This window comes from Thalassophryne amazonica, chromosome 4 (assembly GCF_902500255.1).
Source record: "Thalassophryne amazonica chromosome 4, fThaAma1.1, whole genome shotgun sequence".
NCBI lineage: Eukaryota > Metazoa > Chordata > Actinopteri > Batrachoidiformes > Batrachoididae > Thalassophryne > Thalassophryne amazonica.
This window is the reverse complement of record NC_047106.1, coordinates 8,232,904-8,304,992: the sequence shown is the minus strand read 5'-3', so window position 1 is coordinate 8,304,992 and position 72,089 is coordinate 8,232,904.

Below are 72,089 nucleotides of genomic sequence, written 5' to 3'. Positions count from 1 at the left end.
CAAATCCATATGGTTTTTGAAAAAAATAAAAAGATCTGATACTTTTTGGACAGACCTCATATTTCTTGTCTTTCTGATGCCTGGTTCTGTTTTCCTCTCTGTTTAAGGTGCAGCTCCATCCAGAGATAGGAGTTGTATTTGTGCTGGAAACCCCCCTGTCCTGTGCACTAACCGCATTTCCTGTATATTTGTTTTGTGAATTGTTTCTGTGAATTGTTCTGTAATTTATGTCTGTGGCATGGCCCAAGTAGAGGGTCACCCCTTTGAGTCTGGTCTGCTTGAGGTTTCTTCCTGAGAGGGAGTTTTTCCTTACCACTGTTGCGCTGGGGGTTGGTAAGGTTAGACCTTACTTGTGTGAAGCGCCTTGAGGCAACTCTGTTGTGATTTGGCGCTATATAAATTAAAATAAATTGAAATTGAAATTGAATTGAAATTGATTCAAAGTAAATAACTCATCTGTCTTTTGGTCAATAAACCTTTGTTATGTCATTTAGACACCCGAAGGGCATAAAGAGTTTGGTGTTTGGTGAGTTTTTGTGACATTCACAAATGTTTAATTAAAAAAAAAATTCTGCCAATCTGAAAAGAGATTTGGCTCTTTGTTTCTTCACATCTGTGTTATTTATAGACTCAGACGTCTGTACTTTCTGAAAGAACAGCACATGCTTGTGTTGTATGCTGCCTCTGGTAATTTACACAATGAAATCAGGGACTGATTCATGCACACGTGCACATATGCACCTGTTGCTGTCTTCTGGCGAAAATGATGTGATAATGATGTGAGTTTTAGTTCACTTTCAGTCCGTCTGTTCATTGAGATTTCTGGCTCTCGGAGCTCTACATTTAATTTGTCATTAACACGTCGGAGCGCTGGGGAATGTGCGCAGCATCAACATTTTAGTCATTTGTCAGCCTGGGCAGGAACAACAGCCCAGAGCAGATGCAACCAGACTGACTGACTGCTGCTGCTCACCCTGGGCAGCAGTCAGGACACTGAGACCTGGCTGTGGCTGATAGGGGGTTATTTTAGAGATGTAGGAATGGACCAGTTGTCTGCCTGGGTGGCTGCCATCCAGGACCCAAGGTGGTTCCATGTTGTTGTGGATGTGGTAAAGTGCTGTGCCAGCCCATGTGCCCAGACTTGACTTGTTAGCAGGTGGAAAAAAAAAGTTGGGTTTTCTGTGGAGAACAAAAACAGATTTGTACTGATAGACACGAATTTCAAATTCAATTTATTTTCTCTACGTGTGGACACATCACAGAAACTGCAGACTGGTTTAAAATGAACTTGCACATCACCATTACACTATCAATTTAACCACTCTGCAGTTAGTACTACTATTTTTGGTGAAACAGCAGATATATATATATATATATACACACACACACATAGGTTACAGATGGGTGGACCAGGACAATTCCCTATCCTTGGCCAAGTCCTCTAAAGCTGGTCAGGCACTGTATGATATTTTCAATCGTTGTACTTGGCTCCAGCTCAAACTGTGCCACAAAACCACAGGGTGTAAAAGTTCAGAGGGCACGATTTATGTTCTCACAGTGTACGGCCTGATGCTCTGATGCGATCTGAATAGACACACATTGTACATGCAAAAACCACACATCGGACTCGTGTTTCCAGAAGCAAAACGTAAACAGAAACTTTTTTTGTTTTTGCTTTTTTTTTCAAATTGTATGTACATTACTTGTTTTTACAAAAACTCTCGATGGGAAACATCAACGTTAAAAAAAAAATACAAGACCTTAAATGAGTTGGAGAATAATAGGGAAAAAAGAAACAGTAGCTGCTCTCCCAAAGAGATGATCACTGTTTATGCTCTTTCCGGTGTTTGCGCTTGCACAGTGTGAGAGACGCTTCCAGCGCTGCTTCAACAGCGTGGAACCCTCATGACGGCCGACCAGAATATCAAACAGGTTTGATTTTCATCCGACCATATGATTGCTGGTCATGAGAGGTTAAACGCAGCTCGTTACTCCATATATACGACACGATGCAGGACACATGATTAAGATGAAACTTGGCGCGATCAAAAAAATTCTCGCACAAGTGAAAAATTGACTGAAAAAGGGCCAAAACTCACACAATGTAAGCCCATCATAACTCTTCCTGGGCAATCCTGAGGCGTCATCCTGGGTTTTTCCTGGGGCCTCCTCCCAGTTGGACGTTCCTGGAAAACCAAGTGAGACAACAAGGGTACATCCACAGCCGACAACTAAACCACCTCAGCTGGCTTTCTGTGTCATGAAGCAATGACTCTGTTCAAGTCTTTCCTGGATATTTGAGCCTCTCACCCTCTCCTTGAGTGTGAACCCAGATATATCTCAATTATTAAACTTAACAACCATGAAAGTCAATGTGCAGTTTGTGAGAGTACATTTTTAAAGTCTGTGCAACATAATAAATTCAGATACAAAATAAAATCATGAATTATATTTTATAAAATTGGTTTTTCGGATTTCCAAAAAATAAAGAGTGTGGTGTGTTGCCTTGGGTCCTGTCTGGTTTCTGTTTTCTCTCTCTCCCCAGCTGATTGGGGATTATCACACCTGCCACTCATTATGGTGCACAGTAACTCTGCGTTCTTACGGAGTTTTTTCTGCCTTCAGGCTTGGTGTCTTTAAAGGAACCCCGACTATAACATCAAATTTGTCAAAGAATTGAAACACTGACGTCTGCTATTATAATATCAATCAATTTCAATCAATCAATTTTATTTATATAGCGCCAAATCACAACAAACAGTTGCCCCAAGGCGCTTTATATTGTAAGGCAAGGCCATACAATAATTACGTAAAAACCCCAGCGATCAAAGCGACCCCCTGTGAGCAAGCACTTGGCGACAGTGGGAAGGAAAAACTCCCTTTTAACAGGAAGAAACCTCCAGCAGAACCAGGCTCAGGGAGGGGCAGTCTTCTGCTGGGACTGGTTGGGGCTGAGGGAGAGAACCAGGAAAAAGACATGCTGTGTCTAATAAACAAGTTTTGAATGATATAAAATAACGTTTATTTATCACATATTTAAATACAACGCGGTCACCATGTTTTTGCCTGCGCAATGCATTCTGGGGGTGATGACGTGGAAAGGTTTCTGAAATCTTTCATGCAAGCGAAAACAGTGTTAAAGCTAGTTCTTCTACCGAGATAAAATGCCACATTGCATGGCCTTTGGATGCAATTTTCAGTTTAAGGGCGACAAAGAAAGCGAGGTAAGCCTTCATTGCTTTCCAAAAGAAAGAAAGTTAAGGAAAAAGTGGGAGGATGCTTGTGGAAGAGTGCAGTTGCCGAAAGACCTGCGGCTGTGCTCACGTCACTTCAACGCGGATGCATTTGAGGCTTTTCATCGACCTCAGCTAATGAGGGAGCTTGTTGGTGTTTCTGGATACAAACGACGTCTTAAACCAGATGCAGTGCCGTCATATTTCCCCACAAGAAGAAAAATCGTCCACGAGTAGCTAGTGAAAATAGGACTAAAACACGCGAAAGAACAGCAGACGCTCTCTTTCTCTGTCGGCATCGGCAAGCAGCCCCCACACAGACACCACCTACAATGGCCAACTCTTGCTTGATCAGAGCGCTGACCTTCATTTCTGACAGTATTTTCAAAGTTCTCTTCCTCACACTGCAGATCACGCTCTGGTTCGAACTGAAAAGGGTGAACAGAGGAGCTCATTGTTGCTAATTGCCGCTAGTTGTAATGTAAACACGGGAAAGCTCTGCCCCCGTTTGACGTCACTACCCAGAATGCATTGCGTTACAAACAACAATGGCAACCTACGTAGAAATAAAGTTTCTTAAAATATCATAAAACTTGACATTATTTTTGCAAATTTTGTCCTATAGTTATGTTACTAATATCACAACACGTCATATAGAATAAACATGTATTTATAGTCGGGGTTCCTTTTTACGCTTCTGCTGATCTCAGTAGTTAATTGACAGTTGTGAGTGTTCTGTCACTTGCGTGCTCATTCACTTACCGGTCTGTTGTCTTCCTTCCAGCCTCTGTCAGCTCCGTAGAAGACCACCTGGCCCCGATCACAGAAACATCTGAACCTGGGCTGATGGATATGGCTCCCAATTTTCCACCGCTGTGTGGGCCACGTCTCCTCTCCTCAGGCCACCTTGCACCATCCAGATTTTGTTGCGGATTTTTTCATCAGTCTTGTAATAAACCTTGTTATTCATCCATTTTCTCTGTTCTCTGCATTTTGGGTCCAATTCAGTTGATTCAGTTGATACAGGATTAGGTTATGGTTAAGGTTAAGGTTAGGGTTGGGGTTAGGCGTAGGGTTCGTAATAGTAAGTTACAAAAAAACCCTGCCACGAAAATTTGACTCATTTCGTCACGGGAGCACGAAAAAAAAATGTGAGACTGGGCTGGACCTTCATACTCATGATTATTTTTAAGCATAAACTTATCAGAAATGTTATTTTGAATTAATTTTAAATTGTTAATTAATCAAACACATTGAGCCATCACCACCACAAAAACAGATCACCGTAGGATGTGTATAAGGTCTGAAGATCTTTTTTATTAATTTACTGGCACCAGCGAATCTCTGTGTCAATATCTATAGTGACAATCTAATTTCCATGAAAATAAGCTTACAGATCTATAATTTGCACTGCTCCTCATTTTTTAAAGCATAGTTAGAGGCCACACTGCTGCTGCTCTAATGGAAATGAGCTGAAGGCAAAGACAAACAAGCAATAGTGCCAACTTACTGTTTTGTTCATCTGTTTTGCTGATGAAGTTGGATATGTGCTGATTTATGCTCAGATGAGGATTTGGAGCATGTTCTTGTGCCCGGAGGACTCAGGGGAGGGGCTGTGTGATAAATCCAACGCACCAACGAGTCGTGAGCAGACAAAGTTATTGAGAAAGACAAAGCTGTCATCACAACTTTTACAAAACATGCTGCCTGTCACGGACTAAATTCAGTCATAACAAAGCCTTCCTGGGGGCTTATTTCAATGCAGTTTTTCACACATTAAATTTTAACTTGAGTCATTTCTGTAAGAATTTTACAATCTCCACCTTTACATGCTCTGCCATTCTCTTTTGGTGCACTTTAAAAGTTAATGTTTTTTTTTTTTTTTTTTGGGGGGGGGGGGGGGGGTAGACAAACCAGGTTTATATCTTTTGTTTGCAGTTTTACTGATCATCTTTTGTTCTCTAATTATTACTTATGTCTGATTAGACTATCTCTTTGAAAATGCTAAATTTCAAAGTGAGTTACTGAGTACTGTGAAATATTTTGGAGAGATGAAAAAAGTTCAGTGAGGTTTTTTTAATTCTTTGCATGTTGATGGCGTTTATGACAGGGTGCAAAAAGATTTGTAAAGGAAGTTGGGAAGGGCAGAGAAGTGTGTGAAGGTGGTGCAGGATATGTTACTTAGGTTTACAGGAGGAATGAAGGACTGGTTCAAGTTGGCATGGTAGAAGACTGTAGAATCTGCTGCGACTGTGCAATGGTGATGAAAAGTTGATGTATAACAGGAGTCTATGTGGACGATCATATTTGTGGATGACAGTGTCCTATGGTCAGAGTAATGAGAGGTGTAGGTACATTCTAAAAAAGGAACTCCTGTCTCAATAAGAAAAAAAAAAAGTAACAATTTGCATAGATTTTGTGTTATTTCAACTCAGTTATTTCAAATTTCAGCTGAGTTAAATAAATTCAGTTAAGCTGAAATAACTGAAAAACATCTATGCAAATTGTATCACTTTTTCTCATTGAGACAGCAGTTCATTTTTTAGAGTCTCCCGGCAGTCTCATACGGCAGTCAGATACTGTGGAGACTTTTAAATCACGTCTAAAGAATAATTTTTCCTTGTTTAATCAGTGTTATGATGTGTTTTTACTCTTGTATTCTTTCATGGTTGTCTTTTTATTGTGTTTTAAAATTTTTAATTCAGCTTTTTTCTGTTTTTATTATGTTGTGTGAAGCGCCTTGAGATTATATAAATATATATACACTCAACAAAAATATAAATGCAACACTTTTGGTTTTGCTCCCATTTTGTATGAGATGAACTCAAAGATCTAAAACTTTTTCCACATACACAATATCACCATTTCCCTCAAATATTGTTCACAAACCAGTCTAAATCTGTGATAGTGAGCACTTCTCCTTTGCTGAGATAATCCATCCCACCTCACAGGTGTGCTATACCAAGATGCTGATTAGACACCATGATTAGTGCACAGGTGTGCCTTAGACTGCCCACAATAAAAGGCCACTCTGAAAGGTGCAGTTTTATCACACAGCACAATGCCACAGATGTCGCAAGATTTGAGGGAGCCTGCAATTGGCATGCTGACAGCAGGAATGTCAACCAGAGCTGTTGCTCATGTATTGAATGTTCATTTCTCTACCATAAGCCGTCTCCAAAGGCGTTTCAGAGAATTTGGCAGTACATCCAACCAGCCTCACAACTGCAGACCACGTGTAACCACACCAGCTCAGGACCTCCACATCCAGCATGTTCACCTCCAAGATCGTCTGAGACCAGCCACTCGGACAGCTGCTGAAACAATCGGTTTGCATAACCAAAGAATTTCTGCACAAACTGTTAGAAACCGTCTCAGGGAAGCTCATCTGCATGCTCCTCATCCTCATCGGGGTCTCGACCTGACTCCAGTTCGTCGTCATATCCGACTTGAGTGGGCAAATGCTCACATTCGGTGGCATTTGGCACGTTGGAGAGGTGTTCTCTTCACGGATGAATCCCGGTTCACACTGTCCAGGGCAGATGGCAGACAGCGTGTGTGGCGTCGTGTGGGTGAGCGGTTTTCTGATGTCAGTGTTGTGGATCGAGTGGCCCATGGTGGCGGTGGGGTTATGGTATGGGCAGGCGTCTGTTATGGACAAAGAACACAGGTGCATTTTATTGATGGCATTTTGAATGCACAGAGATACCGTGACGAGATCCTGAGGCCCATTGTTGTGCCATACATCCAAGAACATCACCTCATGTTGCAGCAGGATAATGCACGGCCCCATGTTGCAAGGATCTGTACACAATTCTTGGAAGCTGAAAATGTCCCAGTTCTTGCATGGCTGGCATACTCACCGGACATGTCACCCATTGAGCATGTTTGGGATGTTCTGGACCGGCGTATACGACAGCGTGTACCAGTTCCTGTCAATATCCAGCAACTTCACACAGCCATTGAAGAGGAGTGGACCAACATTCCACAGGCCACAATTGACAACCTAATCAACTCTATGCGAAGGAGATGTGTTGCACTGCATGAGGCAAATGGTGGTCACACCAGATACTGACTGGTATCCCCCCCCAATAAAACAAAACTGCACCTTTCAGAGTGGCCTTTTATTGTGGGCAGTCTAAGGCACACTTGTGCATTAATCATGGTGTCTAATCAGCATCTTGATATGGCACACCTGTGAGGTGGGATGGATTATCTCAACAAAGGAGAAGTGTTCACTATCACAGATTTAGACTGGTTTGTGACCAATATTTGAGGGAAATGGTGATATTGTGTATGTGGAAAAAGTTTTAGATCTTTGAGTTCATCTCATACAAAATGGGAGCAAAACCAAAAGTGTTGCGTTTATATTTTTGTTGAGTGTGTATATATATATATATATATATATATATATAAATTATATAAACTATATAAATTAATAAATTTGATTTGAAATTTGATTTTAGAGTGTATGCTCTGGAGAGAAGGAGAATGAAAGTCAGTAAAGATCAAACAGAAAAAAATGTCCATGAACAAGAGGTAGCGTGGCACCATGGAATGGATTAGGTTAAAACCTTACCTCCACTTTCAAAGCAGCATCATCACTTCTAGGAAAGCATTATTTTTAAGATAGAATAGATAGGCCTTGGGTCTCACTACCAGTCAGGGTCGCAAAACATTTGATATGATATTCTCGTCACATATTTATTGAGACATGGAAAAAATACTGACTTTCATCCCAGGTTTATCAAAGAATCATACATTTTTCAAATCCCCACAGATAGGTGATTACAATGTCGACCTTTTGGGTGGGAGTGTCCAACCGATCTGGCCCCTGGACGAAGAGATCCAGATTTGGATGAGGCTGATCTTGGAGGCCTTGTGATACCCTGCCACATTTTAATTCGATCAGATCAATATGTTGAGTTATTCCAGGACACACAGACATGTGCAAAGCCAATCATTTACTTTTCACTTGGAGTTCAGCTAAAACAGTCAGGTGCATCATTAGTGCTGTGTTCAGCGACCATTGCAACAAATGCAAGAAATGGTCATTTGGTAGAAGCAGTAAAATAGTTCACATCGAAAGAAACTTTATCATTAGAAACACCTCAGCAGGGGATAATTCAGGACCACCTCGGTGGAGCTAAAAGCGCAGAAACCACAAAGTTGCAAGTACGTGACTTCAAAGAGATTCAAGTGAAAAGAAAATGTGTTCAAGGGAATCCCCCAAATAATGGCTTAAAATGTCGCACACATACTAAAATCAACTGCCACAGGAGACACAGGAGCAAAGTTTCAATTTAAGAGCTGATGTCGAGAATGTTCAAACACATTCACTCACTTTTTCTGTCTATGTGCTGAAAGGACAAAGTCTGTGAAACATGAGAGCGAGACTTCTGAGCCGGCTACGTCACCAAGTCTCAGAGCTGCTTCTAATGATGTGTTGGCTGTCACTGGTTGTGCAGTTACAGAAGAGGATTACAACTTTAAAAACTTTGTCAGAGCCTCAAATCACCAGGCTAAAAAGCAGGTTTGAAGTCAGAGGCACTGCAGCTCCATTTGGGCTGAATCTGTCCTGATAATCAACAGAACGCTCCACTCATAATGTTTCATAGTGTTTCACACACACACACACACACACACACACACACACACACACACACACACACACACACACACACACACACACACACACAAAACTGTGCTGTGATCTACAATGTGGACCTGTGATGCAAACAGAAAAATAGGAAAATGAAAACTGCCACCCTGAGAGTGACCGATATCTTGACAAAAGAAAATCAATAGAGACGACCATGAAGAGGAACTGACGGGCAAGGAAACTATATTCGTGCCAATTTTTTTTTTGGGGGGGGGGTATTTTAGTGGTTGACCTTGCTGTGACCTTGACCTTTGACCTTGAGCTCGGTCCTTTTGTGTGCTGAAAGGTATGTCAATAGGACTGCTATGTGTGAATTTACAAGAGTCTGCGATGATGATTTACATGCTTTGTCACAAAATTCATCAAAGTTTTACATGTGTTTTTCATGCTGACATCATTAAATGATGCCATAACTTAAAACCATTGCTATCTTCTGGATCCCCTTATCAATCCCTTTAATTTGATGTATTAAACAACATATTTTGCTGTAATCTGAAATTCGACCTAATTTATGTGATGTTTGACCACAAGCAAAACCCTGAAGGTCAAGGTCAATCACTTGTCCCAGTTATTGCCTTATGGACACGGCCTGTCACTATGTCCATGCCAAATTTGGAGGCAAAACTTCAAAAATCTCGACCAGAAAAGTTGTTTCATTGAATTTAGTGTTTGACCTTGCTGTGACCTTGACCTTTGACCTTCAGCTTGATCCTTTTCTGTGCTGAAAGGTACCCTCCTTGGACTGTTATATGTGAAGGTGCAGAAGTCTGTGATGTAAACTCTGTGCTGCACAGTGAGTTAACAAAACCCTTAAAAATCTAAATTTTGCATTTTTTTGAAAGATGATGTCACCAAATGATGTCATAAATGAAAACCTTCTGCTACACAGCAAGTTAAAGGTGAAAAAAAATTGTTTGTTTGTGATTACAAACAAACAAAAAACAAAAACAAACAAACATACATACTGTACATACATACATACATACTTCTTCTGTATCATCAGCTTTTAATTTAGGATTTTTGGACATTGTTGAAGTGCACTTTTTATTATTGACATTTATTCTTTTATTATTGTGTTTATTTTGTTTAGTGCTGTGATTCCTGGGAAAATCCTACATAAATATTTATAATTTAGAGCCCCTTCACACGTTAACACAATTGAAGCTGACTAGCGCACGAAGGAGGAATTGTACGATATACAATATATACAATGACTGAATCATGACATTCAGACATCAGACATGACATTGACATGGCGGTGATGGCAGCGCGTGTAGACGCAGCGGCCCGACGCTCTTCCTTTGACAGCAGCAATCCACAGAGAAATACTATTACTCAAACAAAAATTATTGAACTGGAACAATATTGGACCGGCTGGACGCCGGAAGGATTCAGTTTGTTCCCAGACGAAATACGTCGGCAAGGATGGATTGAGAAGACGGACCAAGAGCGGACCGTGCGGCAGGAGTGCACAAGCCGAAGGAAGCGGAAGACTCTACGGACAGAGCGGAGGCAGCGAAGACGGTGTGGAAGACGCCAGAATCGAGGCAAGCGTGCCGGCAACCGGGCTCGGCTAGCCGCCAACCCACACAAGCCGGCTGTTCCTAGCGTCTTTTTAGCAAACGTTCGCTCATTGGTTAATAAGATGAACAAGATTAAACTACGCGACACCAACAACGCGATGGATAGCTGCCTCTTGGTGATGACGGAGACGTGGCTCCATGGAAATATTCCCGACCAGGCGGACCGCACAACAAACTCCGGTAAGACCAGGGGAGGGGGCGTGTGTGTCTATGTTCATAACAAGTGGTGCGCGGACACTACGGTCATTGAGAAGCACTGCTGCCCTGACCTAGAGTTTTCATTATTAAAATGCAGACCCTATTACTTGCCGAGAGAAATCGACCAAGTGTTTGTAGCCGCTGTGTATGTACTCCCGCGTGCAAATGCTAAAATTGCGATGTCCAAGCAGTATGACAGCATAACCAGACAGCAGAACAAACACCCAGATAGCTTTTTTATTGTGGCTGGGGATTTTAACCACACAAATTTAAAGACTGTGCTCCCCAGGTTCTACAAAAATGTGGATATTAGGACGAGGAAAAGCAAAACATTAGACCAGGTTTACACTAGCTCTCCAGAGGCATACAAAGCCTGTCCCTCCCCCCCACCTGGGCCACTCTGATCACCTTTCTTTGATACTGACACCAGCCTACAAACCACTCATCTGTAGGTCTAAACTGCTGAATAAAACAATTCAGTGTTGTACTGAAGAGACCAAACTGTCTCTTCAAGACTGCTTTGAGGACACAGAGTGGGACATTTTTGAGCACACAGACATTGAGCATTTTACTGACTCAGTCCTGTCATACATTTCTTTTTCTATGGACAATGCAACAACTAAAAAGGTGGTGAAGGTCTTCCCCAACCACAAACCCTGGTTTAGTAAAAAGACCAGATTACTTCTCCAGGCTCGGGACATGGCACTGAGGTCAGGGAACAGAGACTCATACAGACAGGCCAGAGCAGACCTGACCCGAGGTATTAAGACTGCCAAGGCAAACTACAGGAAGCGCATAGAGGCCAACTTCATAGAGGGCAACACACGCTCCATGTGGAAGGGTATCCAAAACATCACGGATTATAAAAAATGCCACATCACTCCCCTTGACGCAGATGTGGCTTTCCTGGACCAGCTCAATGCCTTTTTCTCCCGCTTTGAGGAAGGAAGAGGACAGGCTGAAGACACGTTGTTGCTGCCACCAACATCACCTTACAGTCAGCCCCTTGTTATCCAGCAGCACCAGGTACTGCAGGTACTTAGGAAGATCAATATCAGCAAGGCACCTGGGCCCGACAACGTGCCAGGGAGGCTGCTGAAGTTGTGTGCTTACCAACTGGCTGACATGTTTACAAAGATTTTTAATCAATCACTGCAGCAGACCACAGTCCCCGCCTGCCTGAAAACTGCCAGGATCATTCCAGTGCCCAAATGCTCTGCCATTTCGGGACTGAATGACTACCGGCCGGTAGCTCTGACACCAGTGATAATGAAGTGTATGGAAAAGCTGGTGCTCAACTACATCAAGGACAAGATTCCACCCGGCCTCGACAAGCACCAGTTTGCATACAAGTCCAATAGGTGCACAGATGACGCAGTTTCCATTGCGCTTCATTCTGCTCTCAGCCACTTGGAAAATCCAAACACTTATGTCCGAATGCTGTTTGTTGATTTCAGCTCAGCGTTCAATTCCATCAGCCCTAGTAGGCTTGTCAACAAACTGCAGGCATTGAAGCTTGGAACCCCGCTATGCCTATGGATTAGGGACTTTCTGACAAACAGACGGCAGTATGTGAGAATAGGCAACTCCACATCCGCTTCCACTGTCATCAACACTGGCGTGCCACAAGGGTGTGTACTAAGCCCCATCTTGTACACACTATACACCCATGACTGCGTTGCTATTCACAGCGCCACCAACTCTGTCATCAAATTTGCTGATGACACGACAGTCGTGGGACTGATTAGTGACAACAATGCAACGCCCTACAGAGAGGAAGTGGATTCACTGGTGACATGGTGCAGTGAAAACCATCTCGACCTGAATACCAAGAAAACGAAAGAAATAATAATTGACTTTCGGAAGGCGTGGCCTACACCTCACCATGCTCTGATGATCAAAGGGGAACGGGTGGAATGTGTCCAAGAATTCAAGTTCCTAGGACTACACATCTCTGAGGAAGTTGGCTGGACAGCCAATACCAATCATATGGTTAAAAAGGCCCAGCAACACCTATTTTTCCTAAGAACATTGAAAAAGAACAAGCTGCCTCCACCTCTGTTGAAGAATTTCTACACCTGCACCATCGAGAGCATACTCACATATGGATGTACAGTGTGGTACGCAAACTGCACCGCATCTGAGAAGAAACAGCTTCAGCGAGTGATTAAAACAGCTCAGCGGATCATCGGTTGCCTGCTCCCATCCCTGGCTGAGATTTACTCAAAACGCCTTCTCGGACGGGCCACAAAGATCACGAATGATCCCTACCATCCGGGACACTCCCTCTTCTCCATCCTCCCGTCTGGCAGGCTCCGGGTTATCCGAGCCCGCACAAACAGACTGAAGGACGGCTTTTTCCCAATGACTGTGAAAAGACTTTTAGAAGAATATTGACTACTTGTATCGCACTGGGGATCACACTGCACTGTTTTTATTATTGCACCGGATATTCCCTCCACTGTTTTATTCTTTAAAATATGTATTTAATATTCATTATCTTATTTATACTGAGTTTTTAACAGACTAAATATTTTATATGTGATAGTCTATTGTATATTGTAATTTATCTGTGAGGGAGCTGCTGCACAGGGGTGTTGCCGAACGACATTTCATTGTGTTTTTATACAATGACAATAAAGCTTATTCAATTCAATTCAATTCAATTGCATGCCAGTCATGAGAAATCGGAGCTGTCTCTAACGCCTCGTACAACAGTCGCTACAACTACTCGCGCACACCAGCAACCGATAGACAAAGTGTGCCCTGTGAGAGCCTATTTGATCTCTCTCGCGGCACCCAAATTCCAGGTGACACACACAAACATTCAACAGTGCTTGCTGGACACTTGGAAAATGGAAAGTGTTTGGCCATTCGCACTATCAGCACCAAATAATGAGAACACGACCACTTTCGAGCAGGCTGTGAAATTTGTCCAAGTGACCCTACAACTGCGGAGTTGCCAAGCCACACACATGTGACGTGCCAGAGTGCCAAGTCCCCCCTCAACACATGTGCCATGCTTGTGTATTGCGTGCGTGTTGCGCCCCCCCACAACACATGGGTGCGTGTGTTTCATGCCCCACCTCCGCTCCCCTCCTGATATTTATGTACAGATGCAGAGCAGCCAGCCAGAGCACACAGAGCACAGCGACCTGCCTTTCAGTTAATTGATGACCAGAGGCTCACTGACAACTGCAAATGACAGCTCGGTGCACACGACTTGTCACATTAAAAACACTGAGACCACAGCCAGCGCGCCACAGGACTACAAGCCAAACAGTGTGACAAATATGCCACTTTCAGGCACATATCACCAAAAATACACCATAACAAACATCGTTTTGTCAGTTATTATGGCGAAAATGAAAGACTTCCTCTTTGTCTACATCGTCTAATTTCTCTCTTTTTTTTTTTTTTAAATACATTTATCTCCTTGTTGATTTTAGGCATTTTATACTCCTGTTATAGGACAGCGATGGTAGCACAGTGATAAAGTTTCTGTCTGTTAATCAGAGCTTTTGTAAATTGTAGGTTCGAATCATGTGGGTGGCATATATTTTTTTTATGTTTTGTTTCTCCACAGTAGCGCAATGTGGTTCCACACGTTCCAGCTGGTTCTTATTTTTTTCTTTTTCTCCACATCGGTGGCGCAATATGGTTCAGCACATTCCAGCTGCTCACACTGTGTTCATGCACGCTTGTGCACGTGCACGAAATTGTCACCAGTGTGTCGTGCACGCCTGTGCGACCGTGAACGCCTGTGCGACCGTGCATCCCTCACGACAGCAGGTGGAATGTTTTGTGGTTCTCCATTTCATGTTCGGTTCACAGATTTTCTTCCGGTTTCTGCATCTTTCATGTTATATGTTAAGGATCCCTAAGGAATACATGATTTTTCATATATAAGTCCCAGGACTTCTCAAACTAGTAAAAAAAAAAACTGATTTGCACTCTCCAAAATACAGTATATATTTTAAATTTACTGTGATTTCCCCAAAGCATAAGGTGGTGATAATGTACAGCGCATCTGGCCACCTACCACATTTAAAGAAGAAGAACCACCAATAAAAAAGGATAGGAAAGAAAACTTGACCAAAGAATTGTAACATGAGACAGTAAATTACAAAATGTCACATTAAGTTGGTGTTGAAGTACATTTCCTCACTGCTGTTTCTCAACTTAAGCTGGTCCGACAGTATGCAAAGTTATTGGACTACTCTTAAAATATTGGATCTCCCACTTGAAAACATTATTTTAATTCAGTCCAGGCTTGATCTCACAATACTGCTAATGTTAATATATGCCATTGTCATTTTCGAGTAGGGAGAGAATTGCATCTCATTGTGGTTGTTGATGGATGAAAAGGCCAATCCTCACATGAAACAGGTGGGGGTATTGAGGGTGGGAGCCAAGGTGGCTTTGCCCACCTCCTTCATGCCATCCTTTTGTCCTTAGTAGAGGATCTTTGTTGTCTGAAGAACTTTAGACCTCTGCTGCAGGCAGCCCTCTATATCTTTTGGTATGCCACATCTGTTTTCCAGATTTGGTGGTTTATTCCTGTGTCCTTCAGTGTGTATTTGAATTGATCCTTATAACCTTGTTTAAGGGCTCCTTTGGGATGCTTCCTGTTGACTAGCTCACTGTACAGGACCTGTAAGGGCAGCCATATTGGGCATAAGTGACTGACATGTCCCCTCCATTGAAGGCAATGTTTGATGTTGAGACTTTCCATGCTTGGGGTCCACAGACATTCTCGGAACTCCAGCTTTGTAAACCAATCCTGCCAGTCAATGGCAAGAACAGAGAGGACTTTCAGCTACAGATGTTTATTAATTTCCATTTTTGTGTCATGTACAATGTCTTATGACATGTTTTGTTGTGTTTGGACAAGGAATAATTTACAAAATATACTCAATGATACATCTTTCTTCAAATTTGAAGCTGTAGAAAACAGCAAAGGCATGATGGGTTAAATGTGCACACCTTACTGAAAGTGCATGGCTGTTGGACACATACTTGGCTCCTCTGTGTAAAAATTTGTGATCTGCCACTGCTTTAGCCAGGGTTGTGATTAAATAAGGTTCCACATGGTCACAAACACCACATGCCTGATTGCAGTAATACAGCTTAATATTATCCACATTTTATTGTCAACAAATACTCATTATAGCTCTGCAATAATTCAGCAGTGCATTGAACATGTCAATATAGTTTATTTTATTGCATTTTATTTCATTTTGACATTTTTAGTCTTTGTTTGCCTTGGTATCAGTCTGCTCTTTGCACACATCCATTTATTGCTGCAGTAATGACACTTACCCCTCGGGGATTCATGAATTTCCTCTTATCCTAATGCAATCAGTATGAAACAAACAAAGGTTTCTCTAACTTTTTGGCAACAGGAAAACAGAGTAGATTTGATTTTCAGCATTTTAACATAACAAAATAAGGCTCAGGCTGCCGCCGGTGAATCTATAATGTGCAGATGATGCTGAGCTAACAGTACTGATGATGAAGTAAAAATTTTTTCAGATTCTGTTCGGGTCCCTCAGAGAGCAGCAGATGATTTTGATGATGATGACCATGGAAAAAACTGCAGGGTAAATGTGAGACTGACCAATTGTCTGGTCACTGACCAATGGTTCTCTTGGACACATTCTCCTTCTCTTTTTCTTCACCCAGCCGTAGCCCAATATCCGCCAGCACTCTGTTGGGCAATGGCACCAGTGCCAGTCATTGTTAACCTGTTCTTCAACTGATCCGGTATGGACATTTTATTTTTAGTTTGCAAGGTTGGGTTCACTTGTTTCATGCCGGATGCCCTTCCTGACGTAACCCTACCCATTTTTCGAAGCTTGGCACCGGCACTCAGAGTGTACTGGCTGCACACCCCATATGGCTGACATTTGACAAACTTTAAGGTTAATGCTCTGCTGCCTCCTACCCTCGTCATTGATCCAGCCTTGGGACTGGCACTCAAAGTGTACTGGCTGCACACCCCATGTGGCTGACATTTAACAAACTTTACGGTTAACGCCTGCCTCCTCTTACCATCCTCATTTATCCAGGATTGGGACTGGCACTCAGAATGTACTGGCTGCACAACCCTCGTGGCTGAGTTATTAGGGTTAGGACCACTGATCTGTAAATAACACTGGATAGCTCACTGACCAGTATTTTTGAAGCAAATGAACCACAATATTACCACTCACATGTACCGCTCCTGAACGGTCTTTTCTACCCAGCTTTAACCAAGTGCACACAAATTTATTCTTGGTGATGTTGGCAAAAATTGCCAACATGTGCAGCTATAAACTGCGCAAATCGCCAGTTCAAATGCTTTGGACGAACATTTCACCTATGAGTATGATTTAAATGCAAAGTAATGAGCAATAACTTGAAGAGTTCTATCCCTTATTCCAGCATATAGGCAAAGATAATCATAATAATAACAATACAAGTAATATGTGGCATGGCTTGTGTGTAGCCACATGTTGAGTTTTGTGTTGGACAAACTATTTTAAGAGATTTATTAGGTGTACTTGTGCATGTTTTGGAGCTTTAGGCATTGTCACTATGAGCTTTATTACTATTAGGCTGACGCTCATAGGGCTGTGCGTAATAAATAGTGTCATTGCAAGAAAACAAACTCACGAAAACAAACTCACCTGTAACTAGTTATGTAGTGTTTCAATCTTTCAGTGCAAAGCTTAAAAAAAAAAAAAAATTGCTATATTTTCCATCATGACGTTTGAGATATATATATATATATATATATATATATATATATATATATATATATATATATATATATATATATATCAATTTTATTTATATAGCGCCAAATCACAACAAACAGCCGCCCCAAGGCGCTTCAAACCGCAAGGCAAGGCCATTCAATAATTACGTAAAAACCCCAATGGTCAAAACGACCCCCTGTGAGCAAGCACTTGGCGACAGTGGGAAGGAAAAACTCCCTTTTAACAGGAAGAAACCTCCAGCAGAACCAGGCTCAGGGAGGGGCAGTCCTCTGCTGGGACTGGTTGGGGCTGAGGGAGAGAACCAGGAAAAAGACATGCTGTGGAGGGGAGCAGAGATCAATCACTCAGTGCATCATGGGAACCCCCCAGCAGTCTAAGTCTATAGCAGCATAACTAAGGGATGGTTCAGGGTCACCTGATCCAGCCCTAACTATAAGCTTTAGCAAAAAGGAAAGTTTTAAGCCTAATCTTAAAAGTAGAGAGGGTGTCTGTCTCCCTGATCCGAATTGGGAGCTGGTTCCACAGGAGAGGAGCCTGAAAGCTGAAGGTGTGTATATATATATATATATATATATATATATATATATATATATATATATATATATATATATATACACACACACACACACACAAGGCCTGTTAGAAAAGTATCAGACCTTTTTATTTTTTTGCAAAAACCTGATGGATTTGAATCACGTGTGCTTTGCATCAGCCAACCTTGAACCTTCGTGCGCATGCATGAATTTTTTCACGCCTGTCGATTGCATCATTTGCTGGTAAGCAGCCTTTGTGTGAGGACCTGTGTAGTGCGTGCGGTGTATTTTCATTGCAAGGAAAAAGACTGAACGAGTGGAGCAGCGCTGCATCAAATTTTGCTAGAAACTGGCCGACAGCCAGGTGGAAACCATTCAGAAGATTCAGACAGCTTTCGGTGACGATGCTATGGGCATCATACAGATTAAGGAGCAATACAACCGGGTTAAAGACGTCCACATAATGGTGGAGAGCGCACCATGCTCCGGTCGGCCATCAACATGTTGAAATGACCAGATCATTTCCAAAGTGAACACTGTGGTGATGACCGTCGTGTGACTATCCAAAAAATTCCAGAAGAGGTGGACATCAGCACTTTTTCGGCACATTCCACTGTGACAGAAGATTTGGCCATGAAAAGAGTGGCTGTGAAATTTGTGCCGAAGGCTTTGGCATGAAGCTGCTGACAGCGGAGCAAAAGCACCTTCGTGTTGAAGTCTCACAGGACATGCTGTGACAGGCCCACCTCTTCCACAATTTCTCGGATTGTCACACGACTGAAAAGTCACCGAAAGCCATCTGAATCTTCCGAATGGTTTCCACCTGGCTGTAGCCCAGTTTCTGGCAAAAGTTGATGTGACGCTGCTCCAGTCGTTCCATCTTTTTCCTAGCAATGAAAATCCACCGAGAGCACTACACATGTCCTCACACAAAGGCTGCTTACCAGCAAATGACGCAATCGACAGGCGTGAAAAAATTCACGCATGCATACGAAGGTTCAAGGTTGGCTGATGCAAGCACACGTGATTCAAATCCATCAGGTTTTTGCAAAAAATAAAAAGGTCCGATACTTTTCTAACAGACCTCGTATATATATTAGCTTGCTGATGATTACACAACATGTTCATTGAGAATTCAGTATGATGTTCCTTGCAGCTTAAATCAAATGGACATTACCAAAGCTGACGTGGCAGGTCAAAGGCTACAAGGCTTGATGCGAGCAACTGAGGCTAGAAATGTGCTTGAATCAAGGGCAGTCTTGTGATGTACACTTGGAGGTTATCATCTAATGTATTCGACAAGAAATAAGGGTTAGAAGTTTTTCATTCGCACTGCTGACTGGTCGACTATTGATTTCAAAGAGCAATGGTGACTGAAGGTTTCCTGAGTTATTCCTCGAATCAGCATCTTAATTCTCAGTGGAGGCAATGAATCAGCTGCATTTACTTCATCATGATTATTGATTATTGAGACCCTGAAACTCTACATAACAACACATATTGTGAAGACAGATCTCACAGGAACTACCCTGGTTACACTGTAAAAGATCTGAGTTGATCTGTAAAAAAATGCCATATCATGATCATCATGCACCCCACCCGGAAGCGAACATTTGCAAACATCAAACAAATGTTCATATAATGTTTGTTTACTGTTCAGCAAGTTTGCAAACGTTCATGTAATGTTCGTGATGTTTGTCTAATGTTTGCATTGAAGCGAAAATTTGCGAACATCAAGTGAACGTTCATAGAATGTTCATTTACTGTTCAGCAAGTTTGCAAATGTTCATATAATGTTTGTGATGTTTGTCTAATGTTTGCATGAAAGCAAACATTAGACAAACATGTAAGCAAACATTTGCAAAAATCAGTCAAATGTTTATAGAATGTATGCTTAATGTTCAGTGTGTTTTGCGAACATTCACATAATGTTCATGTTGTATGTGTAAAGCTTGCCTCTAAATAAAAGTATAAATTAAATTATTTAATTATTACAATTATTTTGTAAAATGTCATATTACAGGAAAACATTAAATATCATTTACTGCCTACAGAAAGTTAATGTTGGACTCCATTTAAATTATGTGTGCAAACATAGGTAGAATGAACAATAGGAAATGATTTCAACACTCATGGTAACCAATAATATGTCAATTTATGATTTATTCAGACCTACTGAATATACGAGAGTAGGCTGAAAAGTTCTAAGGCTCCCCATGAAGGAGTAATGCATTAACTGCATTATAGTGAGCCTTAGAACTTTTCAGCCTACCCTCGTATAATTTCAAGATTACTGTGATAAACTGACAGAGCTAACTCAGAAACATGTCTTGGGGCAACTTGCATAAACATGCACTCTGTTAATTGGAATATTATTTTTGCAATAAAAAATTTACATCACTACAGACTGTGATTGTCAGCTACTGAAATATGTTTTTTTATGGAAACAGATTGCAATGGCAGCTTATTATCCAGAAGTCCGACAGACCTGAGTTACATACATTTTGCCATATTTTCTAAAAGCATAATATCTTTAGCATTTTTGGAAATAAGGAAAAATACATTAAAGGTATTAAAATTGATTTACAACATAATGTTTTCAACATGCATGAGCAGGAAACATTGACATTTAAATAAAACAGCTCATAGACAAATAATATTTTTTACTGGTCACTTCACAACTTGCAGTTCAAACATTATCAGACATGTTTTTAAACAAACATGCTGAACATGAGATGAATAGTCACACATGTCACAGTCTAACAGTGTTTGGTGGGAATTATTACCATAACAACATATTTCTTGCTTTCTGATTCCTTTAATTTCAGCTTCTCAATTCATGTTTTCAGTGAGGCATGATATTATAATTATCCAGGGTAAAACATGTACATTGTACACATTATAACACCTGGATACAATCATTTCTGAATGTAAAATGCAACATTCTCATTCTGGTAAAAAAAAAAAAAAAAGCTTGTAGTGCTCTCCACCAAACAGTTGGTGGCAGTGGTGCACCGAGTTGGGTTAAAACCCGCTGTTTAACAAAGAAGAAGAAGAAGAAGAACACGACTTGGCTAACTAACAGTGCTGCATGCTCTCCGCACTCTTTTGGCAAATAAAAGTTTATGTTCAAGACGTTAATTTGCCTGTTCAGTCTCTATACTACGATTAAGAGACCACTGAGAGCAGAAGAGGAGACTAACGCTGGATGATCATCGACTGGATCACAGAAAACCAACACAACCACGAGTTAGCAGCTAGCTTCAAATGGCGAGGCCTTCCTACAGTCATCACGAGGTAATGGAACCTGATGTGAGCACAAACCCATTTTAGACAGAAAAGACAGAACTTGCTTGAAGCTTGATTATGCCAGACATGGACTAATGAGAACCAAACCAGCACATTTTTGACTAGCACGGAGCTAACGTTAGCCACAGAGAGGCACAGGCCTAATTCATATTTTGTCCATGTTTTAATATATTCTGATATTAAGCCAGAAGCCTAAAGGTGTCAATAAGGTGTGTGTGGGCATCTCACTTCCAAGGACATGCAGGTTGGGTGAATTGGAAACTTTATAATTGTCCAGGTCACTTATAAAAGAGGTCTCGATCTCAAAGGGACTAATTTGCTTAAATAAATGCTAAATTTAAAATATACATAACTTTTTGTGACCATGACTAATATATATACTCTGTCTTTAAGTTTAAGTAATGTCAGTGCCCAGAAAGAGACTTTATAAAGATAAGTTTGATAATATTTTCGATCATTGTTTGTTCCCCACCACAGTAACCATGCCTGCTGCCTTAAGAGTTGTTAAATCACTGAATCCTCCATCTGACCAGTCGGTTGAGTGTGTGCCTTCAGTTGATTCACATCAGCCTGATCTTTATCCCGAGGTTTGTACTATAATGGTTAAATAAGATTGTTCAGTGTCTTGTGCCAGAAGATTCTAAAAATTCACATTCAGCAAGCAAAATATTCAAAATTTCTGGCAAGAAATATTCTGTTCTATTTGGAATATAATTTGAAAATACAGGAAAATCTGCCAGTAATGAAGTTGTATATACTAACTTTCCTTATTTAAAGAAATAATTTACAGGTCTTGTTACTTAATTGACATGTTTATTTATTGCTGATATAAAGTTACAGAATTCCTTTTATAAAAACTCAGTTTCTATGTCCCTTGCATAATGTTTCATTTGCATAGTGTGTGCATACTGTCTATGGTACCATACACTTGAAACAGGAGGACTTGTATGCTATACTACTGAGGTTTACCACCTTATCTGGTGTGGGAAAAGTGATCTGTCCAAAAAAAAAATTTTTTTGAGATTCTTTTGGTGGGTAAATAGACCTGAGAAAGCACCAGAATTAGGGCTGAAACGATGAGTCGAGTAACTTGAATAATTCGATTACAAAAAATGTTTGAGGCAAATTCTGTGCCTCGAAGCTTCGTTTAATGTTGTAGCACATATGTCAGGCCTGTGTGTGGCGCTGCAACATCCGCAGAAAAAAAAAACAAAAGGCGAGCATAACAGCTAATCATATTAGCAACGATAGCTACCGCTTTCCAACGTGACACATAGAGTAAAATAAAGCCTTTTAAGAGAAAGATGGTCCACACTGATCATCTGAAATAGACTTACTGTGCATTTAAAGCGAAGCAGTGTGTTTGTCTATTTTTCTGCTCTACGTGGGGAGGGACTATTGACCCGGTGGCCAGCTGCTGTCTCTCTCTGCCCAGCGTGAGGAGCTCTCAGACCGGGCGAGTCACAGCTCTGTCCCCGGCTACATTGACAAACAGCAGAAGTCCACTCTTTCTTCTGTGTTTACCTCAGACTCACACTGAGTGTTTCACTTTTTAATGATGCGTTTTTGCGCAACACACAACACTTCACGAACACGGTAACTTAAATAATAAAAAACTGACTGCGATGCTGCATGTTCAACCTCCAGCTGAAATGCATCTGCTGAAGAGAAAGAGGGATAAAAAAATCACGCAGGGACCCAGTCCATCAACCTTTATTTAAAAAAAAAAAAAAAAACTTAATTTTTACAAATTGGACAAAACAAAATAGAAGGCTACATCCCATCGCCATTTCAGCAAAATGACAGTGACATTGTGCCATTGCTTATAGACAGCCCATTGATGTTGTTTAAAACGCAAAAGTACTTTTTATCCGATTACTCGATTAATCGCCAGAATAATCGATAGAATACTTGACTGCTAAAATAATTGATACCTACAGCACTAACCAGAATGCATTTGAGATTTCACATTTTTCTGGGGGACAACCACCTGACCAACCATCAGGGCCTTGCCAAGATCTTTCAAATTTGTTTTTTTTTTTTGTTGTTGTTGTTTTTTTCCTCCATGGCTCACTTTCATCACTGAGTGGTGGCCAAGTGGTTAATGCGCTTGGTTTCAGTGCAAAAGGTTCCGGGCTCAAATCCCACCCCTGCCACATTTCTCCATGTAATGTGGAGTTGCATCAGGAAGGGCAAAGGACTAACAAAGGAAATTTTCAACTTGCAGCTTAAGAGTACTAATGACAGACTTGATGGTGAGGACGAGGGAACCAGGCACCAGAGGAATGCCCTAATCAATACCTTAACTGCATACACCCCTGGAATGGAACAAGGGAAGTATACAGTAACAGTCATTGTCAGGGGCGGCTTGAACGCTACGGCTCCTGTTTATCTTTGGCAGCCAGGACAAGTCAGGAACTGTCAATTGCCAGGGACGTGCCACAAATTTAGAGTTGTCATGGCAGCTGCAATAAAAATCACATCAATGGACAGTACTACCATTATTTCTACAATTGTGCCATAATCCGAAGATGTCCTGTCCGAGCAGAATCGAAGAAGTATAGACGGGACCATCCTGAACTTTTTCCTGACCCAGATTACAGGTTTGAAAAACTAACAATCTTGCAAATCTGTTTTTTTTTTGGGGGGGGGGGGGGGGGGGCAGTCACAGTAGAGAGGCACCGTGACGTCTGGTCTCTGGCTGCGAATCCAACATGGCAGAATACACTTCAAAACAGCTTCATTTCTGTGTAAATCTAACATGTCTATCATATATTATGTAAAAGCTACTGAAAAACACTTTGAAAACTGAAAACACTGTTTTCACAACCTGATAACACCTCTGCAGTGATTTACAAGGAGCCACCAAGACACCCAGACAACTTAGGAGAAGTTAATAGGCTTACGTGGCTGTGACTGGAGAAATTGTGCACAGTGCAAGCTTTGCATTTTGCATCACTACTCTTAGCTTCATAGTGGAGTAGAGCACAGGAAGGATTTTCTTTCACCAAAACAGATCAAATCCAGGCATCTCAGGTGTATCTTCTGGCAATTTGTAGCTAAAGGTTCAGGTCTTCTTTTTTAAGAAAATCCTCCTCTATACAACTTCATCATGAAGATGGATAACTGGTGATACAAAATGCAAAGCTTGAACTGTGCATAATTTCTCCAATCACAGCCACGTAAGCCTATAACTTCTGGGTTGTCTGGGTGTCTTGATGGCTTTCCTCACTCTTCTTCTTCTTGCACACTCACTCAGTTTTTCAGAACTGTTCATGCAGATTTACCATAGAGTGCCATATTGTTTGTATTCTTCATAATTGATGTAAATAAAGTCCAAACCATTCAGTGGCAGCTTTACCCTCAGAGAGCCTCATCCACAACCACCACAAAAGACAGGCAGTACATGGTATTAAGAAGAGGGGTATGTAATCTTTTGATCAGGTTAATTTGAGTAGTTTGTGTTGTCATTATGATTTGAAAAGAGTAAACACTGTTGTTTGCCAGTAAATGGCTTCACCCAACCATGAACCATGAGCGAAAAAAAAGTTTTTGTGTTATTGTTCATATTCTCTGAAAAATGGCCAAAAAAAAAAAAAAACTAAACTTCTGCCAGGGTATGTAAACCTTTGGCCCCACCTGTATACATATAGATTCCAATTAAATAATTATTAAGAAGACTGCACATACGGCTGAGGGTATTTTACATGATATCGGGGTTTATATTCTATAATATCAAAGCTTATGGTCAGATTAGTAGCATTACTTAATTTGCATTGTACATGGAATATTTTTGATAAAATTTAATTTTACCTCCAGAGAACCTTTTTTATTTGGGGATTAAACATTAATTTAAATTAATAATTTTGTATTATTTTTGTATATTTTTTTCATCGTGAATTTCCTCAGGAAATTTATTGATTGTAATATGTTTGTGTTAAACTGTTCAGTTTCGCTAACTGACTAATGTCATACTGAGTCTTCAAATCTGCGATTAAAAACTTCCATAGGAATTTTCTCAGGGAATTTATTGATAGTAATGTTTGTGTTAAAACTGTCCACAGTTTTGCTCTTAAGTATGACTTTTATTAATTGTATGTAGATGTCTAAAAGATTGTTGTAGTTTTTGTTTCAAGTGGTGATTTATGTTTCAGTTGAATTTATTTTTGCTCCTAAAATGTGTATTATTGGTTGTATGTAGATAAATAGATGAATTATTATTATTATTTTTTTTTTAAGGTTTCATTATTAATTCTAGAAGAGTTATTCTTATATCTGAACATTTTTTTGGAGTAGCGTTTGTGGTTTACCGCTTAAGAAATGTTTTGTAACATTGAAAATTTTTCATTTTATGTGCTTTTTGAGCAATGATGTTTAATTCTGTAAAGATGAATTCCTTTATCAATTAAGTGATTTCAAAAGTTTGTCCATTACTTATTTTATATGTTCCACAATATAATTCCACATTGCAAGTCACTATTGAAATAAAACCTATTGAATTTTAAAACATTTATAAAGTTTGTTTTACTTATTTTTTTTTAGTTCTCAATAGGAACAATCACAAAAATTGTAGGTAATTGAGCAAGAACATTGCACGAACATCATATGAACAAAGAATGAGGACAGGTAATGTTCGCATGCGAACACTCTACAAATGTTCATTTAATGTTCTGCTGCAACTGTTCATTTGGTGTTTGAACACTTGTGAACGTTTGTATAATGTTCATTGAATGTTCGCATGCAAACATTACATGTCCTCATTCTTTGTTCATATGATGTTCATGCAGTGTTCATGCCACGTTTGCAAACGTTCAATGAACATTCAAAGAACATTTGGTTTCTGGGTGGGAGGGTTCTAACTGGAACCAATTTAGTGCTGGATAAATTATGCAATCGTGGCTCATAGCTTCAGGGGGCTGCGGGCCACTGGCTTTGCGTCCCCTGAAGCTATAGGGTTTTACACCACTAAAACAACCTTGGCAAGCCTTATTTTAACTCATTATGTGTGGTTTTAGACACATTGAACACAAGAATAATAAACATAAATATAAGATCAAAGTTATTTGAGCATGTTTCTGTCAAAGTAGAAGTTAATACATTAAATAACATTGAAAATGTTATTTAATGTATTAACAGACTGCTGTTTGTGATTTGACATGAAGAAAACGAGAACTATATTTCTTATTACTTTAAATATTGGTTTCAAATTGCAAAATGACTTGAAATATGATCGAACTGTTATATGTTCTGCAACATTTCACTTAATTTTTCAGCAATTCTGTGCCGGGCAGCAGAGCCAATTTTAACCCAAGAACCAGACGGACATTTGCAGTACCAGGCTAGAACCCTGCTCATGCATAACTGAAAAGTTTCATCCATGTTGTTAGTTTTTCAGTCAGACAATCCATTTGTTGTAGCCGGAAGAATCATGAGCAGCCCCTCAGCCTTCTTGAGCTGCTGGAGTCCCCAACACTGAGGCACCTGCATGCTGAATCATGCACAGTGAAACACAATACATGGCTAAAATGTTGCAGCAGATGTTCCCTCAATATGCAAGTAATACTCCTACCTGAGTGTCCTTAAGTAACCATTTGACACAAAGTCATTCCAGCAGTACCCAGGGATCCTCCAAAGACATCTGGCACAAAATACACCCATTTTCAACTTAAGTCACTGGTTGGAGTCTAAGTCTCACAATCATAAATTAAGACACAGAGCATCAGCATGCAAAAGACTTGGACCTTTGTTCTCCTGCAAAATATCTGCATCGCCAAATACCTCAGTCCAGCTCCAGCATGACTCCATAAAATCTTCCCCAGGCACCTCCTCATCTCAAAGGCCTTGGACCCAGAGATATTAATATGACTACTGAGATTATTGCAAATTTGACACTTTCACTGCATAATGTTCACATACGTACGTCTAATGGTTGAGATCAGGAAGTCATTGGATGTCTAAATCTTCATCCAGGACAATGACAAACCCTCACACTTTGACTCCTCACTCACTTCCCAAGTGCTGCAACCAGGATATCTATTGGTTCCATTAAGATCACAGCATCATCCTTGAAGTCACAGTCAGTAAAACTTCACTGGCTGAAAAAGGCAATACAAGCCATAGCTTTAAGAAGATGGTTGAAATGTTAAAATCAGGCCTATGATGAACATCAAATTTTACTATGTTATCACTAGCTAAGTTGGAACAATCATTACAAGTTTCATGGATATCAACAGAAACATTTTGAGATATTGATGGAACTGACAGATAACCACAGTGGCCATGGAACCTCCTTGGTCGAGGTTATAAAGTTTTATCTTTGGGGTAGATTTCAAAGTCAACCTTGAAACTCCTAACTATTAGATCCTGAAGCCTGACAATAAGGTTGAAATGCATTTTTGTTCCTGTTATTGACCATTTTTGTTATCTTGTCAGAGATGATCGACCAGCTGTGGACACGTTGCACAACAGGATCTTGGAATAGCTCTAAAAGATAAGAGCCAGACTGTTGCTTCTAAACAGACTGCTGTGATCAAGGTGCAGACTTTAAAAATATTAAAAAGTAATAATGGCACACATCAGAATTAAAGACAGCACATACACATTTGACATTGTTTATGTGCACTAAATTTGAAGAAGTCTGTTATCTGAATTGAGGCGGGTGAAGGTCGCGCAGCAACCCTGAGTTGCGCCACCGTCAGCTTGGGGGGGGGGGGGTGGAACGGGGACCAGCTGCAGCTAAAACCACGCTGCCCCTGCAGAAAGGAAAGGGTGTGATGTGAGCAGAAGCCGGAGTGGGGGGCATGTGATGGGGGGTGGGGAGAGGGAGTGGAGCATGCTTCACTCCTATGAAAAACAGTTTATTGTCTTTGTGGGTTGAGATAAGAAGGAGCCAAATAATCACCAAGGCCAGAAGACATTCCTCAGGAGGAAAACAGTTGCACAATTTGTTCTTCAGGCTTGATAAGCCTGCCGTGTCGTGGTTTGAGCAGTGAAAAACACTTTTTACAGTTCCACTTGAACAAATCAAATCCCAATTATGAATTAAGAATACTCCCTGGCCTCCGAAATCTTCAACTTCACCTGCAAGACATGCATCTGCTCCAAGATGTCATCCAACTTGCATCTAAGTTCAAGAGTCATCGCAGTCTGAGAATGCAATGCCTTGCCCACCTCATTAATTCTTGACGGACAAGCGAGGGGCCATGGTTCTTGATGTCGCTGTCTTGCCAATTTTCCGATAGATCAGGGCAGCACATAAGCCAGAAAGAACCAGCCCTGCTACCATAAGCCCAAATATAAATAAATCCTTGACGTCCTCAACGGAGAAAGGCACCAAGCATGCAATACACCAAGACCCCCAGGAGTCGAGAACATAGCCCACAGGATGCGTTCCATCTGGGCAGGTAGGATCCCCCGGTCCTGACCTTGTTGTAGAAAAGATGGTGTCAATAGCATTCAGAGACCAGCTGATCAATGCCATGGTTAATCCAATAGTATTCCAATAGATCCAGTATCCAATATAATTTGAGGAATTCACAGTCTGGTGAAGTAGGGACTTGAAGGTTAAAACAGAGAGCAGAGATAAGGGAGAGTGGAGGAGATGCGACCGCCCTCGTCAGAGTCCCAAGCTGAAATCTAATATGGGTAAAGATAGTCTGCAAACCGACTTTCTAACAATCAGGTTATCTGCTCTGCTCTTACATTTTCTGTATGTCTAAGAGAACCAATGACTTGTTCTGCGTTGACAGAAGATTCAGTTCAGTATGAAATCTAATGCCACGTTCACACCGGACACCACGCAGCGCCACAAATTTGTGTCCCTCACCTGGTGATGGATGTGCCACCTTTATTCGGTATGTCACTCTGCTTGGGCTGAAACTTTCACTGCGAAAATTTGCTCCAATGCATCATCAAATAGGAGGGGAGCTTCCATTCTGCTCGCTGTCAAGTCAACATGGCGGACCTTGATCACACGGAGCAAGTTGCTGTGGTCTATTTGTGTGGAAAGCTGACAAACATCACCAGCGGCGCCGTCCCTGAGTTCACATCATCCTTATGAGATGTTCCCAATTCGGGAAGTTCCATCATTTTCTGCAGAAGCTGCGTCTGGATGATGGCCACTTTCAGTGGTACTTATGCCTCTCCAGGACCCAGTTGGAAGACCTCCTGTCCCGTTCACACTCGCACATGTGAACAATAAAAAAACTGACTGCTGCTGCAGTTCCTTGCTCTCCCCTCCAACTCTGTCATAATTGTGTTATAAACCAGTCACCATTTGTTTTATTATACATCTGTGTAGTTAATAAAATTATCTTCAAAGATGATTCATTCGCACGCACACATGTGAACAAAAAAAAAAAAAAAAAACTGGCTGCTGCTGCAGTTCCTCGCTCTTCCCTCAAACTCTGTCATAATTGTGTTAAATAAAGGACAAAAGGGACATAAGTCCTGCTCACAGGTTGATTCCAATTTTTCATCTTGGAGAAGAGGGCAACACGATGCGATGCAATGTGATATTGCGCCACAAATGCGCCAATCGCTCAAAATTGCTTTATTCGCATCCATCGCGTCGCATTGCATCGCATTGCATTGCATTGTGTCGCATTGCGTGGCTTGGACTTTTGTGGCGCCACAATGCGTCCTTCCATAGGGATTACATGGCAACCTCTCGCCGCCGTTGCTCGCGTGGCGTCCTGTGTGAATGCGGCATTACAGTCTGGTCAGGAAATGGTCATGTTAGAACATATCTGGGATTATGTGAGGACTTGTATGAAGAAGATAAAGGACGATTGACTATTGGTAGTAGGACTTATCCACAGAGTATGTAGCATGAAGTGCATGGTGTTCTTGAAACCAGTCCAAACCAGTTACCCATTTACAGATGGGTAGCATAAACAGGAATAAAATCCAGGTCTACCCAACACAGATACCAAGTAACTGAAGTGGAGTGGGCCTGATGTGCAGATTTGGACTGTCTTTGTGAAGAGTTTTTGGGGCACCTTGTGTTGAACTGAATGTTGAAAAAACATTTTGGAAAAATCTTCAGGAGTGACATTTGAAAAGACATGTTGGAATAGGTTCACATGACACTATTAGTGATGTTACATTCACACTTGGGAGCTGTTCTTTAATAGTTCTCTCCAAATTTCACTATCCAAAATCCATTGCACACCTATTGACACAAAGATGGACAACAAGCCAGTCACAACTGGTAAATGTTGTCACTTCCGGTTCCACAAAGGCAAGTGCAGTAGGATTTCTCTGTTGCCATTTATAGTGGAGCAGATAATGGAAACTTGACGTCTGTGGTGGTACAGGCACCACATTTGATGACTTATGATATTACTTATCAAATCTGGTCTATTGGCCACTTGAAAATTTCAAGAAGGTGGCAATTTTCCAATATGTGCATCAAAAATCAGTTCTCTGTTCTACAATGAATTTTTTTTCAGTCATTTTGGCAACCATCTTGGATTTTAGAGTGGCAATCAACTACATTTGGTAAACACTACCTTGGGAATCATCAAATTTGGTGCTCATACAAACTCACAGACCAGAAAATGGATACTCTTGTACACCTGAAAAATAAATAAATAAAAAAAGAAGACAAAGCAGCACATAGAAACACTTGAGCAATAAAAGCAACAGTAAAGCAAAATTAATTTGCAACTCAAAACTCATTTTAATGAGTAAAATTACTGATAAAGCCATTGGGTGATTTCACTTTGTTCATCATTAACAGGAGGGATGATTGATATACAACTCCTGGCAAAAATTATGGAATCACCGGCCTCAGAGGATGTTCATTCAGTTGTTTAATTTTGTAGAAAAAAGCAGATCACAGACATGACACAAAACTAAAGTCATTTCAAATGGCAACTTTCTGGCTTTAAGAAACACTATAAGAAATCAAGAAAAAAAGATTGCGGCAGTCAGTAACGGTTACTTTTTTAGACCAAGCAGAGGAAAAAAATACGGAATCACTCAATTCTGAGGAAAAAATTATGGAATCGCCCTGTAAATTTTCATCCCCAAAACTAACACCTGCATCAAATCAGATCTGCTCGTTAGTCTGCATCTAAAAAGGAGTGATCACACCTTGGAGAGCTGTTGCACCAAGTGGACTGACATGAATCATGGCTCCAACACGAGAGATGTCAATTGAAACAAAGGAGAGGATTATCAAACTCTTAGAGTAAATCATCACGCAATGTTGCAAAAGATGTTGGTTGTTCACAGTCAGCTGTGTCTAAACTCTGGACCAAATACAAACAACATGGGAAGGTTGTTAAAGGCAAACATACTGGTAGACCAAGGAAGACATCAAAGCGTCAAGACAGAAAACTTAAAGCAATATGTCTCAAAAATCAAAAAAATGTACAACAAAACAAATGAGGAACGAATGGGAGGAAACTGGAGTCAACGTCTGTGACCGAACTGTAAGAAACCGCCTAAAGGAAATGAGATTTACATACAGAAAAGCTAAACGAAAGCCATCATTGACACCTAAACAGAAAAAAACAAGGTTACAATGGGCTAAGGAAAAGCAATCGTGGACTGTGGATGACTGGATGAAAGTCATATTCAGTGATGAATCTCGAATCTGCATTGGGCAAGGTGATGATGCTGGAACTTTTGTTTGGTGCCTTTATGTTGATATTTTGGACAATTGAAAGGATGTTTGGGGATGATGAAATCATTTTTCAAGATGATAATGCATCTTGCCATAGAGCAAAAACTACAAAAACATTCCTTGCAAAAAGACACATAGGGTCAATGTCAATGTGCAGATCTGATTTGATGCAGGTGTTAATTTGGGGGATGAAAATTTACAGGGTGATTCCATAATTTTTGCCAGGGGTTGTAAGATCTTGTGATAACAGTAATTTACTGTTGTGGAGTTTAATCCACATATGCAAAGTAAAATAATATATTAGGGGTTTGCATCTCTCCCTCATAAAACAACATATTTGCAACTCAAAACTCATTTAAATGAGTACATTTACAGATAAAGCTGTTAGATATGATTTCACCTTGTACATCATTCACAGGAGGGATGACTAATGTAAGATCTTGTGAAAACGGGAATTAAGTGCTGCAGAGTCTGATACACACACACACACACACACACATAAACACACATACATATATATCTACAAACGCAACACTTTTGGTTTTGCTCCCATTTTGTATGAGATGAACTCAAAGATCTAAAACTTTTTCCACATACACAATATCACCATTTCCCTCAAATATTGTTCACAAACCAGTCTAAATCTGTGATAGTGAGCACTTCTCCTTTGCTGAGATAATCCATCCCACCTCACAGGTGTGCCATACCAAGATGCTGATTAGACACCATGATTAGTGCACAGGTGTGCCTTAGACTGCCCACAATAAAAGGCCACTCTGAAAGGCGCAGTTTTGTTTTATTGGGGGGGGGGGGATACCAGTCAGTATCTGGTGTGACCACCATTTGCCTCATGCAGTGCAACACATCTCCTTCACATAGAGTTGATCAGGTTGTCAATTGTGGCCTGTGGAATGTTGGTCCACTCCTCTTCAATGGCTGTGTGAAGTTGCTGGATATTGGCAGGAACTGGTACACGCTGTCGTATACGCCGGTCCAGAGCATCCAAAACATGCTCAATGGGTGACATGTCCGGTGATTATGCCGGCCATGCAAGAACTGGGACATTTTCAGCTTCCAAGAATTGTGTACAGATCCTTGCAACATGGGGCCGTGCATTATCCTGCTGCAACATGATGTGATGTTCTTGGATGTATGGCACAACAATGGGCCTCAGGATCTTGTCACTGTATCTCTGTGCATTCAAAATGCCATCAATAAAATGCACCTGTGTTCTTCGTCCATAACAGGCGCCTGCCCATACCATAACCCCACCGCCACCACGGGCCACTAGATCCACAACATTGACATCAGAAAACCGCTCACCCACACAATGCCACACACGCTGTCTGCCATCTTCCCTGGACAGTGTGAACCGGGATTAGACACCAGGATTAGTGCACAGGTGTGCCTCAGACTGCCCACAATAAAAGGCCACTCTAAAAGGTGCAGTTTTATCACACAGCACAATGCCACAGATGTCGCAAGATTTGAGGGAGCGTGCAATTGGCATGCTGACAGTAGGAATGTCACCCAGAGCTGTTGCTCGTGTATTGAATGTTCATTTCTCTACCATAAGCCGTCTCCAAAGGCGTTTCAGAGAATTTGGCAGTACATCCGTCTCAGGGAAGCTCATCTGCATGCTCGCCGTCCTCATCGGGGTCTCGACCTGACTCCAGTTGGTCGTCGTAACCGACTTGAGTGGGAAAATGCTCACATTCGCTGGCATTTGGCACATTGGAGAGGTGTTCTCTTCACGGATGATGCAAAGGAGATGTGTTGCACTGCATGAGGCAAATGGTGGTCACACCAGATACTGACTGGTATCCCCCCCAATAAAACAAAACTGCACCTTTCAGAGTGGCCTTTTATTGTGGGCAGTCTAAGGCACACCTGTGCACTAATCATGGTGTCTAATCAGCATCTTGGTATGGCACACCTGTGAGGTGGGATGGATTATCTCAGCAAAGGAGAAGTGCTCACTATCACAGAATTAGACTGGTTTGTGAACAATATTTGAGGGAAATGGTGATATTGTGTATGTGGAAAAAGTTTTAGATCTTTGAGTTCATCTCATACAAAATGGGAGCAAAACCAAAAGTGTTGCGTTTATATTTTTGTTGAGTATAAAATGCAAAACTTGCATTGTGCACAATTTCTCCAATCACAACCACAGAAGCCTATAACTTCTTCTGGGTTGTCTGGGTGTCTTGGTGGCTTTCCTCACTCTTCTCCTTCTTGCACAGTCACTCAGTTTTTGAGAACTGTCTACTCCACACAGATTTACCATAGAGTGCCATATTGTTTATATTTCTTCATAACTGATGTAAATAAAGTTCAAGACATATTCAGTGACTTGGAAATGTTCATGTATCCATCCCCTGACTTGTCTGGGAAAAAAAAAAAACCTGTCAATAAAACTGATTATTTACAGCTATTATACCAAAGGTGCTGATTACCTATGCAACCCATCATCTTGGCTTTTTTATTTTTAATAAATATATCAGGTTGCAAAGATTTCCTTTGTGAGGTTTGTGTGTTATCCCCGTGTTGGCGTGGGTTCGCTCCAGGTGCTCCAGCTTCCTCCCACTTCCAAAGACATGCAGGTCAGGTGCACATTTTGAATTTCACCATAGGTGTGCAGGCCTTGTGATAGAATGGTGTCCTGACCATGGTGTACCCCACCTCATGCCTTATGAGTGCTGGGATAGGCTCCAGTAACCCCCTATCCCCATTACCCTTACTTGCACTAAACAGGTGCAGAAAATATATTAATGAATACAAAATCTTCCAAATACCATTAGCTAATTATTGTAGTAGGTTTCGTTAGTCACAATATTTATAAAATATGAGTTGATCAATAAAACATACTTTGATGTAATCATAGCCAATAAATTTGGCTGATCTGAATCAGTCTTTCCTTCAAGCAGTTATTGGGAAAATACTGAGAGATATGTTCCAGGGTCCTTCTAAATTACATATATTTAATTCAGTTGCAGTTCATAATCTATAAATACTGTCGACAGTCCTGTTTACATGGACAATAAATCCCAATTGTTACCTGATCACTGGAGTAATCTGATTATTCAAGTGGTCATGTAAACATCAAAATGTGATCTACTTCATCAGGTATGACTGTTATCTGATTATGAGAAATTGACTTAGCACAACTAGATTTCTCCCCAATAATCTGATTTCTTCAGTACATGTAAACCATTAATCTGAAATATTTTGTTCAATTACATTTGCGCATGTGTAAAAAAAATGCCACTCACATTTGCAGAGGTACAGTGGGACGCACTGTTGTCTCATGGGGGCTCATGACATCCTTCACGAGATCACAGAGTTCCATGATGCAAAATGTTTAAATCTAAATGTTTCAGCATCCCTTGTGCATTGTTTTAGCATTCTAGAGACCAAACGACTTGCCAATCTACGTATGTGGGTTTTAGCCGTACGGTGTATTTGAGTGGAGTTTCCTGTGTTCTCAAAGCACGACGTCATATTTTCCTCACTGTTCTTGCGTCAGGAGATCAAACAATCCGCCGCACGTCCTCGCTGAGAGCCAGAAAACACACTGTATTTTTCCTCAAAACATGGAGCTGCATTTTCTCACTTCAAAAGAAATCTGACTAATGGACTGAAATCATGTCAATCAGTTTTTCCCAGTTACTGGATTACTGAAGTCCATGTAAACTCATCAGACCAGATTGTTACCATTATCTGGTTACTCCTAGTTATTAGAATTTTATGGATATGTAAATCCTGTCACTGTGTTCAAGCAGTTTCCTTATTTTAGCTGTTGTATAATCAGTGGTGGGCACAGTTCCGATAACCGATAATTATTGAAGATAATGTTTTCATTATCAGATTATCTTTTCAGATAACTTTGAAAACCATTATCGGACTAATTATCTTGCAATAATTTTTTGTCTGATAATTTTTAGACCAATAACGTGGTAAATAAAGCTGAACAGCTACAAACATTTATAAAATTTAAAATCAGTTGAGCACCTACCTGTTAAATCAGGGGTGCCCAAGTTTAGTCCTCGAGATCTACCTTTCTGACACTCTTAGTTGTCTCCCTGCAACACCACAACTGAATCCAATGAAAGATTTGTTAGCAGGCTTTTAATGAGCCTTTTATTGGATTCAGGTGTGTTGTTGCAGGGAGACAACTAAGAGTGTCAGGAAGGTAGATCTCAAGGACCAAACTTGGCCACTCCTGTGTTAAATGTTTTGTAGCTGATGTGTAGTTCTACCCTCTGCAAAACAGAGAAGAGCTGATTCAAGAAGAAACCACTCTATCCTCTGCAGGCAAAGGAGAACTGGTCCCCCCCCCCACCCAAAAAAAACAAACAAAAAAAAAAACAATTATTTAACCCCATACGAGAGCAATATCACCCAGTTCATCCAGAGGCATACATTTTTAACTTATGGTTCAACTTTTAACCAAACTAATTTCGGACAAGTTATTTAAATTTATGTCATGTCTGAATTTTTACAAAGTGAAAATATCAGAAATATGTTTTAGTTTTAAAGTAAGGCGCAAATTTTTAAAGTTTTAGTGTGGATATATGCTGTGCCCAGCAGTGCATTATGGGTAGGATAGGGTAATCTCAGTATGTTCACGACATGAGAAATGGATTTGAAACACTCTGATCAGGCTCTACAGACAACAGCATTAAACTCTAGTGCCTAAAACTCTCGTGAATATATTCTCTGGGTTTATAGACGTTGTTATTGTGTCTGTGTTTATTAAATTCCATGCATCTTAAATATAGCAGACATGGATTATCTGGAATTTTATTTTGGCAAGTTTTCAAGATCTCTACTGCCATCTACTGGCCAGTAGTGTTCATGGCAGTATTGGCCCTGAAGCTGGGCTGATATATTTTCAATCACTGTACTCGGATACAGCTCAAAATGTACCACAGAATTGCACGGTGTAAAAGTTCAGAGCCCACGATTTATGTTCTCACACACGTACATTCAAAAACAACACGTCGGACTCATGTTTCCAGAAGCAAAACGTAAACAGAAGCTTTTTTTTCAAACTTAATTTACAAAAACTCTCGATGGGAGTACGGAAACCGGGAGAGGTCACTTAAAGTGATTTTTTTTCTGGCCATGATAATTTGTGCACATGTTTTCCTTTAATTGAGCCCATGAACTAATAAAACATGATCTCAAATTAATAAAATGTGTGCACATTTTCCTGGCTGTGATAATACATGCATATGTTTTCCTTTAATCAAGCCCTCAAATGAATAAAACGTGCACACGTTTTCCTTTCATTCAAAATGAACTTCATAATATGACCTAAATTGTCTTCCTCCGACGGAGAGATGCTTCGCCCTCAGCATCCTTTTTTAATGTGCTTAAACTCCAGATGATGCCATGCTGGGCAGCTGGAGTTCTCTATATGTCCTTGTGTGCCCAAACCATGATGATACACTCTGACCAGATCCATTTCTAATTGGGAAATGCACACTGTCTCCTGGTTTGTTGGCTAATAGCCAACATTTATGTGTCAAGACAATATTGAGTGCACGTTTTACAAATTGTGGCCACGTTTAAGTAGATCGTGCCCTTGTTTTACTCAAACGATACTTAAAACGTGTGCACAATATCATAAAACGTGCGCACAATATCATAAAACATGCACAATATAATGAAATGTGCGCACAATATAATAAAACGTGCGCACAATATAATGAAATGTGCGCGCATTCTTTCCACATGCAAAACATTTTGCGATGACACTTCCAGGGCTCCGTAAAATGCCTGTTTTTACAAATAAAAAAATGGAATATTTTACAAAAGGACATTTATCTGTAAACACCAACACACGACACACGTCACATTAACGTTTTGGTTTACATAATGAATGACTGAACCAATCAGTGTTTAGTGGAGGCACATTTTACCCAGAATCCTTTGCAATCTGTCTGTGTTTGTTACAAAACTTCAGAATTAGTGCATTATTCAACATTAAAAGATATGTCATATTTTAACTTTGTACAAATGACAGAATTGACATTAATAGAGTTATTCTATCAGTATTCATTTTATTTATACACCAAACCATAACTCAGCATTGCTTTATTTTCCAAGACCTCCGCCTAATGGGAGTGTTGTGACTGAGCTTTGCGGCCCCTCTCACCTTGCTTCTGTGCTGGAAGCCATGTAGTAAGCAAGAGCTTCCAGCAGGGGGCAAGAGGTTCAAAGACAGAAGTGCTGGCTCACTGGGTCTGTTGTTGCTTTTGATGCTACCAGAAACGATCGTGGTGTTAAAACTCAAGTTCACCTTGTTAGTAGTTGCAAATGTACCAAAGACAATACTGGAACTTATCGATTATCTGTAACTTCCGATACATTTTTGGGTGGTTTATTGTTTTATCTTTATCAAAGATAACTTTTCAGTTATCTGATTATCTGTTATTGAAGTTAATTTTTTGGTTATCTGTGCCCACCATTGTGTATAATTGGCATGGTGCTGGCTTGGCATTGGATGAGCTGTCAAGGCGCCAACAAGAAAATAACACTAATGTTAGCATGAGCTAAGTGCAACATGATTTATATTAAATATATTAACAATGGAAGCTCGCTGGCATATGGGTTGGGTTGGGATGGGTTAGCATAGCATGAGTTGAGTTCCTCCATTATGGGTACCAGGATTTATATTGCACTTAAATACATACATATCCATTAAATTTGGCCTGTTAGCATTACTAGTGTTAGCATGAAAACTACCTATAAACATAACATAATGCTACTGAGCTAATGTTAACAAGAAAACTCATGAACAGATGGCATTTCATAAAGTGATGCTTACGGACTAACATTAGCATGAGCAGAGTGCCTCCATTGTGAGTAACGGGATATATAATGTGCTTAAAAAAACAATATTTATCATTACAGTTTTGCTTAGAAAAATCTTATTGCACATCTTGGGGTAATTTTATACCTTGCATTAAATAATTGACTGTATAGTATTTTGAGTTTCTCTCCAAACTAACATATACACAGATTTGGGCTTAGACAATTATGGTCAAGCCCGGATCCAGACCGGTTTGGACCGATGCAGTTGCATCTACCTAAACTCTGTAAGTGAGATAGAGTATCTCGTCATTAGTTTTACATCCTCATTGAAGACAACTTTGGATGCTGTAGCTCCTCTGAAAAAGAGAGCTTTAAATCAGAAGTGCCTGACTCTGTGGTATAACTCACAAACTTGCAGCTTAAAGCAGATAACCCGTAAGTTGGAGAGGAAATGGTGTGTCACTAATTTAGAAGATCTTCACTTAGCCTGGAAAAAGAGTCTGTTGCTCTATAAAAAAGCCCTCCGTAAAGCTAGTACATCTTACTACTCATCACTAATTGAAGAAAATAAGAACAACCCCAGGTTTCTTTTCAGCACTGTAGCCAGGCTGACAAAGAGTCAGAGCTCTATTGAGCCGAGTATTCCTTTAACTTTAATTAGTAATGACTTCATGACTTTCTTTGCTAATAAAATTTTAACTATTAGAGAAAAAATTTCTCATAACCATCCCAAAGACGTATCGTTATCTTTGGCTGCTTTCAGTGATGCCGGTATTTGGTTAGACTCTTTCTCTCAGATTGTTCTGAGTTATTTTCATTAGTTACTTCATCCAAACCATCAACATGTTTATTAGACCCCATTCCTACCAGGCTGCTCAAGGAAGCCCTACCATTATTTAATGCTTCGATCTTAAATATGATCAATCTATCTTTATTAGTTGGCTATGTACCACAGGCTTTTAAGGTGGCAGTAATTAAACCATTACTTAAAAAGCCATCACTTGACCCAGCTATCTTAGCTAATTATAGGCCAATCTCCAACCTTCCTTTTCTCTCAAAAATTCTTGAAAGGGTAGTTGTGAAACAGCTAACTGATCATCTGCAGAGGAATGGTCTATTTGAAGAGTTTCAGTCAGGTTTTAGAATTCATCATAGTACAGAAACAGCATTAGTGAAGGTTACAAATGATCTTCTTATGGCCTCAGACAGTGGACTCATCTCTGTGCTTGTTCTGTTAGACCTCAGTGCTGCTTTTGATACTGTTGACCATAAAATTTTATTACAGAGATTAGAGCATGCCATAGGTATTAAAGGCACTGCGCTGCGGTGGTTTGAATCATATTTATCTAATAGATTACAATTTGTTCATGTAAATGGGGAATCTTCTTCACAGACTAAGGTTAATTATGGAGTTCCACAAGGTTCTGTGCTAGGACCAATTTTATTCACTTTATACATGCTTCCCTTAGGCAGTATTATTAGACAACATTGCTTAAATTTTCATTGTTACGCAGATGATACCCAGCTTTATCTATCCATGAAGCCAGAGGACACACACCAATTAGCTAAACTGCAGGATTGTCTTACAGACATAAAGACATGGATGACCTCTAATTTCCTGCTTTTAAACTCAGATAAAACTGAAGTTATTGTACTTGGCCCCACAAATCTTAGAAACATGGTGTCTAACCAGATCCTTACTCTGGATGGCATTACCCTGACCTCTAGTAATACTGTGAGAAATCTTGGAGTCATTTTTGATCAGGATATGTCATTCAAAGTGCATATTAAACAAATATGTAGGACTGCTTTTTTGCATTTACGCAATATCTCTAAAATTAGAAAGGTCTTGTCTCAGAGTGATGCTGAAAAACTAATTCATGCATTTATTTCCTCTAGGCTGGACTATTGAAATTCATTATTATCAGGTTGTCCTAAAAGTTCCCTGAAAAGCCTTCAGTTAATTCAAAATGCTGCAGCTAGAGTACTAACGGGGACTAGAAGGAGAGAGCATATCTCACCCATATTGGCCTCTCTTCATTGGCTTCCTGTTAATTCTAGAATAGAATTTAAAATTCTTCTTCTTACTTATAAGGTTTTGAATAATCAGGTCCCATCTTATCTTAGGGACCTCATACTACCATATCACCCCAATAGAGTGCTTCGCTCTCAGACTGCAGGCTTACTTGTAGTTCCTAGGGTTTGTAAGAGTAGAATGGGAGGCAGAGCCTTCAGCTTTCAGGCTCCTCTCCTGTGGAACCAGCTCCCAATTCAGATCAGGGAGACAGACACCCTCTCTACTTTTAAGATTAGGCTTAAAACTTTCCTTTTTGCTAAAGCTTATAGTTAGGGCTGGATCAGGTGACCCTGAACCATCCCTTAGTTATGCTGCTATAGACTTAGACTGCTGGGGGGTTCCCATGATGCACTGAGTGTTTCTTTCTCTTTTTGCTCTGTATGCACCACTCTGCATTTAATCATTAGTGATTGATCTCTGCTCCCCTCCACAGCATGTCTTTTTCCTGGTTCTCTGAGCCCTCCCTGAGCCTGGTTCTGCTGGAGGTTTCTTCCTGTTAAAAGGGAGTTTTTCCTTCCCACTGTCGCCAAGTGCTTGCTCACAGGGGGTCGTTTTGACCATTGGGGTTTTTACGTAATTATTGTTTGGCCTTGCCTTACAATATAAAGCGCCTTGGGGCAACTGTTTGTTGTGATTTGGCGCTATATAAATAAAATTGATTGATTTGATTGATCTATCAGATTTTCACTCTGGATCCAGCCTTGATGTTATATCTTGTTTCTTTGCTTTTTTAAGAGAAACCTGGTTGTTCTTGATTATATGATGCCGCAGCAGTCACACTGTGAGATGTGACAAATCTATCAGATTCTACCACACTGCACACATTCTGAGGTGAACCTTCAGGTAGTGTACAGAGTGTGTTAAGCGGTAGTGCCGCCTCCAGGCTTTTGTCTTAAGCTCCTCTTTGGCTCAATGTGAAACCAGCTTTTTTTATATTTAGGTCAGTGCAACCTTCATCTGAGTCAGAACAAAGCTCTTCATCTCTCTGCGCGGCTCCTGTTCTTCTCACAAGGCTGTGCCTATGCATTCAGGAGCTGTGGTATCGCTGCACACGAGAACACACGATTCAGCCCACAAACGCTGAATCCTGCTCACCATCCTGGTGTCAGCTGAGCAGCTGCAGACACAAACACTCCTCTCTGTCCACACACACCGTCTCATCGCCTCTCTGTCGTCCTCCTCGTCTTCCTTTCTTCCTCTCTCCTGCCTGTCAGCTGAGCACCAACGTGAAGCAGCTATCAGTGCCCACACTCTGACACCTTTTTTTTTATTTTGCTGCTTGCACGGAGAAAAGCAGAAATAATGGAGCAAAAAAGGATGAAATGTAAGACGAGTATATATTTCTCCAGCTTGCGATAATTATATATTCAAAGTGTCACAAAAGACATGAAGAAAACTACATCAAGGAGGAGGGATGGAAGTGTTTTCAAATAGTATGACACCAACCAAAATTTTTGACGAATTAATCAGTTCACAGCCGCTGCCAAAATCTGTGGGAGAAACATGGCAACATGTTCAGTGGATTTACAATGAAATGGACAAAACAGTAAATTTTTATGTGACTGATGGTTGACAGCACCATGAACTGACCAGACTCAGCTGCTTTTAGTGCCAGTATTATTGAAATAAGAAGAAAACTATCCAACAGTTGCAGTTAAGTTGCTTTTATATCTTAATTGTTTTAGTTTTTATTGATGGTAGGGATCCATACAGATATTGAAGCACCATATAAGATGTTCAGTGGATACGCTGTTAATTCCTTGCCCATATTTTCGATATAAGCAGTGTGTGTGGCGAACCATTAGTCTGCTGTTTCGTACGGCAGCTCCCAGTGTTTTAAAACAGTTTTGCATCATCTCGCGGTGTCTTGACGAGGTGGCGAAGCAACAAATAACAGAAGTAAAGTTTTAGAAAGATATTTATGCTTCACTTTGTTTCAAACATGCACAAAGTCAATGTGCATCATCTGGCTGTCAGCACAGAGCTGATGCAGCAGCTAAAATATGAACAACAAAAGAAAATATTAATGTATTGCATCTTTGAAATACAGAAAAAAAACTTTGAACAGGAATGATGGCGAAACCACAACCTGGTTTATAGATACTATTTTATCTGTGCTTTTATCACATCCACCATCCTCGAAGGGATGCAGTCTTCCCTCTTTCCCCCACAAGCATTAGAAGAAAGGTCCACTTGTGAAGACATTTTTGTAAAAACTACTGCTAATATTTTTACCCAGAAAAAAAAAAAAATGTTTACTTAACTTTTCCCCTTAAAGGTATAGGGCCACTAAGCTGTTTTTAAGATTTAAGGCAGGAAAAGAACTGTCATTGGCACCACTATAATGTTATTTATTACCCTTTAAATAGGGGATTCATAATAACATTAACAATATGATCAAAATTGTCTAGAAGCAAATAATAATAATAATAATAAAAAAAATACTTCCCCTGAAACGTAAAATACCAAAAGAAGAGATGACTTTGAACTACTTTAGGCAGCGATGGTTGAACCAACAGCGACATCATAGGTAAGGTGGGGGCTTCCCTATACATGAGGAAAGCATGGTGGGAAACATATGGTGGCACCCAATCCAAGTAGAACAGTACAGTGATGTCACTTGGCTGGTCTCTCTCTGGCTCCTAATCTATATTGCATCCATAAAGTATTCACAGCACTACACACTATTTCCACATTTTGTTATGTTTTAGTCTTATTCCATAATGAAGTAAATAAAGTTTCCCTCAGAATTCTACTCACAACAGCACATAATGTCTATATATATACAACCCCTGGCAAAAATTATGGAATCACCGGCCTCAGAGGATGTTCATTCAGTTGTTTAATTTTGTAGAAAAAAAGCAGATCACAGACATGACACAAAACTAAAGTCATTTCAAATGGCAACTTTCTGGCTTTAAGAAACACTATAAGAAATCAAGAAAAAAAGATTGTGGCAGTCAGTAACAGTTACTTTTTTAGACCAAGCAGAGGAAAAAAATATGGAATCAATTTTCACACACTTTTCATCCCCCAAATTAACACCTCCCCCAATCAGATCTGCTCATTGACATTGACCCTATGTGTCTTTTTGCAAGGAATGTTTTTGCAGTTTTTGCTCTATGGCAAGATGCATTATCATCTTGAAAAATGATTTCATCATCCCCAAACATCCTTTCAATTGTCCAAAATATCAACATAAACTTGTGCATTTATTGATGATGTAATGACAGCCATCTCCCCAGTGCCTTTACCTGACATGCAGCCCCATATCATCAATGACTGTGGAAATTTACATGTTCTCTTCAGGCAGTCATCTTTATAAATCTCATTGGAAAGGCACCAAACAAAAGTTCCAGCATCATCACCTTGCCCAATGCAGATTCGAGATTCATCACTGAATATGACTTTCATCCAGTCATCCACAGTCCACAATTGCTTTTCCTTAGCCCATTGTAACCTTGTTTTTTTCTGTTTAGGTGTTAATGATGCCTTTCGTTTAGCTTTTCTGTATGTAAATCCCATTTCCTTTAGGCGGTTTCTTACAGTTCGGTCACAGACGTTGACTCCAGTTTCCACCCATTCGTTCCTCATTTGTTCTGTTGTACATTTTTCGATTTTTAAGACATATTGCTTTAAGTTTTCTGTCTTGACGCTTTGATGTCTTCCTTGGTCTACCAGTATGTTTGCCTTTAACGACCTTCCCATGTTGTTTGTATTTGGTCCAGAGTTTAGACACAGCTGACTGTGAACAACCAACATCTTTTGCAACATTGCGTGATGATTTACTCTCTTTTAAGAGTTTGATAATCCTCTCCTTTGTTTCAATTGACATCTCTCGTGTTGGAGCCATGATTCATGTCAGTCCACTTGGTGCAACAGCTCTCCAAGGTGTGTTCACTCCTTTTTAGATGCAGACTAACGAGCAGATCTGATATGATGCAGGTGTTAGTTTTGGGGATGAAAATTTACAGGGTGATTCCATAATTTTTTTCTCAGAATTGAGTGATTCCATATTTTTTTCCTCTGCTTGGTCTAAAAAAGTAACCGTTACTGACTGCCACAATCTTTTTTTCTTGATTTCTTATAGTGTTTCTTAAAGCCAGAAAGTTGCCATTTGAAATGACTTTAGTTTTGTGTCATGTCTGTGATCTGCTTTTTTTCTACAAAATTAAACAACTGAATTAACATCCTAAGAGGCCGGTGATTCCATAATTTTTGCCAGGGGTTGTGTATATATATATATATATCGTATATATATATATACGAAAATATATATATATATATATATATATATATATATATACGAATATATATATATATACGAATATATATATATATACGAATATATATATATATATACGAATATATATATATATATACGAATATATATATATATATATACGAATATATATATATATATATATATATATATATACGAATATATATATATATATATATATATATATACGAATATATATATATATATATATATATATATATATACGAATATATATATATATATATATATATATATATATTTTTTTTTTGCAAATTCATTAAAAAAAAAAAACCTAAAATCACATGTACACAAGTATTCACACCCTCAGTTTATTTTTTATTTGATTTTTAATAAAGTTGCAACCCCCCCCAAAAAAAAAATCTTTTCACATTGTCATTACGGGGCATTGTGTGTAGAATTTTGAGGAAAAAAATGAATTTCATCCATTTTGGCATAAGGCAGAAACATAACAAAATGTGGAAAAAGTGAAGTGCTGTGAATACTTTCTGGATGGACAGTGACTATTCTGAAGGTCTTGAGAGAGTTCTTTACTTGTATCCATCATGAAATGTTTCTTGTGTGACACCTTGGTAATGAGACACTTTCTACAGGCTATCGGTTGGGACTGAAGTAGCTGATATTAATTTGCACTGACAAGGGGTAGGATTGCTTTTTAATTCATGTGTGATTCAGGATATGTGTTCAATATTTTTTTCCTGTATCATTTGTGTGTGTGTGTTAATTGGTGTGCTACTGACATCTGGTGAACATATCATGTCAATAGCACCTTTAGAAATATGCTTACTCAGGATAAATGGTGACATGTCCAATACCTATTTTACCTGCTCTATGTCCAAGTCCTGGAGGGTGTTTTCAAGCTAGAAAAATCAAAGTGCTTAAAAACTGATCAACCTCATGGAATATTTAAAGGTAATTGCTTTGGTTTGCCAGATAGGCCAAAGAAAGAGCCAGTCTCCCAGTAAATTTTGACACCCGATTAGTTACATTCATGGTGCTAAAAATATGTATGTCAAAATATGTCAGCAATATGAGTGTTGTGTGCAACGAAGAGGATGTGCTGCGTCTAGAGCAAGTATGAGGCAGCATAAAAAAGAAGGCTGGACTGTCAACGTACCGGTCCCTCCATCTTGCTCCACTGTTGCACTCTTGCACACTCATCTTGACCAGTACCTGATCGCACACATCGTGCACTTTGTCATTTTTATTTAGGCTTCATTCATTTTTCAGTGCATCTTGAAATAAAATAATTTCTGCTCAAATGTGCATTTGGCTGCTCAGTTATTTTTATGCCTCAAAGACACTGCACACTCAACATTTGCATCACATCGGACATGTGTCACAGTCAACGGTTGTGTGTGTGTGTGTGTGTGTGTGTGTGTGTTTCCATGACTGCTCAGTCTTTCCCATCATTTGTCTTTTGAAAATGAATTTTATTGCATGTGTTTCATCTCCTATGATAGTTTTTCAGTGTGCATTCAGTTTGGGCTTTGTATGTTAAATAAACTGATAGCTCAGCAGATATCCGTGCACCTGAAAGCACATCGTGTCATATCAGTTGTATTAAGTATGAACGGATATATAAGTACATGATGACTCACCATGAAGTTTGTCCTTCTCCTCTCAGTATTTTCTTCTGTTAATAAGGTGCTGCCACATAAACATCACCATGACAAATTCTGATCAGATTGTGGTGACAAATCAATAAAATGTCGAGTTGTTGCATCTGGATGTTTTTTTTTTCCTCTCTATGCTTTAAAACGTGTTCTGTATCAGAACTCAGACAAAATGTGCCATGTGTACTAAAGAACACGCTGTGTGAGGCAGAAGGGTCTGCGTGACCCTCACGCCTGTCGGTTGCGTCATTCGCCTTTGGGCAGGCTTTGAGTGAGCACTGGTCCACCCCTCTCGTCGGATTTTCATTGTGAAGAAATGGCTGAGCGACTGCCGCTTTGCTGCATGAAAATTTTTTCGGAAACTGTGTGAGACAGCCAGGTGGAGACCATTCGGAAAAAAATTCAGATGGCTTTCGGTGAAGATTGCATGGGCATTACAGAGATTAAGGAGTGGTACAGCCGGTTTAAAGACGGCCCACAATGGCGCAGGGCGCGCCGCGCTCCGAGCGTCGATCGACAGGCTGAAACAACCAGATCATTTCCAAACTGAATGCTGTGTTGATCCGGGACGTCGTCTGACTACCAGAGAAATGGCACAAGAGGTGGACATCAGCCATTTTTTGGCAGATTCCACTGTTACAGGAGATTTTGTAATGAAAGACATGCGGAGGCATTCGCGCCTCGGGATGGAGCCGCTAATGGCGGAGAACAAAAAGCAAGTCCATGTTGGAAGTCTCACAGGATGTTGTGACATGCCAAGCTCTCCACAATTTCTCGGATGCTCACTCGACTAAAAAGCCGCCGAAAGCCATCTGAATCTTCTGAATGGTGGAATGGTGCTTTTGTTCTCCGCCATTAGCGGCTCCGTCCCGACGCGCGAATGCCTCCGCACGTCTTTCATTACAAAATCTCCTGTAACAGTGGAATCTGCTGAAAAATGGCTGATGTCCACCTCTTGTGCCATTTCTCTGGTAGTCAGACAATGTCCCAGATCAACACAGCATTCAGTTTGGAAATGATCTGGTCAATTCAGCCTGTCGATGGCTGCTCAGAGCGCGGCATGCCTTGCGCCATTGTGGGCCGTCTTTAAACCGGCTGTACCACTCCTTAATCTGTGTGATCCCCATAGAATCTTCACCGAAAGCCATCTGAATTTTCCGAATGGTTTCCACCTGGCTGTCTCACACAGTTTCTGAAAAAAATTTCATGCAGCAAAGCGGCAGTCGCTCAGCTATTTTCCTGACAATGAAAATCCGATGAGAGGGGTGGACCACTGCTCACTCAAAGCCTGCCCACGGGCGAATGACGCAACCAACAGGCGTGAAAAAAGTCACGCATGCGCACGAAGGTTCAAGCTTGGCAGATGCAAGTGCACATGATTCAAATCCATATAGTTTTTGCAAAAAATAAAAAGGTCGGATAGTTTTCTAACAGACCTCGTACATGGCATATTCTGGCATGCCAGAAGAATCACATGTTGACTCAATTAATATAATTAAAACAGTAGATACTGTGAAAGATTCCTCTTGGTTTTGTTTGCACTTGAGAAACAATCAAGGTTCTTGGTGTGTTGATTGTTGCACTGAAGTTGCCGTCTGACACACGAGTCTTGCTCCCAGAAGCTATGTGCAGTTTGTTGCCCTGCTGATTCTGTTGGCTTTGGATTAAACACATGCTTTTGCTGCACAGCATACTGGGTAGTCTACACCATTTGAGACAGATTAGGAGCTAATTCAAATGATCTAGGGCATGTGAAAAGTTTTTATTGTAAACCTTTTAGTGATACCATCAGGGAATGTGGGGAAAATAAGAAAAAAATGTAGAAATGGACTTTAAAGGCTTGCTTTGTATTTTTTGTGTTTGCGACAAAAACATACATTTCTGAAGAAGAACAAATAAAGTCTCTCAAACTGACTTTTAGGCTGAATCCCAGAACTCTCCTTTTGCCGGACCATGTGGCCAAGTGGTGGGACAAAGAGAAAGTATTGTGATTGGGACTAAAACAAACAACGGGTAGTGCTCAAAAGCTCAAACTACATTTCAAACTGTTTATGTTGTTCCTTTTGTTCCATTCTTTCTTTTCCCACATCTGTGGCTGAATGTGACTTGATTCACACAGTCTATTCCTGAATCCCCTTACTTTACTTTATTAATCAATCTTTACTTTTGTCTTCCATTTTTGTTTTCCTTCCATACTTAGATTCTTTATACTCTAATTGACACTTTCTTGTGCACATCATAACATGAACAAAATTGAACAGATTTTCAGTTAATTTCTTGCGCAAGTTCGAATTTGAGGAAGGTTAAAATTCCTTCAGGTTTATTATCCACCCACCTAGTTTCTTTGTTCAAATCATTGCTCCAATTAAGGTATTAAAACCATGTGTGTTGTATCTAGAGGTGGCCCCCAAACCAAAATTTTAAATATGGAATTAACATTATGTCAGGAACACCACCAGTTGTGTTTATTCCAATATAGAGTATTAAAGCACAGAGACACACTGCAGTGAATATTGCATTAAGTTTATTATTATTATGTTTAGCTATCAAAACGATCCAATTCAATTCCCCTGATCTGCTGAAGCACTGCCTTTTGATCCTTGCCTCCCCATTGCACCACATGATCACCAAATGGTGCCAGGAGGGCCATGTGCCCTAGGATATGAGAGATGTGAACATCATTATGCAGTATCACATGCGCCAACTGCCCTGTTTCTTTCCCCAAAGGGGGCGTGGTCAGAGGTAACGTTCCACCGGCATGGAACACCAACACCGGCTGTCTCGTCTGCTTCCCAGAAGAAAGTGCATTAGAAGATGGAGAAAATGTTCCGGTGTGTTTACAAGACTCAAGGTTTAAGCTGCGTTTACACATAATGATGCAAGTCACGAATATCATGAAGTATACATTCTTGGCTGCTGATCACGAATGTGATGATTTGAGACAGAGGCATCAGGTGTCCTCAGGAATTGCTGCAACCTGTTACCACATGTTACGATAATGGCATGTCTTGCTGGCGAGTTATCATGAACCATTAAGCACGGTCAAGATTAATGTTCCGCGTTGTTGCGCGCTCTCGTGCATAACAGTTGAGAAAGTTCGATCCTTCGTTATAAGTAGGTTAGACTATTGTTACTCCCTGTACATTGTCTTGGATCAGTCCTCTCCCAACCGCATTCAGAACACTGTTACTCCTCTTCTCTTGGGCAAGAAAAAATGCAACTATATTACACCAGGTTTGGCCTCTCTCCAATGGCACCCGGACCGATATGTTGATTTTAAACTTCTTTTGATTGTTTTTAAACCCTCAATGGCCTGCCTCCTGTGTAACTTTCCGAGCTTCTGCTCCATTACACACCAACGAGAGCCTTAAGGTCTTCTAACCAACTGTTGCTGGAGGTGCCAAAAGCTAGATTAAAGACTATAGGTGACAGGGCTTTTGTGGTGGCTGCCCGAGGTCTCCCCTTCCATATTAGACCATCCCTGACCCGAGAGACTTATTTAAATCTTTTTTAAAAACACACTTCTTGTCACTGGCATTTCATAATTAAGCAAATGCATATCTAATTTCTATTTTCTATTTTATTTTTATTCTCTTTATTGCCTGCTGCAATTTTATTGTTATTTGTAACTTATTTATTTATTTACTTATTATTTGGTGTAACCTGGTGACAATGTCATTTTTTTTTCCAATTTATTTTCATTTATATAGCTCCAGATCACAACAGAGTTGCCGCAAGGTGCTTCACACAAGTAAGGTCTTACTAACCCCCAGAGCAGCAGTGGTAAGGAAAAACTCCCTCTGAGGAAGAAACCTCAAGCAGACCAGACTCAAAGGGGTGACCCTCTGCTTGGGCCATGCTAGAGACATAATTTACAGAACAATTCACAGAACAAATATACAGGAAATGCTGTTGGTGCACCAGACAGGAGGGTCTCCAGCAAAAATACCACACCCATCTCTGGATGGAGCTGCACCTTAAACAGAGAGAAAAAAAAATGCCAGCATTAAAAAGCAAGAAAAACAGGAAATACTAAGGTGATCACCGGCCACTACCCCTAAGCTTCATTAAAAGACCCAGAATTTAGGTAAAGATGAGGCCACGGCACACTCTGTTTCCTAATAAAACGAATTAAAAGAGTAAACACGTAGAACTATACTATGCCAGTATGCTAGCCATACGAAAGGGAAAATAAGTGCGTCTTAAATCTGGACTTGAAAGTCTCTACAGAATCTGACTGTTTTATTGGTAAAGGGAGATCATTCCACAGAACAGTGGCACAATAAGAGAAAGCTCTATGACCCACAGTCTTCTTATTCACTCTAGGGACACAAAGTAGTCCTGCACTCTGAGAACGCAAAGCCCGGGCCGGCACGTAAGGTTTAATTAGGTCAGCCAGGTAGGGAGGTGTGTTGGGAAAGTGTAGGTACACAGACCCACAACAGGGGGCGCAAATGAACGGACAATGGAGGAAGTCAAATAACAACACTTTACTGTTGTGAATGGGCACAACAAATACAACAAATTACAATAATGGACAAAAAGCCAAATCACAAAAGGTGTCGTGTGGGCAGGCTTGAAGATAGGAGACGTCCGTCCAAAGCAGAACCGGAACCACACGATTTCCTCCGCCACCAGACCCCGGGAATACTGGAGCCGCCAAGTCCCGAATTCCCAGGTGGCCACTGCCTCCGCGTGTCGGACCTGGTACTGCTGGCGGGGAACAAAGAAACAATTAAATGAGGGCGCGTTTGCACCCAGCAATCCGCACAGCAGGAAAACTACCTCCACCTCTCGTTGGAAAAGGAGTCTATTATACAATGCACAAAGTCACAAAGGTTACTGTCACACAATTAGCTGAGTACGTTACCTTCCAGGTAGAACGATATCTCGGCAAAGAGATGGAGACGTTGTCCTGCTGATATACCCCTGCTGATCAGATGATTGGTAACAGCTGTTGCAGGTGATGCGTGACAGCTGTCACCCTGGCTGCTCCTGTGAGGCGGCTGCGCCCTCTGGTGCCTGGAGCCCGCACTCCAGACAGGGCGCCCTCTGGTGGTGGGCCAGCAGTACCTCCTCTTCTGGCGGCCCACACAACAAGGTGCCAGTCCGTGAACAATTTTATAGTATAATATATAATTTTATAGTATAATTTTATAGTAGCAGAACCTTAAAATCTGATCTCACTGGGACAGGAAGCCAGTGAAGGGATGCCAAAATGGGTGTAATGTGGTCAAACCTTCTGCTTCATGTCAAAATTGTACAGCACTTTGGTTGACTGCTGTCATTTTAAATGTACTTTAGAAATAAATTTTGAGTTAATTTAAGTTGATACTCGCTCAGATGGCTGACTTTTCAACCTTGCCCGGCTAAAGTTTGGAGCAACTCAAAGCTCTACATCTGGAATTGGTCCCTGGACATGTGTTTCTTTGCGAGGAGAGCAGCTCTCGTTAGTCAATAAAGGAGGTCAGCGCATTCAGATTGCATGATTCACATCAACATCTCTTCTCTCCTTAATGTTGGGTAATTGTTTTCCCTCTGCACACTAATGACTAACGGCTATGGTTCAAGTGTGTGTTTGTGTCGTGACCCAGATGAAAAATTAGAAAACCAGGCAACTGTGATTTTTCTCTTGCACGTGTGGTGTCCGTGTAGACATTGGTCTGTCCACAGGATTTCATTAGTGCCCATTAATTGGATACCTGGACCTAATTGAGCTATTAATCATCAACTTGTGTAGACATGATGCCATCCTTGGTCTCCTGTAGCTCATTTACATTACTGTCTTTGGTTTCTTCTTTCCACTCCCTCTGGTCTCTGTGTAGATTTTTGGCAAAGCACATTTTATCCTTGATGTGATATAAGCGCTATTCAATGCTTCTTTGTTTGGGATGATTGTTCCCGATGCCCCCTGGACGCCTTGCTGGAGAGGTGTTCCGGGCACGTCCCACTGGGAGGAGGCCCCGGGGAAGACCCAGGACACGCTGGAGGGACTACATCTCTCGGCTGGCTTGGGAACGCCTTGGGGTTCCCCCGGAGGAGCTGGAGGAGGTGTGTGTGGATCGGGAGGTCTGGGCGGCTTTGTTTGAGCTGCTGCCCCCGCAACCCGACTCCGGATAAAGCAGAAGAAAATGGATGGATGGATGGATGTTTGGGATGAAGGCTGCTATGAAAGGGCTCATGTTCCCAGGGCACCACCTTCCACCAGTGAAAAGAGATAAGATAAGATAAGATACAATCTAACAGAGGAGAAATTCATATGTTACATCAAGTAGAGGAAAATGTGCATCAAACAGCGTGTGCAAGGATAGACAATAATAATAATACTTGTAACAGTACAATAAAAGAAGAGAATGAGATAGAAATAGAATATATATATATATATATATATATATATATATATATATATATAATTGGAATTGAAAAAAAACAGGGAGGAACGACCTGCGGTATCGTTCCTTCTTGCACTGAGGGTGCCTCAGCCTGTCACTGAAGGAGCTCCTCAGCTCCACTACAGTCCGGTGCAGAGGTTGAGGGGAGTTGTCCATGATGGATTTGAACTTGGCTAAAACCCTTCTCTCAGCCACCTTTTCCAGAGAGTCCAGAGGACAGCCCAGGACAGAGCTGGACTTCCTGACCAACTTATTCAGTCTCTTTCTCCCCCGCTCTGTGCTGCCCGGGGCCCAACAGACGACAGCATAGAGGAGGACTCTACAGTCCAACAGGAAAAGCACTGCACCTTGCTATTTGTAATATACAACTGTATTTTTTATCCTTTTTACATCCAGTACCTATGTTGTGTAAGTATCAAGGATAATTGCATTGACTGATTAACCTGTTGGTGTGTTTGTCTTGAAATGAGGTCTGATCAGGTGCAGTACTTGTTCCTTGCCATTGTGAGGCACCAGAAAGCTGTGGCAACATAGATGGGCAAAACCTAATCGAGTGTTATTCTGCAATTCTTATAGTGCATTATTTAGGGCCTCTTCACACAAAATGCGAAGCTTGGACAAAGTGCACACTTAGTGCACATGTCGCGGGAATCATGTGCAGACCATGTAATGTCACCTCTGTCACCAACGCATCATATACCTGTTGCTACAACTATTTGCACACACAAGAGCCTGAAAGACAATGTGCGCTGTGCAAACCCATCGCACCCTCTCACGTCAGATGCCGGCCAAATTCCAGGTGACACGCATGAACATCTAACACTGCTCGCATTGCACTTAGAAAAAGTGTGGTCGGTTGCACTCTTGGCACGACAAGAGACTGCAGACAATCACTGTCATACTGCTGTGAAATTTGTCTCAGTTCCCCATGAGTGTTACTTTGCAAACACGCACACTGACACGTGGATGTGTTCGCTCCACTCACGGGAGGCGTGGCTTCCGATGGAAGCAGCAGTGGTGATCTGTCATTCTGGACATTCTAGCTACACAACACCTACTGTGTTTGGACAGTTATGGACTAACAACTGTCCACTGTGAGGCGCATGTGTCTGCTGTATTTACGTGGACATAAATTAAAACATATATCGCTGTGGGGGTGACAAGCTGCAGCAAGTGAATGAGCACCAGGAGTGGACACTAAAAGCCCCTCAGGTTGAAATGGACCATTACATCAGAACACGCATATCTGACCATCACATCGCCCACGTGAACTCTGTTCCACATGATGGGGTGTCTGTGCTGTGGTGCGCCATCTGCAAGACCCACATGTCAGGCACAACATGCACGTGACCAACCGGATGCACCTGACAGGTAGATCTGGACATGATCAGAGCCCACTGTTTCTCATTCATGTCATTTCATGACTGTATGTCTGTGACCATGGATCATCACCGGAGGAACAGACGGATCATATATGTAGTGCTCCCTTGATAAATGCAGTGTTTTATATGGTGTGGGATTTATTTATTTATTTTTTTGTAATACGTCCATATCCTTCCTGATATGAGGCAGCTTCCCACAGCATTCAAAGAACAGCTCTGTAGCTCAGTGGTAAAGTCTCGGATTGAGAATCAGAGGTTTTGAAAGGTGTGAGTTCGCATCCCGGGTGGTGTGTTCTTTTCTTTTTTTTATTATTCCACATAAGCGGCACAATGTGGATCCACACATACCAGCTGGTTTTATTTTTTCCACATAAGCGGTGCCATGTGGTTTCACCTGGCACTGTTCCTGCTCGACGGACACCGGTGCGTGCATGAACTCTCACACCGGGTTCATGCACGCCTGCCCGTCAGCGTGATGTTTCGTTGCACTTATTTCGAATGGTTTCACGCTGTTTTGCCATTCTCATCCAAATGCCATCCAGACTTCTCACTATATGTGAAGCGGCCATTAGATACACCTCAGGAAGACAGTCCATGTCTTGGGTTCACATTGCTTGTAAACACAGTGGTACATCATACTATGCACAACAAAACTGAACTGAAAATCAATGAAATAAAAACAAAATTCAAGTAATAATGCAAAACTTTAATATCTTTGCTTTTTAACATATTTTTACACAAATTAACTCCTTCCGAAGTCAGCAGGTTTGGAGTATGAAGCCTGGGTGGACCAGACTGTCCAGATGGAGCATAAATTGGGGTAGTGGTGTCTGTGCATGGTTCAATATGAAGGAGATTGGGTTGTGTGGAAGTAGATTTCCATATTTTTTTCTCAAATGCTCCTCCTCAGGGACTGGGACAGTTGCTCCTGTGCACTGACCTTTGGTGGGAAGAACAATTTCCTCACTGGAAAACCTATTATGCCATAAGAATCGCAATGTGCCAACAACTGGAGAACATTTGTATTTAAGGTAATGGCAGGTGATTGTCTGACTGATTTATCTGATGTTCATAGAAGCTGTGCAAAGGCATGCCCTGCAATTGGTTCTAACATTCATCTTATGAGGAAAGACTGAGGATATTGGACTTTCCTGCATTCGTATGTTATGGACTGAGAGGGGGCATGATAGGAGTTTAAAAATTTCTACATGGGGATTATGACGTAGATTATAAGATGTTGCTTTTGAAACAAGACAGTAGGACCATGATCTCATTTTTCTCCCAGCTTGTGGTTAATGAATGGAACAGACTACCTGAAGAAGTTGTATCTCAGAAGAAACTCAATACCTTCGGATGGACGCTTGAGAAACCATCCACTTTGTTTTCATTATAACATCAGGGACAATGTGTATTAGACTAATGGGTATTGAGAATCCAACCCCAACTGTATAGGCCGTTGACCTTCCCACCATACCATGTCTATGTTATGGCTGTCTTTGCACCATGTGCCCACTATTTACACAAATTTCATGCTGTTTAGATACCAAATTGGAGATAACATGCCACAAATGCACTTGTGCCAAGCACTTCAGACTGTGGACCGTAGATCATCAAGATTGGAAGCTCGGATGGAGTAGACTGAACAGCTCATCAGGACAGTGCCCATTTGGTGTTCAGGGCAGAAGAAGAAGTCAAATGTCCTGGTGTTAACTATCTTATTGCCTGGTTGTGAGACTTCAGTGCTAACCAGTAACTTATGGTGATGACTGGATGTCTTTTTTTTTTTTTTTACAAGATTCCTTTCAAGGATCCTTTGGTACTATTTGGATGACTTTGTGTAAAGTAAACAATTAAGCATACTTATATGTGGCATATGCCAGTTGCTTTGTGAGAGAAGGTCAGTGATGAGATTTTGGCCATGTGCATCGCTTGGCATCAGATAGATAGTTATGCTTAAAAGGGGTGGGGATGGACCAATAGTTTGCCTGGGTGTTTGCCATCCAGGAGCAAAGATGTTTCCATAGTACCTTGGATACCCTGATCAATCAATCAATCAATTTTATTTATATAGAGCCAAATCACAACAAACAGTTGCCCCAAGGCGCTTTATATTGTAAGGCAAGGCCATACAATAATTATGTAAAAACCCCAACGGTCAAAACGACCCCCTCTGAGCAAGCACTTGGCGACAGTGGGAAGGAAAAAACTCCCTTTTAACAGGAAGAAACCTCCAGCAGAACCAGGCTCAGGGAGGGGCAGTCTTCTGCTGGGACTGGTTGGGGCTGAGGGAGAGAACCAGGAAAAAGACATGCTGTGGAGGGGAGCAGAGATCAATCACTAATGATTAAATGCAGAGTGGTGCATACAGCGCAAAAGGAGAAAGAAACACTCAGTGCATCATGGGAACCCCCCAGAAGTCTAAGTCTATAGCAGCATAACTAAGGGATGGTTCAGGGTCACCTGATCCAGCCCTAACTATAAGCTTTAGCAAAAAGGAAAGTTTTAAGCCTAATCTTAAAAGTAGAGAGGGTGTCTGTCTCCCTGATCTGAATTGGGAGCTGGTTCCACAGGAGAGGAGCCTGAAAGCTGAAGGCTCTGCCTCCCATTCTACTCTTACAAACCCTAGGAACTACAAGTAAGCCTGCAGCCTGAGAGCGAAGCGCTGTATTGGGGTGATATGGTACTATGAGGTCCCTAAGATAAGATGGGACCTGATTATTCAAAACCTTATAAGTAAGAAGAAGAATTTTAAATTCTATTCTAGAATTAACAGGAAGCCAATGAAGAGAGGCCAATATGGGTGAGATATGCTCTCTCCTTCTAGTCCCTATCAGTACTCTAGCTGCAGCATTTTGAATTAACTGAAGGCTTTTCAGGGAACTTTTAGGACAACCTGATAATAATGAATTACAATAGTCCAGCCTAGAGGAAATAAATGCATGAATTAGTTTTTCAGCATCACTCTGAGACAAGACCTTTCTGATTTTAGAGATATTGCGTAAAGGCAAAAAAGCAGTCCTACATAATTGCTTAATATGCGCATTGAATGACATATCCTGATCAAAAATGACTCCAAGATTTCTCACAGTATTACTAGACGTCAGGGTAATGCCATCCAGAGTAAGGATCTGGTTAGACACCATGTTTCTAAGATTTGTGGGGCCAAGTACAATAACGTCAGTTTTATCTGAGTTTAAAAGCAGGAAATTAGAGGTCATCCATGTCTTTATGTCTGTAAGACAATCCTGCAGTTTAGCTAATTGGTGTGTGTCCTCTGGCTTCATGGATAGATAAAGCTGGGTATCATCTGCGTAACAATGAAAATTTAAGCAATGCTGTCTAATAATACTGCCTAAGGGAAGCATGTATAAAGTGAATAAAATTGGTCCTAGCACAGAACCTTGTGGAACTCCATAATTAACCTTAGTCTGTGAAGAAGATTCCCCATTTACATGAACAAATTGTAATCTATTAGATAAATATGATTCAAACCACCGCAGCGCAGTGCCTTTAATACCTATGGCATGCTCTAATCTCTGTAATAAAATTTTATGGTCAACAGTATCAAAAGCAGCACTGAGGTCTAACAGAACAAGCACAGAGATGAGTCCACTGTCTGAGGCCATAAGAAGATCATTTGTAATCTTCACTAATGCTGTTTCTGTACTATGATGAATTCTAAAACCTGACTGAAACTCTTCAAATAGACCATTCCTCTGCAGATGATCAGTTAGCTGTTTTACAACTACCCTTTCAAGAATTTTTGAGAGAAAAGGAAGGTTGGAGATTGGCCTATAATTAGCTAAGATAGCTGGGTCAAGTGATGTCTTTTTAAGTAATGGTTTAATTACTGCCACCTTAAAAGCCTGTGGTACATAGCCAACTAATAAAGATAAATTGATCATATTTAAGATCGAAGCATTAAATAATGGTAGGGCTTCCTTGAGCAGCCTGGTAGGAATGGGGTCTAATCGACATGTTGATGGTTTGGATGAAGTAACTAATGAAAATAACTCAGACAGAACAATCTGAGAGAAAGAGTCTAACCAAATACCGGCATCACTGAAAGCAGCCAAAGATAGCGATACGTCTTTGGGATGGTTATGAGTAATTTTTTCTCTAATAGTTAAAATTTTATTAGCAAAGAAAGTCATGAAGTCATTACTAGTTAAAGTTAAAGGAATACTCGGCTCAATAGAGCTCTGACTCTTTGTCAGCCTGGCTACAGTGCTGAAAAGAAACCTGGGGTTGTTCTTATTTTCTTCAATTAGTGATGAGTAGTAAGATGTCCTAGCTTTACGGATGGCTTTTTTATAGAGCAACAGACTCTTTTTCCAGGCTAAGTGAAGATCTTCTAAATTAGTGAGACGCCATTTCCTCTCCAACTTACGGGTTATCTGCTTTAAGCTGCGAGTTTGTGAGTTATACCACGGAGTCAGGCACTTCTGATTTAAAGCTCTCTTTTTCAGAGGAGCTACAGCATCCAGAGTTGTCTTCAATGAGGATGTAAAACTATTGATGAGATACTCTATCTCACTTACAGAGTTTAGGTAGCTACTCTGCACTGTGCTGGTATATGGCATTAGAGAACATAAAGAAGGAATCATATCCTTAAACCTAGTTACAGCACTTTCTGAAAGACTTCTAGTGTAATGAAACTTATTCCCCACTGCTGGGTAGTCCATCAGAGTAAATGTAAATGTTATTAAGAAGTGATCAGACAGAAGGGAGTTTTCAGGGAATACTGTTAAGTCTTCAATTTCCATACCATAAGTCAGAAGAAGATCTAAGATATGATTAAAGTGGTGGGTGGACTCATTTACATTTTGAGCAAAGCCAATTGAGTCTAATAATAGATTAAATGCAGTGTTGAGGCTGTCATTCTCAGCATCCGTGTGGATGTTAAAATCGCCCACTATAATTATCTTATCTGAGCTAAGTACTAAGTCAGACAAAAGGTCTGAAAATTCACAGAGAAACTCACAGTAACGACCAGGAGGACGATAGATAATAACAAATAAAACTGGGTTTTGGGACTTCCAATTTGGATGGACAAGACTAAGAGTCAAGCTTTCAAATTAATTAAAGCTCTGTCTGGGTTTTTGATTAATTAATAAGCTGGAATGGAAGATTGCTGCTAATCCTCCACCTCGGCCTGTGCTACGAGCATTCTGGCAGTTAATGTGACTTGGGGGTGTTGACTCATTTAAACTAACATATTCATCCTGCTGTAACTAGGTTTCTGTAAGGCAGAATAAATCAATATGTTGATCAATTATTATATCATTTACTAACAGGGACTTAAAAGAGAGAGACCTAATGTTTAATAGACCACATTTAACTGTTTTAGTCTGTGGTGCAGTTGAACGTGCTATATTATTTTTTCTTTTTGAATTTTTATGCTTAAATAGATTTTTGCTGGTTATTGGTGGTCTGGGAGCAGGCACCGTCTCTACGGGGATGGGGTAATGAGGGGATGGGAGGGGGAGAGAAGCTGCAGAGAGGTGTGTAAGACTACAACTCTGCTTCCTGGTCCCAACCCTGGATAGTCACGGTTTGGAGGATTTAAGAAAATTGGCCAGATTGATGTGCTGCACTCCTGTATGATACCACACCTGACTTGATTTGTCATATTATCCAATGATCCCAATCCTGGTCCTCTGGGACCATAACCAATCCCATTATATCAAACACGATTAAGTCTTTCCCAAAAAGTCATCAGCTTTCGGAGCCTAAATGCATGGGTAGTATTCATACACAAGTAACCTTTTTGTTAGTTATGGGTGGGTGGAATTCAGAACATCGTACAGTCTGGAGGATAACTTTATTTCCTGATGTTTTCCTCTGCAGAGCCAATTTTCGGCTTCCACACTGATGTGCAAAACTGGAATTATGTTAACATTTCTGGGATCTATTTTCCTTTGATAAGCTCACTGTACTCTGTATTTGATTTTGTGCAACACGTTGTTTGTAGATCACTTTTAAGACTGATGCACTCAAGCGAGTATTTATATGTAAACAAGAATGGGAAAATTATCCATCTTGTAAAACATGAAGTCATTTAGATCTCCAGTTTAATGCAGCACTGCACACATTATGGAAAAGCTTGTATGTTGTGGACATACCTTGTGTCATGTATGTTTTATGATATTCATGCTGGCATTTGTACAACTACAAATCCAACAAATCCAACAAGAACAACTACAAATCCAACAAGAACAACTACAAATCCAGCAAGAAATTATGAAGCTTGCATCCATAGAGCACATTCAGTTTTGCAGAAAAATGGATCCGTTTGATGTTCTCCCTGCTGACTGAACAAATGTGATGGCTCAGGTCACACCTTTTATAAACTACTTCAAAAATAATGTATTGGAACAATTGAGCTGAAAAATTCACTTTTTATTGGTTCTGAAGGGGGGAATTAACTTCGGGTCTCCTTTTCCTGTTTACGGACTGTGAAATTGCCACTGGGCAGGTCTCATAAACTTTGACCACTCAAAGTAAGACTGAATACTTTAATATCAAGCCAACGCACATGTTGAAGCTGGTTATTCAAAGTGTTGACTCACAAACCAGAAAGCAGCTGTAAAGTGTGAGTGATATCGGAACAGACAGCACAGTTGTGGTTTCTTACAAAGCGCCGATGAATCAGATCCTCATTCATTCACTCATCTTCAGCCGCTTACTCCAACCAAGTGTTGCGGGTGGCTCGAGCCTATCCTGGCAGTCACAGGGCATGAGGCAGGGTACACCCTGGACAGGGTGCCAGTCTTTCGCTGGGCCAAATAAAGACAAACAAACACATTTACACCCGCACACACAACTTGGGACTCACTTCCTTCACCCTGGGGTGCTGCTCAGTTTTAGCTGCTGTAGGTCCCCATTCCCCCCAAGCTGACAGCGGCGCGACTACATGTTGCTGCCACCTGCCACACACACACACACACACACACACACACACACTCACATCGCCTCAATTTGGAAAATGGACCGTTTCAAGTTTAGTGCACATAAACAATGTCAAGTGTATATATGTGTTGTCTTAATTCTGATGTGTGGCATTATTACAGTAAACAAGTAATAATTGTGGATTAATTGCTGTATCTTAACTGTGGTAATTTGAGTGTGGACGTAATCTCGTTGTTGCACTCGTGTAGTGACAATGACAATAAACCTCATCCATGCATCCATCCATCCATCCATCCAACTACGGACAAGTTTCCAATCCACCTAACCTCCATGTCTTTGAATGCGGGAGGAAGCCAGAGCACCTGGAGGGAAACCACACAAACACGGGGAGAACATGCAAACTCCACACAGGAAGGACACAGATGGGAATGGATTCCATAACCTTCTTGCAGGCAGGCAATAGCGCTAACCACTAAGCCACTGTGCTGCCCTAATCCAATCCTTAAAAGATGAAAAACCCTTCAATCTCAGGGTTTTGTTTGATGTTTCAGTCCATTTTTAATCAAGATGCATCACATCACAATGTTCTGAGTTGTCAGAACCTTTGATATCATGGCAGCATCACTGAAGATTTCTGTCAGAATGTGACGTTCCAGGAAATGGGCTTCCCACATCAGCAGAATACTGTGACTGTAAAATCGTTACCCTTGAAATATTAAAATTGTGGTTTTCATTTTACAGGTCCACCCAATATAACGTCCTTGCTTTTAGTGCTAGTCTCGGATTTTTTATTTTTGTTGCTTGTATCGATTCAGCTTCCTGCCTTACCACAATCTAGCTACCTCCATCTACAGCAGACCGGGCAACCGTGTGCCATCAGGGTTTACCTTACAACTGATCCCTTCAGCAGTTAATTTTACTGAGGACATTTCAAAACAGGATCAGAAATTATTAAATCACAAGCACAAGTAATACAGCCGACGAGTTCAAGTTAAGTTATTGGTACCAAGAAGTATATTTTGTTTGCAGTAGAGTCCTCATATGGGAAAAAAAAAAGAATGGGGGTTGGCAGAGGCATGTCACACAACAAGCAAACTTGACAGTAACAAAGAAAATTAAAAGTGGCAAATTTAAAAGTAATATATTAAAGGATTAACCAACTGTGTTTTTCACATGAACAACACAGAGGTCTGATATCCCCATACAGACACAGCAAGTGAGGTTAGGGGTGGTGGCCAAGGGGTTAATGCGCTTGGTTTCAGTTCGGAAGGTTCTGGGTTCAAATCCCACCCCTGCCACATTTATCCATGTAATGTGGAGTTGCGTCAGGAAGGGCATCCGGCGTAAAACCTGTGCCAAATCAACATGCAGATCCACCTTGGATTTGCTGTGGCGACCCCGAGTGCAAACAAGGGAGCAGCCGAAGGGACTTACTATATGGCTATTATATATATATATATATATATATATATATATATATATATATATATGAACATGTGAATGCCCAAATATGAAAGCTCCTGTCAGCTCGTAGACAGAGCTCACAGTCAGAGTGGAAGTGAAGCGGTTCGCTTCACCTCTGAGCCGTGAGCAGCAGAGGTTATGTAAACCTCCAAAAAAAAAAAAAGAACTGGTTCACCTCCTCTGCTCACTTCAGAGCTCTGAAGCTGAGCGCTCACCTTAACTCATCTCTAATGGTTAATGGCCGGTGTCCTGACAGAACACTGGAGCAGAGCAGGAACTTGCTAACAGATGGCCAAGGTCGTGCTGGTAAGATTACAGTCTGTGTGTTTTTTGCTGTTTAGATATTTGTGGTATATGTTTGTGTACGAATTGGTTTTTCAAATAGTGTTTTTAGATTCTTTCGTTTGTAAAGAAATACTCGTTTCGGACTGGTTGTCATGGAGATTGGTCTGATATGGGAAAATATCTGAACCGTAATCAGCCAAACAGAGCTCACATAGCGTCACAGCCATATAATAATGAAGGATTATTAACCGAGCGAGAGGTCTGTATGAGGACATATCATGTCTGATATCCCCGTACAGACCGAGCAAGCATGGGGTACACCCAGGACAGGACGTCAGTCTGTCGCTTATATATATATATAGTGGTGGGCATACTTCCGATAACAGATAATTATCAAAGATAATGTTTTCATTATTGGATTATCTTTTTAGATAACTTTAAAAACTATCATCGGACTAATTATCTTCCGATGAATTGCCGACCGATAACTTTTAGACTGATAACATAGTAAACAAAGCTGAACAGTGAAAAACATTTATAAAACTTAAAAGCAGTTGAGACCTACCTGTTAAAAGTTTCCTAGTAAGTATATTGTTGTAACCTCTGCAAACAGAAGAAAGCTGATTTCAGAAAAAAACTATTCTATCTTCTGTAGGTAAAGAAGAACTGGTGACCCAGAAAAAGAAAAAAAAAATCATTTTCTTTAACACCATACTGATATAACCACAATATCACCCAAGTCATCCAGAGGCATACATTTTTAACTTATGGTTCAAATTTTAACCTACTCATTTTGGACAAGTTATTTAAAATAGTCATGTCTGAAGTTTTATAAAGAGAAAATATCAGATATATGTTTTCGTTTTAAAGTAATGTGCTAATTCTTAAGGTTTTGTGAGCACATGCTGTGCCCGGCAGCAATGCATTATGGGTAGCATAGGGTAATCTCAGACTTTCACGACAGGACAAATGCATTTCAGACACTCTGTTCAGGCTCCACAGACAACAGCATTAAACTCTAGTGCCTAAAACTCTCATGAATATATTCTCTGGGTTTATAGACGTTATTGTATTTGCGTTTAAATTCCACGCATCTTAAATGTAGCAGACGGATTATCTGGAATTTTGTTTGGCAAGTTTTCAAGGCTGGTACTGCCATCTACTGGCCAGTAGTGTTCATGGCAGTATTCACACCAAGTACTAAGCGTCTGCGCATCAGTAGATGGCAGTCTTCTATTTATTTTGACCCGGTTATATCAGATGGTGGTCAAATCAACTTTTTGGCTTTCCAAATGGCTTTTTTTTTTTTTTTTTTTTTTTTTTTTTTTTTTTTTTTTTTTTTACAAATTAAGTTTAAAAACAAAACAACAACAACAAAAAAACATTACAAGACAGCTCTGCGGTTGGATGCTTTGTAGCTCTTCAGCAGCAGGAGGTGGTCGTGAGATGTTAAAGCTTGTTACTCCACTACACGATGCAGGACGCGCGATTAACCTGAAACTGTCCAAAAAATTCTCGCACGAATGACCAGGCCTTCTTGACCAGTACTGTGGTGTTGACTGACCAGGAGAGTTCAGCAGAGATGTGAACCCCTAGGAACTTGAAGGACTCCACTCGCTCAACGCATTTGCCATTGATGTACAGGGGGGCAGGGGCAGCTTTCTTTCGATGGAAGTCCAGGATGAGTTCCTTAGTCTTTGTGATGTTTAGTGCCAAGTTGTTGGCTGCACTCCACTCGACCAGTTTTTGGACCTCATCTCTGTAGGCCGCTTCGTTTCACCGTTATCAGCCCCACCACTGTTGTGTCATCAGCAAATTTGACGATGATGCTCTCTGAGTGGGTGGGGGTGCAGTCAGATGTGTAGAGCGAGTAGAGAAGTGGGCTCAGCACACAGCCCTGGGGGGAGCCGGTACTGAGAGTACGGAAGGAGGAGAAGTGAGGACCAAGCTTCACCTGCTGTGGTCGGTTAACCAGGAAGTCTTTGATCCAGGAGCAGGTGGGCAATGGGATCCCCAGGTTGAATAACTTGGGGATAAGAATGTCCGGTATTATGGTATTAAAAGCTGTGTGCTGGCTGGTCAGCACATGCCTTGAGCACCTTCCCTGGTAGTCCATCTGGGCCTGAAGACTTCCTGGGGTTCACAGCTCGGAGCACTCATCTCACGTCCTCAGCTGCTAGAGTAAGAGGGGGGGAACTGGAGGCTGGAATGGGTTGTAGTGGGGGTTGGGGTGTTGTGGTTGAGTGCTGTGCCTGAGACTCAAAACGGGCATAGAAGCTGTTCAGCTCCTCTGCTAGTGCCAGATCTGAGTTCCCTGGTGTTGCAGCACAGCCTCTGTAATTGGTGATCGACTGTATGCCCTGCCACACCTGTCGGGGGTTATTAAGCTGGTCCTCTATCCTGCTCTTATGCTCCACTTTGGCAGTCTTGATGCCTCTCCTCAGGTCAGCACGGGTGGTGTTGTATAGTGCTCTGTCTCCCGATCTGAAGGCTGCATCCCGGTCCCGGAGGAGTGTGTGGACCTGGCTAGTCATCCATGGTTTTTTGGTTCGGAAACACCAGAATGTTCTTTTCCACAGTAACCATTTCAGTGCAGTACTTGATGTAGGACAGTACTGTGTCTGTGAATGTAGCCAGGTCTTCATGGTAAAAGGCTTCCCACTGTGTCTGGTCAAAGCAGTCCTGCAGTCGGGCGAGGGCAGCATCAGGCCAGGTGTTAATGGTCAGCCGTTTAGGCTTTGTTTGTCGGTTGAGGGGGGTGTAAGTGGGGGTGAAAAACAGGAAGAGGTGATCTGACTGGCCCAGGTGGGGGAGGGGTATGGCTCTGTATGCTCTCTTGATGTTGGTATAAACATGGTCCAGAGTGTTTTCCCTAGGGCATTCCACGTGTTGGTGAAATTTTGGTAAAACAGTTTTAAGATTTGCCTTATTAAAGTCACCCGCAATGATGTGAACGCCGTTTGGATAGGCATTCTGTTGTTTGTTTATGGCGTTTAGCAACAGGGAAAGAGCTATGTTTACATTAGCATCCGGTGGTATGTAGACTGCCGTGATGACCACAGCAGCTAGCTCTCTAGGCAGATAGAATGGTCTGCATCTCACTGACATAAACTCTAAGTCTGGAGAACAGTGTCTGACCAGAACAGTACTATTTTTGCACCAACCTTGTTTTTCCCTGAGTCGCTGTTCCTGTCCCATCTGTGTAGCGTGCGGGCTGCTAGCTGCGCCGAAGCATCAGAGATTTGTGCATGTAGCCATGTCTCTGTGATTATAAGTGCGCAGCACTCTTGAATGTAGCGATTCCCAGCTAGCTATAGTTCCAAATCGTCCGTTTTGTGTACCAAGGATCTGGCATTTGAGAGATAAAGGCTTGGCAGCGGTGGTTTGAGTGGCTGTATCCTTAGTTTATGCAGCAGTCCAGCCCTGCAGCCCCGTTTTTGCTTTCTCTCACGACGTCACCTGCGTTGCTTGCTGGCCCCGATAACAATCCACGGAGATCCCGCTGGTGTCGCTATCTCGTCTGGGATGTTGTGAGTTCGCTGAAAGTCGCTGCAGGTGGTAGTTTTCTGTTGAAAACTGATGTTTTTTTAAGTCCACCCGGTCGTACTGTTTGTAAAAGTCCATAAGCGACATACAAGATTCCAAAACAACACACAAAAGACACAAAAAAGTGCACAAATAGGGAGAGCTGTAAGCCACTGCATCTGCGCAAGCCGCCATCTTGGATCAATCAATCAACAAGAGGAAGAACTAAAAAAAAAAAAAAAAAAAGGATCGCCCAAATAAGCTTTCGACGGATTTGGGCTCGTTTGTTTTCTTCTCCTCCAACTTGCAAACTGATGTTCCAGTCATTTGCAGGTAAGCTTTCAATCTGTGTGTTTTCTGATGCTGTTTAGATATTTATGGAGTATGTTCATGTCAGACATGGTTTTTCTGATCATGTTTTCAGTTTCCTGGTTTGTAATGAAAATACATGTTGCAGACTGATTGTCATGGTAACCGGTCTGATATGGGAAAATATCTGACCGGTAATCAGCCAATTAGAGCAGGCGTAGCATCGCAGCCATATAATATACAAATAATGGATGGTAAGGAGTCCAACATAGAGAAATATTGGATGAAGAAAAGTTTTATTGGATGAGGCATAGCCGAGTACAATATAACTTTTCTGAATCCAATATTTCTCTATGTTGGACGACTTGGCATCCATCAATTGTTATGTTCTCCACTCCCCTCCCAAATTAAGCAAACAACAAAGAGTCAAGTAAATTAGATCAATTTATTTAGTTGTGAACAACATATGATTGATTCTGATGCAATGAATGCTTCTAAAATGTCAGTAGCATGCTTGTCTACCTTCTTAGTGTTTTTGGTATCCTTGGAGTTCAATATTTCCACCAGTTCCTTCTCTGTGAACTCAGCAAAACTCGCTGACAGACAATTTTCTGCTGTTGTTGACATGTTTGTTGCCATTTTTTCAACCAGCGTCTGTCAGCTAGTTCCTGACCTTCGTATGATTGGCTAGCTGTTGGCAGTAAGCTCTAACGCTATTGGTCAGTGGGAACCGATCCAATATAACTTTTGTCCCTAGCCTTTTTGGATCCTTTTGGATCCAACATAACATTCTGGCTGCAAGCATGCCAAAATACAGGTAAATGATGGACAGAAAGGCTAATCTGTGATTGGCTATTGCAATCTGAGTGGCAAACATTAAAATATAATGCAATGCGAGCATACCCTCAGGCACATGAGCAATGTCTTCTTTATAGTTTGCCATTGTTTAATTGGTATCCCAGTGCAAACTATTATATGTACACATTTATTATTATTTACGTTAATAATTAAGATTCTATTAAGATACTTTTTTGTGTTATCTATGTATCACTGATATTTTCACCTCTGTATGTTTACATTGATGTTGCAGAATAAACTCAATCAATCAATCATAAACAATATTTTATTTACATTTTAACTTTAACAGCATCTGCAGGAGGACATGCATGTGTGCATACATGAGCTTTTGACATATCGGAGGTTAGCTTTGAGTTAGTGGAAGTTACAGTGCACACTGATGTTTGCGAGACATCTTGTAAATCTCTCCAGAGGTGTTATCAGGTTCCAAAAACAGTGTTTTCAGTTTTAGAAGTGTTTTTTTTTCTCGCTAGCTTTTACATAATATATGAGAAACTAACAGGCTGGATGGTCAGGAATTGTTGGACACAAATGCACAGCTCAAACAAACAGCTCTGATTGTAAAACAGCTTTACTCAGGTGGATAGCAGAGGTCGGTACAGAAGTAGGCAGTCCAGAAAAAGCAGCAGTACAAAAATCATCAGGCTTAAGATGTGGTAGTTGCAACAGGCTGGAGGTCAGGAACACACAAGGAGGCAGGCAGGGCTATGGAAAGCAGGTACAGAGCTGGAATGTGGCACAAGCCACATCAATCTGGCGAAGGACTAAGACACCCAGTGAACTCATATAATCCAAGGTGATGAGCAGCAAATCAAGAACAGACGCTGGCTGACGTTAAATATATTCCTGGGGCCAAAGCTCCCAACATCGCCTCCCATTGCAGGGTGCTGACGCTGCAGAAGGGTAGACAGACTAAGGAACATGACATGAGATACAGTCACATAGTTATTCACGTCGGTGCCAATAATGTCATGATGAAGCACTCAGAGGTCACAAAATGGACAAAGAGAGGACTTATGACCTTGCCAGAATGATGTGTCGTCATCGATTAATAGTCTCTGGTCCCCTCCTGGGGTAATGATGATGCGTTTGGCAGGCTGACATCGTTAAATAGGTGGTTGGTGCAATTTTGTAGACAGCAAGGCTTTAGTTTTATTGATAACTGACCTTCATTCTGGGGCTGCCGTGACTTGCTGATGCTGGACAGCCTTCACCCAACTGCGGAAGGCACCGGAATCTTGTCTGCAAACATAGATAGAGCTCTACATGAAGGGTAACCTTAGGATTCTACAGCAGGCCATGGAGCAGGTGATTAGGAACCCTGCAAGGCTTATGACATGTGGGTGTGGAATCCATCAACTTTGCTGGGAAATTAGTGCAGAAAATTCACTAAGGTGATAGTGAACTTTATTTGACAGGGAGGGAAATTCAACAGTTGAGACTGTGGCCTGCTTCTGTAGACGTGTCCATAAAAATCATAGAGTGATATGCCTTGCAAACTTAATACCCATTATGACATTGGCTGATGTTGAAATCGAGGATGGCCCATTGGCTGTTGCAGCAATATTAAAGATTTTGTGTCTGCAACCTGCAACTCGCATGGAATGTCTCAAACCTCAAGCTACTTACAGGCTTCTTATATATGCTACTCTGGAACCACCCCTAAACCCAAACAGTCCAACTGTCGGTCCTGAGCCTGGTTCTGCTGGAGGTTTTTTCCTGTTAAAAGGGAGTTTTTCCTTCCCACTGTAGCCAAGTGCTTGCTCACAGGGGGTCGTTTTGACCGTTGGGGTTTTACATAATTATTGTATGGCCTTGCCTTACAATATAAAGCGCCTTGGGGCAACTGTTTGTTGTGATTTGGCGCTATATAAAAAAATTGATTGATTGATTGATTGAGTCTGGGTCTCATTAACATAAGATCACTGTCCTCAAAATCATTATTGATTAATGATCTAATTATAGATCATCACTTCAATATGATTGGGATATGTGAAACCTGGTGTAAACCTATAGCTGTCCTCCCATAAAATGAGGCCTGCCCACCGGCATACACATTTAGTCATGTCCCTCGTGATGCGAAGCAAGGCAGTTTAGCTTATTAGCTGTTGGGGGTCACAAATATAATTGGTTTGAGCATCTGATTCTCCACTCTACTCACAATGCTACGTATTGCCAAGGTCAGCCATATTACTTTATATATATATATATATATATATATATATATATATATATATATGCCCGCCCCCTGGCCTATACTCTGAATTCGGTGCATTCATCTCTAAATTGTCCATTAGTGCAGATAACATTCTGATTGTTGGTGACTTTAACATTCACATAAATAAGCCTTCTGATCCCCTCTGCAAATCATTTATGGAAATTGTGGATGCATTAGGATTTCAGCAATGCATTCAGGACTCAACGCACTTTAGTGGAAATAACCTGGAATTGGTCCTCACACGTGCTGTCACGAATATTGACATCATGGCTCTTGCATCAGTGGTCTCTGATCACTCACTTATTAGGTTTAAAGTTTCGTTGCCATGTTTAGTGGAACAACCTTATTTATCACAAGAGCGATGCATTAACTCCTCAACTACGACTGAACTCGAAGTTAGATTGCCTGATATCCTAGCTTCATGTATGGCAAATGCCCAGTCAGTGGACATGTACTTCCTGCGGCAGCTGAAGAAGGCCAAGCTGCCTGTCCAGCTGATGGTGCAGTTCTACACAGCCATCATCGAGTCCATCCTCTGCTCCTCCATCACGGTGTGGTACGCCAGGGCCACAGCCAGGGACGGACACAGGCTGCAGCACATTGTGGCCTCTGCTGAGAAGGTGATCGGCTGTAGCCTTCCATCTCTCCATGACCTGCACGTCTCCAGGACTCTGGGCCGAGCAGGTCGGATCACAGCTGACCCTTCTCACCCTGCACACGGTCTATTCAAACCACTCCCCTCGGGCAGGAGGCTACGGTCCATCTGGACCAGAACCTCCCGCCATAAGAACAGTTTCTTCCCGTCTGCCGTTACACTCATGAACTCCTCATAACTCAGTCACCTTAACCTTAACTCTGTCACTTTATCATTTTATCAAAGGTCACTTTAGACAGTGTACTTTGGTTTTTAATTGCACTCCTCCCACTGCACTGTTTTTTCTGTTTCTCTGTTTTTCTGTTGCACACAGCCGTTCATATTTCATATTTCTTTTTTTTTATCTTATATTTTATCTTATTTTGACACATATGTTATATTTTATCTTAGCATTTTATCTCTTCTTAATGTTCACCATTGTACTGAAGCAAATTCCTAGTCTGTGAATCCTGTTCACTGGCAATGGCAATAAACTTCTACTGATTCTGATTCTGATTCTGACAGTCTTCTGGATAGTTTGAACTCAGTGGTCAAAACTACAATACAACTACAATTGAGGTGGGTGGCATTATTGAGGTATTACCTAGATTTACAGAATTTGATAGTATCTCACTACGCTGTGAAGAAACTTGTAACATCTACAAAAAGCACAACTTGCTCTTTTGATCCTATACCAACAAAACTGTTTAAGGACTTGTGGCCCATTCTTGGGTGGAGTGTGCTGGAAATTATTGATCTTTCTTTTTCCCCTGGATCTGTTCCTAAATGTTTCAAATCTGCAGTGATTAAACCATTATTTAAGAAATCTAATGTATAGGCCAATTTCAAATCTATAATTTTGCTCTAAAATTCTGGAAGAAGTGGTTTCATGGCAGCTCGTGGACTACCTTACTGAGAATAATCTTTTTGAGCAACTGCAGTCTGCTTTTAGAGAATATCATTTTACAGAGACAACTCTCACTCAGTGGTGAATGATCTTCTGCTTACAATGGATTCGGACACCACTACGGTTCTGGTGCTCTTAGATCTCAGTGCTGCATTTGATACCGTGGATCATCATATTCTACTCAATAGGCTGGAGAATCATTTTGGGTTACTGGGAGTGCCCTTGCATGGTTGACATCATACCTGACCAGTCGTTCACACTGTGTTTTGTACAATAACATGACCTCTAACCTTTTTGACATGAAATTCCACAGGGGTCCGTCTTAGGCCCCCTGCTTTTCTGCCTTCATATAGCACTCCTTGGGCACATATTGCGGTGTTATGGGATTAACTTTCACTGCTATTCTGATTATATTCATTTATACATTTTGATAACTGCTGCTAATCTAATCCACATGAAATCCTTAGAATATG